General features: G+C 45.2%; 2 protein-coding genes across 13 annotated transcripts; one reads left to right on the forward strand and one right to left on the reverse strand.

The window, feature by feature from the left end:
* Nucleotides 1–4,304: 4,304 nt before the first annotated feature.
* Nucleotides 4,305–11,383, reverse strand: MSTN (myostatin). The gene is made up of 3 exons (XM_037396897.1): nt 10,973–11,383; nt 8,414–8,787; nt 4,305–6,061 (listed from the first exon to the last, which is right to left on the reverse strand). Exons 1-3 carry the CDS (start codon nt 11,343–11,345, stop codon nt 5,681–5,683), a joined length of 1,128 nt encoding a protein of 375 aa, XP_037252794.1. The 5' UTR covers nt 11,346–11,383; the 3' UTR covers nt 4,305–5,680.
* A 7,811-nt stretch (nt 11,384–19,194) lies between these two features.
* Nucleotides 19,195–50,514, forward strand: C8H2orf88 (chromosome 8 C2orf88 homolog). 12 transcript variants are annotated; one of them, XR_005105680.1, is made up of 7 exons: nt 19,195–20,860; nt 21,978–22,058; nt 22,305–22,500; nt 30,037–30,309; nt 31,976–32,050; nt 42,660–42,733; nt 47,019–47,184. XR_005105680.1 is itself a non-coding variant. In XM_037396895.1 (3 exons), the coding sequence occupies exon 3, from the start codon at nt 47,185–47,187 to the stop codon at nt 47,446–47,448; it is 264 nt and encodes an 87-aa protein (XP_037252792.1). In that variant the 5' UTR covers nt 29,861–29,989; nt 31,976–32,050; nt 47,019–47,184; the 3' UTR covers nt 47,449–50,514. The 12 variants fall into 12 exon arrangements, 4 of the variants coding, with proteins under 4 accessions (XP_037252792.1, XP_037252793.1, XP_037252790.1 ...); XR_005105677.1 differs by lacking the exons at nt 19,195–20,860; nt 21,978–22,058; nt 22,305–22,500; nt 30,037–30,309; nt 31,976–32,050 and adding exons at nt 37,486–37,856; nt 45,526–45,669; nt 45,792–45,963; XR_005105678.1 differs by lacking the exons at nt 19,195–20,860; nt 21,978–22,058; nt 22,305–22,500; nt 30,037–30,309; nt 31,976–32,050 and adding exons at nt 37,486–37,856; nt 45,526–45,683.
* The last annotated feature ends 872 nt before the right edge of the window (nt 50,515–51,386 follow it).

Below are 51,386 nucleotides of genomic sequence, written 5' to 3' on the forward strand. Positions count from 1 at the left end.
AAACAACATCTTTCTTGCTGTCTTGGTTACATCCCATCAACTTATTTAACTCCTTTAAATTTCAATTTTTATATTTATATTACATTTGGTTCCTTGAAATACATAAGGGCAGGCCATCCTTCGCACACAACTGCTTTACAACGAACATTACACCGTACCTGATTTCAGTATATTGTTCTGTTTGTGTCTCCCAAACTGCCTGTTTTAAGTTTTGTGGAACCTGTCTACCAAGTAATGCCTCCAGGGTGCTTTCCCAGATACCCTTTCCGCACCATTAGAATCTTTAAGGGCTCTTATTGATTTTACTGGTGAAACATGGAACGTCAGGTGCGTTTCCTGCCAAAACTGAGCATTATTATGCTTTCCTAACCAGAAATCCTGACCAGATCTCACCCAAAGGTCACACAGTGTTTGTCAGGAGTAGCAGAAAAGGCAGTTCTGAGCCAGGGCTTGTCCCTCTGCCTTCCCACAGGCAGGGCTCCTACGTGCTGAATGCCTGCCCCTCCTGAAGAGGGGTTGGCTTTACTTTTGGGCACTCAGGGTAGTATGATAAATACAGTGGAAAAGCAACAGGTTTGGCATTGAACATGGTTGTTGACTTGTAAGTGAAAGATATTTCTATAGGGAGAAAAGGTGATAGCTTTCAGGGTCACTGGTTACTTTGGATGCGTAAGGAGATTTAGAGCACAAATAGTCTAGGTTGAGGTTGACTCCTGGACACTAAGCTATTTCATTTTCTCTGGAAGCTACTATTTTGAAAGCCTGTATAGAGTGAATTATGTCCACTTCTGAAGAAAAGGAACAGTCCTTCCTGTAGCCTCATAAAGCTGTGGTGGTCAAGGTTGGGGAAAGTCAGCCAGATTTACACACAAGATGCTGCAGAGCTCACTGCTGATCCCGACATCTCCTCTACAGAGGCCTTCAAGGCTTGCTGTCATCGATACTTCTGGAATGCTGAGAAACCGACTGGAGAATGCCTGCTGTAACATTCTGCGTACCTCAAGTTCACCCTGCCCAGCCACCAAACAGATGATTCTGCTTAGTTTTTCAGTACCCCTGGTGATTAATGGCAGTAGTTGACTGCTGAATGAACCGTATGTTTGCACATCTCCATTGCTTTTTTCCCCACAGGATTGCTCCAGCAGATGCACTATCAGTTATTTTGTGATTATTTGGAAAGAGCCAAGAGCGAACAGAGCTGTGCTTCTAGCCTATTCAAATTCGGACGTTGGCCTGTAGCCCTAACTTATTCCTTTGAATCTCGTCAGGGCTTTTATATACTAAACGGGAGAGACAACCGGCGCTTTAGTGTTTCCAGAGCTTGTTCACATCTTATTTCTATGGATTCAAACATGCCACGGGTGCATTTGGAGGGAGAGTTACAGTCTTACTGCTTACAGGGGAAGATTGCACAGAGAAGCAGATGCAGTTGCATTAGTAATTTACTGAGTGGTTCTTTGCCATGTGTCTTATTATTAAATCAATGTATAGATACCTACTCGCTGCAGATAACGTTGCTGGGATGAAGCTAAAGCGCGAGCACGCAGCTAACTTGGGTCAGTTACAACAGGTAACCAAGGTTCTTCATGACATCTTGGCTGAATCACGTAGGTACGGTGGTGTTTCGAAGTAAACTTGTCATGTAAAGCTTCTAGTTAGTGCTTTCCGTAACTAACTTTTTAAAATTATTGTTCAGTAAATTTGTAAGTGGAGGTGGGATCATTTGTTTGTCCATCCAGTGCTTCCCATTATAACACCCTGCTTTGCCTTGCTGTAACTTTAACAAAATGTAGCTGCCTGGAGTGAACTGTCCAAGCCTAGTCTCAGGCTGATTTCTTTTTTAAAACATTTAGCCAAAAGAGCTCATTCACATCCAAGAATGAGTCAATTCAATAATTTCCCTGATTAAAAAAGAAACCACCCAAAAAAATGTACAAAACCCCTGAAAACACCGATGAACAATCTCAAAGACCAAACCTAGGCTCTACAGAGCTGAGGAAAAGCCACCTGAAGCTATGAATGGATTTGGCCTTTAGGTGTTCCTTTGAAATCTGCTCGTATTTAGCAAAACAGTATATCTGCGAAAAACTGCAGCTTGCATATGCTTAGTGGTGATGACTTCTGTGTCAGCTGTTAAATTCCCCCAAGGCTGCATTTCAGCATGTTGGAAGGTTTCCCCCCCAACTGCGCAGAGCAGAAGTGGGACGGATGGGATCTGGTTAGCGGGCAGGAGGGGGTTGCTGCCGGGGGGCTGCTCCCCCTGCGAACGGGGTCGTGGGGCAGAGCGTGGAGGCGGCTGGGGGCAGGCTGGGAGGTGCCATGGAAAATGGGAAGAGAAGTGCTGCCTAATTCACCGTGTAGCTGGAACCAGGAAAGTGGTAGGGGTAGGATGGCACTGGGAAGGGCTGGCTCCTGCTGGAACTGGGCAAGCGGTAGGTGTAGGATGGCACTGGGAAGGGCAGGGAGGGGAGGAGCTGGGCAGTAGAGCCAAGGGGAAGAGCTGAAGTGGAATCGAGCGGAGGAACCGCTCCATTGCAGGTGTGCACACACATCTTGGGGCACCTGAACGCTGCCTTGGGAGGCTGGATTCTACCTGTGTGGTTCCTATGAGGTTCTTAACATGCCAGGCAAGGAAACGAGGCTGTTTATTGCTCAGAAATTATTCCTCGTTGCCTATTTTCATCTTACACAGCTTAACAGTGAGATCTGAGTGACACATTAAGCAGTCACAGATGCTGCTGAAGTCTTTAGGACCTGAGCCTTGGAAATATAAGGATGTACCAATAAGAACTGAATGAATTGTTGACATCTCATATTGATTGTCAACAAACACATCAATTATGAATCACTCAGCAGCTAAAATCAACGAGATGAAAGGCCAGTGTGTGTTCCTTGGGTAGCTGCTTCTTTGTGAGATCAACATTAAAAACATGAGAGCCAGGACTGCTCTATGAGAGTTTCAAGTTTGCCAAAATATGAAGGACACATACTGCATAAAATTTCCATGGACTAAAATTTTTCTGAATGTCAAGATGGGAATGTTGGTTGGAGTAGATGCTTTTGGGAATTCATATTCTTTCTTTTCTCGTTTTTGGTTTATTTTTGTTTTTACAGATACCAGCAAAAAAAGATCCCATCCCTTCTGCACCACATTTGTGCCAGGTACGGTTATTACCAGGCAGCCAACGATGTCACTTATGGGGGGTAAGTGAATTTACGTTGGCTCCAGTTTAGCTATTGTCAGTAAAAATAATCACGCAGGTGTCGTAACGGGACTTCGGTGCAGACTGGGAACATATTTTGTTTGCTATCGATTCTGAAATCCGTGCTGCCGCACCTCTGCGGCTGTTGCCATATGAACTGACCCAATGAAAGCTCGTGAAGGTCTCACCACGCAGTACCACGGGGGTTAATATGAAGTCTCTGCATGGTTTAAGAGGCTTTTGGTACACCACATGCAGAGAAAGACTGTTGGTGGTTCATATGGGCAGGATGGGACCGTTTGATGCCTGGATATCACGAGTTAAAAGTCAAAGGGCAAAACGCTGGTCCCCCTTAAAGGCAGTGGGACTTTGCTGCTGCAAAGCTGGGATTTCTCCCTTAACTCTTGGTTTGGCAGAGGAAGGAATTGTGTTGTACTTTTACTTCTTGTGGCTTCACCAAGGCTCTGTATTCTGAGAGTTTTTAAATTCTGTTTTACTTGCTCTGATTGTGTTTTGTGGGAAACTAAATTGCAAGTGTATTTAAGGGCCCCAGAGACCTGTCTGATGAGCTACATCAGGAGAAGCCGAACATCTGCTCGATGCTCGGACACAGCTTTAGCAGAACTCCTAATCGGTCGAAAGAAACTGCAGAAAATCTGTTTGCTTTTAAGTTCCAAACCTCATCGCTCAAACTTTAAATTTTAATGTGTTTACAATACAAATTTAAAAATAAAAGTAGAAAATGCGATACAAAATATTTACCACCTAGGCAGAAAATATATGAAAGAGAAAGGGAAAGAAAACCAAGTGTTTCTTGTAGTTTTAGGGTGGTTTAACACAAAGGGAAATTCAAAACTGAATTCTGGAATATAACAAAAATGTGTATCATACTAGCATGAAAAGGTTTTAACAGCAATTGTGTTGTTAAACACCTGTTTCATCAGCTGTATTTCACATGTGAAATGAAATGGACTTTATAGTAAATAGATATTTTTAATTTCAATTAACAATTTTTTACCATAAGAAAAAAAACGTACAGAATTTGTGTGGAAATCTGTGTCCTGCGTTTACTCAAATAAAGATAATACTTTGCTGCAAACTTTTAAATATAATAAAATGCATTTAATAGCAATCTTTCATGGTATCATCGTTATTTATGGACATAACATTCAAAGTATGGAAATTCAGTTGTGGATCAAAATGACCGTAAAAACAGTAACCCAAAGAACCTTACAAACATGTCAACACCCATCATTTATCACAGATGGCTCATACCAATGTAAAAAACATATAAAATGTAGTATAATTCTCAACATATGGTTTACTTTTGCTGCATTGTTCCTACATATTATTTGTGTTAAAATCCAGGAAATTATATTATGAAGAGAATATTGGTTTTTGTTTATTAAACTAAAGTACAGGTTAAAGTCATTCTTTTCTTGTGATGAACATATACCAACAGTGATTAAAAAATAAACATTTATTTACAAAATACTGATGCATACATATTACACAAGTCAGTTATATCAAAGTGGTTGGTTTTTTAAACAATATCTGTAGCAACCAACTATTTGCATTGGTTTATCATAGTGCAAATGGTAATGTTGCAAAGGCAAGTTGTAATGTGGGGTTAGGATTTGACTGTCAGACTTCTTGGCTGCCTTTTGTTTTACTACGTCTAGAAAATCAATTCCCTTTCATTTAAAAAATAGCTATTTCTTGCGAATGTTGAATAGTGTACCTGAGGATAGGGCAAATTCGTTATTAGTCTAAATTCTTTCACTTAGATAACTACCTTTCTATTTACTCAGCCTGCTTACGTAGCACCATTGCCATTGATAACTAACATACTAATGAGAAAAAGGAATGGAAACACGCTAAATACACTATGCCATCCCTAATTTCAGGATTTGTCCATTTATGTGGAATTTCATCTGATACGTTTCACAATTCTGCACTATATATTCAAGTGTTTAAGGATGATTCTGGTGGTGTGGTGTAGTGGTGTATAGGTTACCAGTATATATTTTTCCTGTAAATACAATACTAGGTGAAGCTGTGAAGAAATGGCCTTAAAAGCCCACTCCTTCGGTCCACAGGTGAGAAGGAGCTTGCTTTTGATTGCCAACACGTACTGAAACCTGCGTGTAAATTTGCGTCAGAATGAGTGAAATATTGGTTCCCTCACAAGGTAAGAACTCGGTGTGATAAATCCGGTGATTTTGATCGTAGCTTTTCTGTTCCGCCAGCTCGGAGGCAGCCAGCGGGTGACTGTAGCGTCCTTTAGTTCACGTTCCTGTAGCTGCTGCTGCGCTAAATCTGTCCGATAGCCTATCATACAGCGTGTAGGATGTCGGCAATGCCTAGCGTACGTAACTTCACAGTTTCAAAGACTGGTGAGGGGGTATAGTGTTAATTTTTTATTTTTTTTTTCGGTAGCTTCCACAATGTATGAAGCGGTGGATCAACCGACGATCTCATGAGCACCCGCAGCGATCTACAACCATGGCCGGTATCTTGCCGTATATGATTTGTTCTTTGCCGTTGAAGTACAGCATGTTTATGGGGGACATCTTGGTGGGCGTGCAGCAAGGGCCTGCCGAACCCCTGGGGTTCGCTTGGTGTACCAGGTGCGTGTGCGGGTACTTTTGTAAAAACACAAATTCGCATTCTCCGGAGCAGTAATTGGCTTTGTATCTTTTAGGTGCGATAATCCAGTCCCATCCAAAAGCTTCAAAATCCACGGTCAGCGGGTAGCGACAGCATCGGGATTCTGTCGAGTGCTCGTCGCAGTCGAGGCCGAAATCTCTGCGGGACCGTTTCGGTGTGTCTGTAACTCTGACCTCTAAAAATGGGTTCTGCGAGGAGAGGAGAAGGAATCTGAAGCATTACTGAGGTAAGCCTAGGTTCAGTAAAAACGTGCAAATAAATAATAGTTCAGACAGAGATGCATCATGTTAACATTCTCAAATCATGCTCACAAACAAAACTTGTCTTCCTGCAAATCTCTGCTACAGTTGATCTCTGCTTGAGGATTATTCCTATTTTTCATGCTGAGGACAAACATTTCCCTGCTGTTTCCTCTATAAAGAGCTTTAATTCCTGAGCATCTGTTCCTGAAATCACCATTATCTCAGTGTTAGCATCATTTCTGGTAACAGCTAAAAGAACGTTTCAGAAATTTGGAGGATGCTGGGTTTTGACTTTCGATGTGGGTTTGGTTTTAAACTCAACAAGAGCTTTTTTTTTCCTCTCCCCACACCCCCTACCCCCCTTCTCTGCAGAAGAACTCCCAAAGGGAAACAAATAACTCCAAAAACTTGCAAAGGGCAGGACCAATTGGTGTTGGTCTCCCTATTGTGAGTCCTTCTGAAATTGCCTCCTTCAAAATCATACTGAGTCGAGGCTTTCTGGGTATCAAGGAAGGCTTCTAGTCCAGACCAAGGAGGACAAAATTTGCTCCATCACTGCTGCTGTGCTTAAATGACTGCAGTAGAAAGGAGCATTTCACTTGCTCGTACGGGTTGCTGATACTTCACAGCTTTCCCCCCTGCCGGAGGGCTGAATTTGCTGCCCTGGATTTGGAGGGGCAGCTAATATTTTGACTCCCGAAAGAGCCCTGTGGCCAGGAATGTACTTTTGGCAGATCTCCGAGCCACGTGCCTCCTACTGAAGGTGTGTTTCCACCGTCACCAACTGAGAATAGAACGAAATTGCAACCTCCGCAATCATGAGTTTGAAAAAGCTCCCAGTTTTCTTCCCTTCCGGACACAGATTTCAGCCCCGTGTGTCGGTTTGTTACTGCCCCGTGAAGGAAGACTGTTCCTGAGGAGTAAATAACAGCCTGGCTAATTTTGTTACTTGGGTTTGCGCCTTCCAAGATACCCGCCTTCACAGCTGCAAGTGGTCCAGCTGCTGGAGATGCTCCTCCCAAAGGTAAATGACGTGGGGAGGGGCTTGGTGAGAGGAGCGTCCCTGTACTGGCAGCTGCTGGGGACCAGCCAGAGGGAAGGGAAGAGAAAGTTCCTTTCCCGTTATCAGTTATCAGCCGTGCATTTAACCCTGCCCTGCTGCTGGATCGGCTTATTTTCATAGATGATGGCAACTGTGGGTTATGCACGTGTGTTATCATTTGGATGGATGGAGGCAGTGAGGGCATTCCTTGTCATGATATCCAGCTGGCCTGTTTCAAGTGTGGGAGATCCACGTCTGTACTGGATCTACAACTATGTTATCACAGCGTTTTTCCTTTAAGTTCTCTTTAACTGCATTATACTGCAATGAAGTTGCACGTTACATAGCTACACAAACACGATTGGACTCGATGATCTTAAAGGCCTTTTCGAACCTAAATGATTCTGTGATTCTATGATAAATAGATTGACCTAGTGCACAGAAGTAAAAGTCAAATAATATTCCTTATACTTCATTCGAAGGGAGGGATGTCCTGGTTGTGATAGGTTCAGGAATTTTTATAGGCTGTAGGCGATTAGTGAGTTGCAGAAACAAACAAGGAAAATGCTGTCATTTAACAGGTATACCTCAGGTTTAATTTGCTCATCTATACTTGCAAAAAGAAAACCCAGGTAGTTATTTTATGCTCTTCCTCATCATTATGACTCATTTATTGAATCAAGCAGAATTCCTCCATTCAAGCATTTCTAATAGGTGGAATGATGCACTCCATCACACACTGACAGGTGCAGAACTTAACACTCACGTGAAGACCTGTTCTTATCTTCATAAACACAGATAATTCTTGCTGTTAACAGGAAAAATATGCATACAGAGTAGGGAGAAACTCCCTCGCTTTCTCAGCAGTATCAGAGGCATCTTTCCTATCACTGAAAGAATCGACTGTTCTTTTGGCTTTATGCAAATTAATTGCTCATTAAGCAGTATTTGCTCTCAAATTTGAAAACAACATCACTTTGATAGTGCCATCCGTCAGTAATTACCAGAACATTTTCTAGTTAATGCCTCTCAACACCCCCCCCGAAGTGCTGCTGCGATTTGTCGCAGGGAATCGAAGGCAGAGGAATGCTGTTGATTTTGACATGATCAGAGAGCCAAGAACAAAAGGATTAGATACACAGAAACGTTATCTTCCATTCCCTAAACAAGTCTACCATTTTATCCTTAAAACACAACTTAAATGCTTTCCAATAAAACGCAAGATATGTAAATGGGATTTTTCTAAATAAACTTACCAATCCATCTTCACCTGGTCCTGGGAAAGTTACAGCAAGATCTCGTCCATTCTCATCAAAAGCTTTTATTTCGATGCCTAAATTGGATTCAGGCTGTTTGAGCCAATTTTGCAACACTGTCTTCACATCAATACTCTGCCAAATACCAGTGCCTGGGTTCATGTCAAGTTTCAAAGATCGAATTCCAGTATATCTTGTACCGTCTTTCATGGGTTTAATAAGTCTCAGGATCTGCACAAACACTGTTGTAGGTTTTTGGACTTGCCTCAAGTATATCCACAATTGTGCCTTTACTACTTTGTTATATTGTATTTTAGAGCTAAACTTAAAGAAGCAACATTTTGGTTTTCCCTCCATTTGTACAAGAAAATCAGCTATAAATGAATGGAAAGAACAGATTACTAAACAGGGAACAAAAAAAGAAATATGCATATATAAACCCCGATTTATTTATTTATTTTCCAGACCATGCATAAAATCTTACAATATGTTATAAACTGTACTGGTAACAAAGGGGATTTAACTTAAATCATTTTCTGTGGTTTATGCTCCGCAGCAGCTTTAATGGATGACAACAAAATCATTACGCTATCACCTGAAAGTAGCATAATGTGGCAAGGAAACGATGCTCGGTTTGTGAACAGGCTGCAATAACGTTTGGCTCATCATTTTCTAACCAGGTGTGGCTGGTGCCGCCTGCTCGGTGGGCTCAGCAGGGCAGAGGAGCGCTCAGGCTGCAGCTGGGAAATGATAGGCAAGCAGGGCAAGGTGCGTGCCGGGGAGGAGCTGTGCAGTCCTCCGGGTGCTCAGGGCTCTGATCCCTGGTACTGGGGCTGGGGGCTGACCTGTACCACTGCAAAAAAGCCTCTTTCCCACGGGAGAACTCGGGGGGGGGGAGAGGGCACAGCCTATTCTGCTTGGCAGTGACTACTACCGGCTCGCTTCTGCTAGTCATCTCCTGAGGACCTTCATAAAGCACGCAGGACAGCAACCTCACGTGAGCTGACTCGACTTGCCTGCACGATCTGCCTATTTCTTATCTAATAAATAGCCTGAGTGTGCTCCACATTGTACAGACAGAGGCCGCCGTGGGCAAGCCAGGCAAACACTTTAATTTCCCCCCTGGAGGCGGGGGGGAAATAATCGAGAGGCTATTAATCTAAGGCTCGTTTTGTTTTCATTTGAACAATATTATAGGAAAGTCACGTGCAGCGCTGCGCTCCTCCTTCCCTTCCCGTAGCCTCCGGGGCAGCTGTCATACCTAGCCATGGCAATATCTTTCCATGCCAGGATAAAACGGGTGGTACCGACCTGAAACGGTGCGGGGCTTTGGCATTCATAAATCTCGCCACTTAAGGTACCTGTCTCTGGTGCATTTAACAGAGTTCAAGGGCTTTTTATAAAAAGCAGGAAACGAACTCGGTTCAATGAAGTAGAATGACTTTCCTTCAGTCACTGCAATTATGTAACCACTCAATTAAAAATAGTTATAAACCCTTGGATGTAATAGGCTGGGGTAAAACTGCTGGCAGACCTCAGCCTTGCAATAAGGCTGCAGTAATACCTTGCTATGAAGGACACATCTTACTAATTAATTAAAGTTCGACAATTTTACAGCCGAAGTTACTTTTTCATCAATGCGTATGTTTTTAGCTGGCCAGAGCAGCTGATATTATTCTACCATGCTTATTGTAAGGATATCTGTGGCTGCTGACATGCCTTATACGTCCTGTCATCTTTTTCCTTTTTGACATCATATTCGTGTTATTTAAATAAACCAGCTGCCATAGCCAAATACTTCAGCTGATGAAGAACATAAGATACTATAGTATTAGCCGTGCAAAAGATACTTGATAGGAGCCGTAGCAGATGTTTAGCACTCAGAAGACAACTCAGAATCTGCTCATTCAGTAAATGCCTTCATTCTTCCTTGGCACATCTACTGGAGCTGACTGCTATAGCATGGACTTTTTAACATTTAAATCTGTTACACACATATTTGCTTTAAATCTATAGTTTTAACTCAGGGGTGGGTGGTGCTAGTTTATGGGATCGGCAAAGAAGCAAGAATTTAACTCTGTACTTACACTTGCCATAACGTGTTGCAGTTAGGTGGGTCTGGTGCTCTGAGCTGTATTTCTGCCAGTTTCTACCGCTTCTAAAAATACTGGGCAGCGAAACCTCCCTCAGAAAAATACACTTCTCTTGTTATCTGCGCTCGTACTTTGCATCTGCGCTCGGAAATGCCCTGAGTCCTGCAGATAACAAAGTCCCCTAAACTGCAGACCTCCCTTTGCTTTCTAAGGCAATGGGCAAATCCTAAGTGCTACAGGGCACACGCGTTATTAGGAGCCGAAAACCAAACAGTAAAACAAAGGATCGCAACACGGTCGTCTGAACCTGGCTCGAATTCTTTAGAAATAACGCTCTCCTCCCTCCCTCTAGCAGACTCCAGCCAGCAGCCTGTTGGGAGAGCCCCAGGAGGAGTTGCGTGGCTCCACAGCGGGGAGACAACTCTCTCGGAGGAGCAGCGGAGGCGAAAGCAGCAGGGTTACTTACACTCCGTAGGCATTGTGATAATCGTTTCGGTGGTGGCATGATAGTCATCGTCTTCCAAAGAGCCATCGCTACTGTCGTCCCTCTGGACGTCATACTGATCAATCAGTTCCTGTAGTGGAGGAGCTTTGGGTAAAAGTTGTTTAATAACATCCCTGCTAATGTTAGGAGCTTGCTCCAGGCGCAGTTTGCTGAGGATTTGAATTTTTATGGCTTCTATTCTGGAAGATTTTGTATTCTGTCTCCACGTACAAGCGTTGCACAGTCCATCTTTTTCAGCGTTCTCTGCGGGCTGACTACCGTCATCGAGAGCCACCGGATCAACTGAAATCAGCATGAACAGGTAAATACAAACACAGATCGCTAGCTTTTGCATGATCTCACATTCAGTGCAGCGCTTTTCCCTTTTTTTTTCCTTTTTCTTTTTTTTTTTTTCCCCCTTGTTCCCCTCCCCCTTTCCCTTTCAGTACTGAACAGATCCGTGAAAGCAAATGCAATCTGAGAGACAGCTTGCCACACTGGTGTACCTTATATATTCCAAGGGGGCTTTTTATACTCCAACTTTGATTAGGCTCATGTCGTCAAACCCGAGGATTGGTTGCTGTCCCAACAATGAATCTGGCTGTCAGAGGGTAAAGCCCTGTCGATCACAAGTCACTAGACAGCGTTTAGTTACAGCCAAGGGTGAGCTGATTTATCTGGGCGCTTCGCAGAGGATATGCCTTCGCATGCTGAAAGGATATATTTCCAAGTATTGCGGGCAGCAGTACTGAAAGACAGCACTGTCATTCTTAAATATATACCGACCGTGTGCTTGTACTATGAATCAAGGCAGACCTCCCCTTAAACCTGCTTTCGGCTTCCACCAGCCTTTTGGACTTGAAAGTTTGTGCTATTTAAGAGAAAATCCCGAGGGATTACTGTTAGCAGGCAGGAAAAAAATACTTTAGGGATGCATTGCAAACAGCGCTAATTTACGCTGTTCAACAACTAAAGCATATTCAGCACTTCCAGTTCAGAAAACCTGAGTGGCTTTTCCTGCTAGGTACCAGCCAAAGCAGTAAGGAGGATTTTCTGCAAACGTGACTCGAGGTGAATGCAGATCTCATGTGTTTGCCCCTTTAGCATGTATCAAAATCCAAGGAGGAGCAAATCCTTTACTGAACTCATAGTCAGTTATGAAAAATGAGTCTGTCCCTTCATTATGCTGTCACCGGGTCAGCAGAATCCTGGGCAGTAAATTAAATATCGAGAGGTCTTTAGTAGCAAAAGTATTTTAAAGCAATATCTTTAGCTAATCGCTCTGATATTACACAGGAACAGCCCAGCTTGCTTCTTCCATTATTAGCAAAAGCATTAAAATACTTAAAACATTTAAGTCTACTGTCAGGATAGCCGCTTTTTCCATGTAATCTTTTATTTCTGTTCAAAACATCTCTGTGGGATGCCAATTTAAGCGATACCTTTCTGCACTTTCTTTTGCTTTCTACTCAAATACTTGTAAGTTCTTTGTATCCTTATGTTTTCAGAATTAGAGTTTTGATACGCTTTCTGCATAAGAGAGGTACATCTAGATGTGATTTTATACTTAGGGGTTACGGCTTATAAAATCTTACAGCAATGTAGCTTGCATTTGGTGTGCTGTTAGCGTGAATTGTGGAATTCACACTTAGCTGGGGGGGGCTGGGGGTTACTGGTCAGCATAGGCTGTCTATTACAGCAAACACAAACCCTGGGATTCATATATATTGTATATATCTGTATATTTGCAATCTGTATTACAGCAAAGGGAAATCCTGGAATTTCATGCAATATGCCAAAGTTTGCCTGCTTGAGTCTGGACTGAATTGTCTGTTTCTCACTGGGCTTCTCTTCTTTTCCCGTTCTGAGTACACCTAAAAGGGTGGCAAACGGGGGTTTTTTTGCATATGTTCAGGTAGGAAAAATGTTGGTATATGGAAAGATGTGGGACAGAACTTCCAAAGAGTTTTTTCTGCTTGGTCATTCATATTTTTTGTATTGCCTCTCCAGGGCATGCAAATTCATCACGTAGCACAGAACCGAGCCTAACACTCGGCTCAGGACCTGTGACGTAAATCATGAGTATTCAATTGAAATTGATTGTCCTACCCTGGTGCAAAGTCAATGCAAGCGATAGATGTATCATGCTTGCACGTTCCAGGCCTATGGCTTTAGGGTCAGATCCTCCGATTTCAGCCAAAATCCATGTTTAAAGCAAGGGGTTCGGCTTCTTACCTCCCGAGTGTTTGCTTTTTACACAGGAGACCGGTGCAGCTACTCACCGTGTGGTGACACAAACGGGCTCGTGAAGTCAGGACAGATCTGGGTTTGCAGCGGAGGCTGCCTGCCATGCCTATAATGTGTTTTAAACAGACTCTTAGTGCGATTCAAGTGCTGGAAATGTGTTTTTATGGACAATGAATAGGATGATTCAGAGTAAGAATCTTTTTGAAAAGCACTGACCCTGTCGGTGAATTGTTTGGGAGTGTAGGTTGGGGTTTTTTTTTGTTTGTTTAATATTATGACATGAATGCCATAATAAAACTCTTTGATTCGATTTTATTTTAAACCAGAATGACTTAACGAGCTGTCTATAAAAGGGAATCTACTCCCAGGAGGAAACTTTGACAGGTACCAGGTTTCACACCAGGAGAGAACAATGACCCATCAATAAACAGGTGGAAATAACGTGGTAGTCTTAATATCAGAGTAATTAAATGCCCTGGCAGGCTGTGGCTGTAAGGCATTCATGTTGGAGAGGGGACAAGAGAAGCGCTCAGCAAAGCAATGTCTGCTGCACGGGGACCCCTCTCTGGATGCGCCCCGCAGCAGCTTGCCCGGCATGCAGCGGCCACACTGCTCCTTCCCTGCCAGGGTCTTCTCACTCCGACTCTGGCTCACCATGAGCATGCAGAACTTCATGTTTTGTTTTGGTTTTTTTCTTCCCCAGTCTTCTGCAATGATTCCGTTAATCTACAAAAAAAAGGGCCCCTTTGCTCCCCTCTGTGAGGCTTTTGCTTACGGCTGCAGGACCAAAGTCCTCTCCTGTAAGCCTGAAAGCCTGGGCTCTTGCTCTCAGCTACGACGGATCTGACCGAGCACCATGCCTCTGCTCGTTGTTTAGAAATAGGAGGCAGTGAGCGCAGCTGGAGTGGTGACATGGGGACTACCCACCAAGGGTGACCAGAGCACCCCAGAACTCACCAACAGCCGCGTAACAAAGAGCAACTTTTTCCCATCTCCCTCATAAAATGCGCTTGCTATCCCCACGCTCCGAAGCGCTCTAGGATGTCAGTAGCACACCTTTCTCTTCATCTTTTGTTGTTGCCAGCTTTTCCGTTTCTATGAAACTCCCAGGATTTGGAAGAGGGCGCAAAAAGTCACACTTGATCAGGAGCTATCAAAGGCTCTGATTTCTTTGATAACAGTAATACAATATGCAATTTGTTTTTCTGTCTGTCTTTCACTTTTTTCCAAAAGTGGTAACTGCAGAAGTAGGTGACAGAGGTGAGAAAAGTGAGTGATAAAGTGACCAGGTACAAGTTGTTTCAAAAGTTTATTTGGCAAAAAAACAATCAAACAAAAAACCACAGACCAACACATTACCACCAGCAAAACTAAAGAAGAGTTAAAAATGAAATGCACATCTTACTGAACTTTATGGCATTTTAATATCAACTTTGGGATTTGTGTCATTCTACCCGCCGTGCCTGCCAATAGTGAATAGTATTCCCAATCCTAATTATCCAAAGATCATGGCTCAGGCCCCCAAAATCAAGCAGCGTAAGAATGTTCCTATCTAAAGGGAAAAGGCACGTGTCTGTCTACCTGTCAGCTTCTCCTCTTCTTCCTCCCCCTCTTCTTTCTCCCCTCCACCAGGAGGCCTGGTACACATTGGAAAACCATGGGGGGGAGGGGGGGGTGGGGAAAGAAGGAAAAGAACCCCAAACCCACCCCCAACAAATCTGACTGATATAGAGGTTTCAAAGACATTGCGTTATTGTGAGTTTTATGGAAAAACAGTGACTGTGTAGAGGAAAAGGAGATTAGTAATGCCCTCCCTGAGGAGAAGGCAAGCGGAGCCCAACCATTACCCATCCTTTTTGGCAGGCTTTAATTAAATTAGCCAATTTGCTTGTGCTTCTTCATCATTATTCAGCACGCTGATAGCTCTGGACCATCTACATTGTGTCATCCCTTGCTGGGCCAGCAACCCAGAAAAAATAGATAGGGAGCAGGGTGGGATTTGAGCTTGTTTTGGGGGTGGACCAAGTGGACATGGAAAGGAACCAGGACGTTTCTGAGAAAAGGGAGAGTTACAGGGGTATGAAGGAGAGGGACACGAGTTATAACCCTGCCAGAAACCGGATGGCTTCATCCTGCTATAGCCTAGATTTCCAAACAATTCCTTACAGGCTGCAGGACCAGAAATCCACTCTTCTATTTTTCTGTTAACAGATGTGCAACAGTTCTCATCAGTGATTTACCTCAGAAGGTAGAACTTGAAGAAAAAACAGGTGTTGTGAAAAACACTGTAAATCTGATTGCTGCTTACATTGAAGTCGAGTCCTATCTCTGAAGCAACTGGCTTCTCTCCTGGTTTGTCTTATAAGGAAGATGTAACATTCCTCCCGAGCTGCTGAGGAAGATACTCTGAGTCACCTTTTCCTCTCACTTTTGTCAGCACAAAGCCTAATTTCTAGAATTGAATCATAGAACCATCTCCTGGCTGGGTTGGAAGGGACATCCCAGACCATCCAGTCCCAACCCCTGCCCTGGGCAGGGCCACCTGCCACCAGAGCAGGCTGCTCCCAGCCCCATCCCACCCTGACCCTCCAGGGCCGAGGCTGCTCGGGGCTGCCTGGGGCAGCCTGCCCCAGTGCCTCACAACTTCACAGTAAAGTATTTCTTCCTAACACCTGATCTAAATCTACCTTTTTTTCAGTTTAAACAACAGCACATTGAAAGAGACAGAAAATTCCATTTAAAATTTTTTTGGACTGGATTCATCTCTCACTTAGCAGCCATAAGCTGGGAATCATGTCTATGAAGTAATTTTGCTTGGAATAGTCAAATTTGAATAGAAAAATTCAGAGATGTAACTACATGCAATGGAATCAGGCTGTTTTGCTTAACCAGGAACCCAGCTGTCTTAGCTCCCCCGGTGCTTGCTGTTAGCCACCTGAATCCAAGGTGAATGCATTACTTGGAACCTCAAAGCAGATATAATATCATGTCTATAAAACACCTAGAAAGAAATCCTGACGTAACAAAAAAACCCATGAAAACCTCATCCCAATAACATTACGTAAACTAAAGCTGCAGCTACTGTAAGGCAAAAGTAACCACTTTTAAAATTGAACTTATTGCCATGAACTAAAATGTGAAAGCTGTAACTGGTATGAATTCCTGCTGTGTAACAAATGCCCTGGAGCAGTTTGTCCTCCGCTATTCCTATTTTTTCCTACAAAAGTAATCATATGTAAGCTTCTAAACATTGTGCTCTATCAGCTACTGGAAGTCAAATTTATTTCTTTATTTTGGTGGTATGGACATTTAATTCCTTCAAGTTGCCAAAAAAAAAAAAAAAAAAAAAAAAAAAAAAAATTAGCTCATCTTGTTTTCACCAGTTTTGAGTTCCAGGTATCAGAGAGCATATTCCATGTGGGAAAAGGGCATGCACGGTGCAGGGTAGGGATGCCCTGGTGTACTGGCATCTGGGTAGGATATGCCACAATTCCTTCTCAACTCTTGCTGTCAGGTTGTTTTCCCAGGAAAAACATGATGTTCAGGGATTTGGGATTTTGAGCGGTCTCCCCCAGGACATACTTGGATCTGCATCTGCAGTTTGAGTACCAGGACAAAACGTCACTCTGTCTGGCGAATGATTTCCTCATCTTGGGAGCTATGGAGACAGTCAGGAGCCCGACCTGCCAAGGGGTTTCTCCCAGGCTGCGGTGTGTAAGCATGCGATGGATAAAATGGGGGAAATGGGTAAAACTGGTGGCAAACTGGTGCTGTGGCCATTGTGGCCTGTGATGCATCTCTCAGCTTGCCCAAGAGATGCTGCTGAGTGTTGGCTTCAGGGAAGTCGGGGTCCCCTTTGGCTTCTGGCTCACTCCTGCCCTCCTGGCTGCCCCCTTCCTGCCCGCAGCTTGTGCATGGCGTGCGTAACCTCCCCGGTGGAATGGGCCAAAAATGCCCCGGCGCATTTTCCTCTCCTACAGATTCCAGTACGTGTTGCTCAAGAACTAACCAGATACGCTAATGGAAATAAACTTTAGAAGCAGAGAGGGAAATGTGTTCCCGTTAGGCTCATTAAAAACGCTTAAGGAAGGATGCAATTCTAGTGAAAGCTGCCAGTTTTTCTGAGTTCTTTTGTATTCAGGATTTTATTCTGCAGCCTTCGCTACAGTGCCTATGTATCCTAGAATAAATCATATACAAGAGCCCTGTTCATACCCGTTTAATTCTAAGGGCTCTACTTCTGTTACAGGATGCTCTCTTTTCTTTAAAATTGCAGCTTTTATGCTTCTATCTGGAATCCCTGACATGCCTCTTCAAGGTCTTTTAAAATCGGTGCATCGCTGATGGACACCTTGCGTTCCCCGAAGGAGCCGTTACCGTGCCTGGAGAGGTTTCACCGCTGCATTTGCACAACCAGGGTGATTGAAATGCCCAGATTACTTCGCCTTGGTATCACTAGCTACCAGAACGCGTGTCTTTGCTCTAAGGCACGATGCTTTCAAGGGGTTTTTAGGCCCCGGGGGTCGGTGATTTGGTATGAGTGGCCTGTCCTCTGCTGGGTTGTTCGGGAACGGCATCCGCTGGGAAATGAGGGCCACAGCTCAGAGGAGCCTTTCTTTTTCCTCCTTTTTTTTTTTCCCTTCCCCCCCTCCCCTTTTTATTTTCTTTTTATTTTTTTTCCTTTTTTATCTCCCTTTTCCCCCTTTTTCCCCCCCTTTTATTTTGTTTTTGTTTTTTTACAAGATGGCTTAAAAGCTAACAGGTATTCTATACAAAATCAGACAATTCCCATTCCTCACAATTTAAAGACAGACGCCTTAAAAATTTACAAGTTTGCTTTTGTTTTGTTTTTCTCTTGGGACTCACAAGCTTTTCTCCCCCATCAGCCTGCTAATTGGCAGCATCAGCCAACTGGTTGATGAGAGACAAGGATAAACCACAAGGGAAATGGCTGTTTGGGTTTTTTTACCTTCACCAACAGACTTTCAAACTCCCTCTGCCACTCTGCAGTTATATAAAACCACTTGGGAATTAAATCTTCATAGTCTCGTAGCAGAGTCTGACTATCACCATATCGATGGATATAAGTCCTATTCTTGCAGAAATGATGTAAAGATTCTATATTCTTTATTGACTATGCAAATAATTGAAAGGGTGCTTGCAAGATGTAACTCATATGATAGAGTAATGCTGGCTGGAATGGGCGGACTCCTGATAATAAAGGCTAGAGAATGGCTTTTCATGAGTAGATCTGGAAGACTTAAAGGAAAAAAAATATTCCTATGATACCCAGATTAATAGATACAGAGTTGTTCGTATGCTACTGACAGTGTAAAACTACACAAAGCTTTTTTATGTCAAGTGAACAGGATATTTTGGGTACACAGGTCAGAGGAACTTCAAGCAGTAGTTCACGGCTGTCTCAGAAGTTTTAGCAGATAAGGAACAAAGTGTCTTGCTGCATACCAAAGCCAAGCTTAAGATCAATTAAAAAGACGGTATTTTGACCAAACCTTTAAGGCTTTCTAGTGCATATTGATTAAAAGAGATGGATGATACAATTAGGAATGCAATGCAAAATAGAAATAAAATTGACGATATCAAATTACTTCGTTATACATTCTACAAATTATCAAAGTGTCTCAACATTAAGAAATTGAAGCGTTTTGTCATTTTGTTTAAAGCCTGTAGACCAAAGGAAAATTAATTAATAACTATTGAATTGTGCGGTTGGCTGCCTTGCTAATTCTAAAGTTTGACTGATGTATCTAATGATTTATATCAATAACTTTGAGAAAGCAGTGTGGTAAATTTTAATAACTTGGTAGAGAGAAAATGTTTCACTAGGTTTAAACTGTGTTAAAAATATTATGTTTATATATATGTAGCTATCAGGGTATGTGTGCATGTGTGTGTACATATATATATAGCTTTTAATTAGACATTCAACCAAAAGAGCAGGTTCTCTGCTCAAAAGCTTGCTCATTGTTAATTACTACACTGATTGGCTTAATAAGAGATTGCCTTTCTTCTCTCACGTCAATGAATCAGGCATTAGCTAGGAGGACCAGAATGTCACTAAATACTTTCCAGAATTGTGCTACGTGATGAATGGTATACATTTATTATCAAAAATAAGGTCTATCAAAATAATAAGAAGCAATTACTTATTTCAGCATGTATTTGGAATTGTATGAAATATGTACTTGTTCTTATAGGAAGAGTGCTGTGCTTAGAAATGCTAATTATTTAGTGACAGGCATATCTTGCACTTTGGGCTAAGATTCGGTGTCAGCTGATATCGATATAAATTAACAATCTAATCTATTAATCATAAATAAAATTAGCAGCTCATTGGCCGCACATTGCTATATAGGGTTAAATTTAGTTTGCTCTTTCAGTCATTCAGCACTACTAAAGTGTAATGAAAAAGGGAAAGCTGATAGCCAATGTTGTAGCCCCTACTGTGAGTAGCACCGAACACGCAGGCAGGCGTGTCGCAAGGGGCAGGCTGTTATTGTTGCATTATTTTTACATTATTTTTGTGTTACGGTGTGCTGTGTTTCAGGAAGCCCTTTGAATGGCCTCAAGCTGCGTTAGCCCAGAGCGAGAGAGGACAGCGCAGTAAGTACGAACTCATGGGAACTCTTGACAGTACCAGCAACTACCACTGCACAGCACAGAATTTAATCTTTATTTTGTAGAGAGAATCTAATCAAGAAGCATTTTTCAGTGTAATGCTGTCATCCATGCTTGGTAGATTGCAAGAAAAGCACGGCCGCCAGTAGTCCCTCCATACAGCTGGGTACCACATGTGCTCTCTTCAGTTAGATTGGGTAAGAGTCCCCAAATCTCCTAAAATTCAGAGTGAATGTGTGCAGCATCTACAGAGAGGATATTGGTCCTGAAAAATCGCCGTCTTCCTAAGCCAATGCGTTAGAGCCAGTTGTTGGGGTAGAGTTGGGTCTTGGAGAACCGGCGTTAACGTGCAGTTCATGCAAGATGGCCATCATGGTTTCTGAACCTCTTTCTTCTGGAAGCAGCGTGTTTGCCATGCACGGTGCGTGAATCACAGCAAACCTTTCGCTCAGCCTTTCTCTGCTAGGAAGGCAGCTTCAAGGCATTGGTCACTGGGACCGAAGCGTGCCGGGAGGGATGCTCGTGCTGGGAGGAAGGGCAACAGCACGCTTACTAGAAACGCGGTTGAAGGATCTCCCGACACCAGAAGGGATACCTGCTGTAGGGTTGCAGCAGCCTGGCCAAACTTCTCCTCTTTCCATACAGAAAAAGAAAAATCAGCTGATGGTACAGAGGTGCCTTTCACTTCAGCTTCCTCGCAGCGTGGTGCCTGGGGAGTTCTCCGTTCAGTGTAGAAGGAGACAGCACAAGAACACACGCCAGAAGCGCTCCTAAGCCCAGGAGGGCCTTGCAGAGGGGGAGCCTGCAGCTCCCTGGTTCCTGCAATCAGAGGTACCGAGCACGGGAACAGCAGCTCCTCTTCTCCCAGCCCCAGGTTGTGGCCACGGTAAAAACCCATTGCTCAGTCACCCAGAACGGACAGAGCCTGCAGTGTGTTATTTAAGCTTTAATGTGAGGGAAGGTCAGACTTCTTCTCGGGACAAGGTATGTATCCGAGCTTTTCTTGGGGAGCAACTTTCCTCACTTTTTTTCTTCCCCAGAATTCAGACCCAAGAATTCAGATTATTTTCATTCCAGTTCGGACGAGCCTGGTAAGCTTCCTCCGCTTTCGTAAAGACATGATTATTTATTTTATTTAATTAATTAGGTTTCTTGAACTGAATTGTATTTTAATTAGTTTTAAAATGTAAATAAATGTCATTAAATAAACATTTCAATGTAATAATTTAAAAGTCTCATTGTTGGCTCTCAGGGTTATATTATTGGATCTAATTCAGCCATTCTAAGCATCAACAGCCAGTGAATTCATATTTCTGTGCTTACTAATAGCTAGTTCCTTAATATTTATGGGCACCTTGTTGTCACGTTCACGTGGCTACACCCAGAGGTGTAAAGGGGAACATGGCTAAGGGGATGCAAGCTGTGCTTCTGGGATCCCCTGCTCCCCCCTTCCCATTCCCTCCTCTGGTTTTCACCGATTTCTTTTGCTTTCCAGTGAAACTGCCATTAAGCCACATGTTCTATGAAATACCAGCTTTTCTTTTCTTCTGCCGTTTAATTAATAATCCACCAATTTTGATTGAGGCTGTGACATCAGAGATAACATGCATGTATTTAGCCATACAACCAGGTCCCTCAAGGCTGCTGTAAAATTCATTTTCTTTGCCAAAATCATAGGCACTAGGAAATGGTGTAATCCTCAAGAAATCTCAGGAAGCCTGCAGAATAATCTGTCACCTGGAGCTCTGCTAAGGACTGGCTTCAGCGTCAAAGCAGGGCATCAAAAATCCTTTCCAAACGTTAAGGTGCGCATTTACAGTCAGTCTAGGTGTTCTGAATCCTTTATAATGGCAGCATCTCCTGTGGGCTGATCATGTCTTAGGTAAAGAGATTTCTCTTTTTATCACGATAGAATTTCCTTTCTTTCTGTTCCATTATATAGTCTATTGTACTTTTTCTATGAGAAATAGAAAGTGGCAATTTCTTATCTGCCTCCTCTGTTAAAGGTAATTTACTATGTTCGTTCTTTTCTATAGCAAATAGCTCTGCTTTTTAAATATTAGTGTTTCAGCCCTGTATCATTTTTGTTTCCCTTCTCTAGGGTTACTCCGTGAGGAGTTTGTTTCTATTAAGATGGAGTAATCGACAATATTCTGCAAACGCCTACAATATTTCAGACCAGGTAACATTGATTATACAGCTGTAGATAAACTAAAGGTGTCCTACATTTACCCATTCTGCACACCAGTATTTGGAAGTTACAAAAATCACCTGCAAGTTGAACAGAAGTTTTTAATTGAGCTCTTCACAGTGGCTTTCTCTTTAAAGAATTTTTTATTATTTTTTTAAGTATAATAAACATAAACCCCTGTAAGTTTTGTAATTAACGCAGTACTTCCTTCTGGCTGACTGTGTTCATTCCTCGCAGCTGAGCAGTTTGCCCTGTACATCCCACTGGAAAGCAGAATGGAAGCCCGATTCCCAAAGCGCTTCCAGCTCAGCGATGCCCAACCCTTGAAAGAACCGCGGTTCTTCAAAGCAACGCGAAATCATCCTGCTGTGGGTGGTGCTGGCTGTTTCCACTAAATGCAAGTTTCTTTCATCTAGAAAGAAGTTTGCAAAGGGTAGGTTTGCCTACACAATGTATTACTAAGTTTTTAAAAATCACGCAATGGTTTCCAATACCACACTTGAGTTTACCAGGGTGATAACTACGATACTAAATGTCGTTATCAGTGACATCCCTCCAAGGTAATTTAACAGCAAATAAGAACCCAAAATTTCTCAAAAGTGAGGCTGTATCAACAGACGGATTTTCTGTACAAGATCTTAGATCTACCTTTCCTCACAAGGTAAAAGAAAAAGCTAACGTTATTTTTGCTGCTACCCAGGGGCGTAGTATCCACCCAGTGTATACGCCGCCACCTATGATACTGCCAGCCGCATAGCTCGGCGTTCAGGAGCTAAGCTCGAATAAATGCGTTTTCCATCTGCTACATGCATGTCTGTAGGAACAGCAGGAGTATATTTGAGGAATTAAAAAAAAATGTTTCAGAGCTCAAATAAACAGACTTTGTTCACTTGACTAACACACGGTGACACCTTTGAGAAATCTTCCAAAATGTCTTTTCACGACTGCTGCAGCGCTGGGTGTTTGGGGTCTTGATTTTGGGGGTGAAGGGTGTGTGTGGATGTTATTGCAGCACAGAGTTCATCAACACGCCTACGTAAACATTTCTAACACCATGAAATCCGCTCGAGTAGGGGCAGAGAAGGAGCACAAAATCTTGCTTCTAGTTTTCTGCTAGGGGGAAGAAAGGGGCTGTATCAATATCCAAAGAGATGCCAGCGTTTTTTGACAAAATTCTTTATTCATGCCTATAATACTGACAGAGTCAAATGCAGAGGTTTTATAGCATGAAATGGCTTTTTTGCTTTCAAAGGATGAAATAACAGTACTAAATTTGAAGCATAATAAAGACTCAAAGAAGTCACAGTGCTGGTGAAAGACACCAAATCTTGTGTGCAATTCCATTCTCTAACAAGCCCATACGCAAAACCATGAGTAAATACTAATAAAACCTGGCAAAATGTCACTAAAGACAAAATATTCCAAAGACAGTGTTAGTGAAATCCTTTGAATTAAAAGATCATATGGGCTTCCACAGGCTGTGTAGATTCAAGCCCCAAGAGAAGGCAATTCTTGGCTTTAAATTCCAGTGGCCTTTGCCCTTTTGCGTCAAGCAGGAGCTTCTTCCAAAAATAATTCCCTGAGCACAAATGACCTGCTATAGCACTTATTACTTGGGGTGTAGTGTTTGAAGCAGGTGAAGCTTAAATTAATTTAAGAACACACATAAAACTTGTAACTTCTAATAATACTGAAGGAATTCTTCTGTGTATTGTTGGAAGTTTCAATCTGAGATGATTAATGTGGCTCACAGGCTACTCTTATAAGATGACAGGAGAGATATTTTGCTGCCTTTCCTGAAAGAGCTAGTGTTTCAAAATTATTTCCAAACAAGCACCTTCCAAGCAAGAAATGTTTCTCATTTTTCCCTCACTTCATATAAAAGGTGATGACCATTCTCTTCTTAACTGTGTTGTTATATGAACATCACACACATCATGATGGCAGGATATCATAACAGTGTGTGTGATATACATGAAATAATATGTTAGATTCACTAACACAAGTCATTAATTTATTGTCATTGTCATTTTGTTTGAAATAGAGCACTTCTATTGTAAGCGTGCAGGGAATCTCAGAAGTAAATTCAAAGACCCATCTTCAGTCAAAGTTATTTGTATTTACAGTAGGTTTCTATCTATATTTTAAATCAGTTCTGTCAAAAGGCTTTAGAAAAAAAAATAACTTACAAACTCCTTTATCAATTAAAATCATGCCAATAGTAAACTGGGTAGCAAGTTGTTTACAGCCATAAGCAACGTGCAGTGGCCTGGGATCTTTCTTTTGGAGTAGAAAAACATGACTGGCAAAGCTCAGAGGGTCGGTTTGGGCAAGGAAGAAAGGTTACTTGGTTTTGAAATCTTAAAACTTGGGTCTTGGCTCTACTGAAATCATAGATAATACTGTCACTTATGCCAATATGAATTTATCACTCCATTATATGAAATCTTGCTCTAAGGAGTGACTACAAAAAACCGAAGGGTCAGTTTTCTTTTTCTGTTCTGAGTCGTTTGGGTGACCCGGGGCAAATAATTTTAGTATTATCCCACCCAGCACCAACAGCAGTAGAAGGACTAATTTTTAAACAGAGACCTTACTCTTCCTCTCGATGCAAGCAGCTCTTTGCCTGCCATTGCTGGGCATCCCTGCACCCTGCGAAACAACGCTACGTTCAGACACCGGAGCGGGCTGCAGGTGAGCTGTCACATCCCCGCTGTCGCTGCAGCATCCCCACTGTCACTGCAGCATCCCCGCTGTCGCTGCAGCATCCCTGCTGTCGCTGCAGCACAGAGCCGTGCAGCACCACGCAGCTACGCGTGCCCAGCACCAGCTTGGAGCTCTCCGCGCAGCCCGTCACTGCACACACTGATAAGTCTACGCATCTTCCAAACCTCCCCGCCCGTTCCCCCTCATTGTCCCTTGTTTCTCCACTGTTAAAAAGTAAATATAATTTTCCGCTGGGAGGACAGCGGTGAGAACAGTGTGTACGATGTTCCAAGACGGTGCCCTGACGAGAGCTCCGTAAGCAGCCAGGCAGCCAGGTCGTAGACATAAAGCAGTTATTTAATTACCGATAGTATGTGATGCTGTTTGTACGTGAGATAGATGAAAATACTCAATATTCTTGTTTGGCTGGAACTATTCATCCTGATTCATCCTCTCTGATCCAGAAGAACTGAGGCTTGAAATGCGTGTCTGTCTGTCTGTGTGCTGTTGACGCTTGCTGAAAAGAATTTGTCTGGCCGTGTGTGTTTGTGAGCTCTTGGCCCAGCCACTGAACAGCTCCTTTAGCTCACTAAATGCAGGCTTGTTTTGGAGCTGAGTGACACAAGTTTTGCTGTGGAAATGGCATGAGTTGTTGGCCTCTCATCACAGAGCCCGCATTTGACTAAATTTTTCCGGCTAGTAAGATGTCATGCCCCATACAAGTAGGACCTTGAACTTCGAGCTGTGTGAGATGAACAATGTTTAATTCAAACATCAAAAAGCAGACTTTGATGTGGGGGCGAGAGGAAGAAAGGAGAGCCAGAAGGAGAGTGACAAGTTATTCCAGTTAGTAGGAGTGAAGTTCTGACATTAAGCTGTAGGGTTGCTGGCAGATCACCGGGGATAGGATGGCCTTCCCGGATCTTTTGTGATCCATTTGTCTCTCAGGGATAATACCGCCTTTCCTATGTGAACTGCTTTATCAAAAAGTAACTGTATGACATTATGCCAAAAGTCAGTTCAAGACCTGAGCTATTGGATCATAGTAGGTTATTAGCATACAAAAATACCCCAACCAAATATATATATATATATATATATATATATTTATGTATATCTGTGCCGTTGTTCCCTTGTTGAAACCTGGGACTACATCCCAAACTGATATGATATGGGATGCCTGATGTTTGTTGACAGATGTGCTCTACAACAGCCAAGGGCTGATCCAGACAGGTTTAATTATGATATACCACCTTACAACATTTTTCTCATGCACATTTCTGCTCAGAGAAAAAAGGCAGCATCGGTTCATACCAGCCAAGTTGTGCTTTTTTGTAAGCCAAAGCTTATTGGAAAATGGATGGAGATTGGAGCTACCACCACTAAACTTCCAGCTATAAATTTTGTAGCTTCGGGGTTGGTTTTTTTGGCAGGCCCCTATAAACTCGCTTTTGCCTTAGAGCCTGTTTATCCTCCGGTCTAAGCCCTATTTGCAGGCCAGTGCTTCGGCATCGCCTCTCCGTGCGCTTTGGCAGTGTACTTCTGGATGTGCATTTTTGCTCTAGCATCCAGCCGTTCCCTGGCTTAGCACAGCAGGCCCTGCCAGTCCCAAACCTACACGTGTCAAAGGTGAGCACTAGATCTCAATTGACACTGACTACTAAAACCTAGCTCCTAATCCTAGTTTTATCCTGTCCCAAAGCTTCCACAAACACTTCACTAGTTCACATCATATACTAGTGGCACACCAGCTCAATTTTTTTTCAGCTGATCATAAGCTTCAAGGGGTTATTTAGAATCATGCATATTATCAGATCAAATACTTTGAGTCTTTTCAGTCATAAAACCTATTCTATATGCAAGCAAAATTAGCTTTTCTTCAAAGCCCTGCTTTAATGAAATAAGTGTGTAGCAAGCTTATGCTAACTCGGTCTTCCAACTAAAATATTCTTCACACTGCTGTAATTAAGGCAGAAATGGAGATCATAAATTTAACTAGAAATTGGAAAAACTGAGATTTGAAAGCAGAACGTTAGGCTCTATCCTAAAAGAGCCTCTGAAATGTGCCCTCATGCTCCGTTGAATCTCTCAGCGCAGAGTTAACAGTTACACAGACCATCCATAACTGACATTTATTTCACCGGAATTGTTTTGCGATGCTCAAGATGTTTTTTCCCCCCGGGATAAATTACTTGTACGATGTTAAAAGCGAATGTTTCCTCCTGAAATCAAATTGCAAAGTCAAAGGTATTGGGGTCTGTGTATACCATGAATGACATCCATCTTCTTATTTTCTTCTTTGCCGTTATGTAGTTACATATGCACTATTTCTCTCTACGACCTCCAAAAAACGTTTATTGCACCTTGCTGTTTGGTCTATGCACTGTCATAAATTTCACTGTGTACAAGAGTCCTGATTTTAAGATTATGCGGCTGAAAACCTCTTCATACAGTGGAAAAGATATCTAATATTGGATAGTAGCTCAGATAAGATAATTAGATCATTTAGGTATTGGATAATGTCTGTAGGTATCAAAATATTTATTATGTGCTGCAATCACGATGACAGTTCTTTGTCAGCAGATTAGACTCTTCTGAAAAATAATTTCAAATTTATCTTCTCATTTCGGTGACAGCTGAAGTAATTTTGTGCCTTTATAAAGGAATTTATTCAACATTTGTGCTGCAAAAGGTGATGTCGGTGTATGAGAGAAAGCACCTAGGGTTTGATCGCAGCCAGCCAGGCAGTTTCGGGAAAGTCTTCAGCAGCAACAGCTCCGATCCAGTCACCCGTAAATCTCCCCGAGGGATGCGTATCCCCCGCATCCCACTCTTTCAGTCCCCTGTCCTTGCCCTAATGTAGCCTCTGAGGGAGTTTCTACCCCAGCTTCTTTTTAAGGCATCTTCTGGCTCATTTCCCATTTGGAAACCCATTTGCCCTGGGCTCAGAGGGAGCCGGTCTCTCTGCCCACCGCATCAGTGCACTGAGCGGCTCAGCCTGCACCGTGGGGTGGGGGTGCGGTGGTCCCCCCGCCCCGCTGAGCAACAAACGACACAAAAGGCATCCTCTAAAGGGAGGGGGATGCATGCCTGCCCTCGAGGAGAACCGAGAGAAATGGGCCAGGCTCTTAAAATAGCCAGAGACATTGCAGCTGCTCCCGTGGCAGCAAGAGCCGGCCCTTTCACAGGTCTGCGTGCCTGAATTTCTCAAGGTTGAGAAGCTGATGTAGGCGAAGGTGCTTTGGGGAGTTACTACAAGTACCAGGAAAAACTTTCCATTTCATACCTACTAAATGCCTGTAGGCTTGTCCATGAAAACACATGACGAGCATGTTTCAGGGAACACAGTAGTTCTTAGGGGCAGGGTGATGTACTCTGTACACAGCTGGGATGAAATCATATGGTGGGTTGGCCCCAGCCAACAGCCAGGCACCCACCTGGCTGCTCACACCCTGCCACCTCCTGATGGAGCCGGAGGAGGCAGAGGGAAGGTGAGAAGCCCAGTGGGTGCAGATGGAGATGGCTCACCAGGTGAAGCCAAAGCCAGGTGTGCAAGCAGGGCAGAGGAGCCATTTCTTCACGGCTCCCTGTCGGCAGGCAGGTGTTTGGCTGCTCCCTGGGAAGGCAGCCTTCAGCACGCACAACCAACCACTGTCTGGGAAGACAAAACACCACAAACACGGAGGTCCCCCCCTTCCTCCTCCTTTCCCTGAGCTTGTCTTGCTGAGCACATCGTAGGGCACAGGACACCTCTTTGGGCAGCTCGGGGCAGCTCTCCGGCTCCTGTCCCTCCAGTGGAAGGAGGTTTTCAGCTGCATAATCTTATTATCAGGACTCTTGTACACAGTGAAATTTATGACAGTGCATAGACCAAACAGCAAAGTGCAATAAACGTTTTTTGGAGGTCGTAAGTAGAAATGCTATATATAACCACGTAACAGCAAAGAAGAAAATAAGAAGATGGATGTCATTCATGGTATACACAGACCCCAATACCCTTGACTTTGTAATTTGATTTCAGGAGGAAACATTAACTTTTAATCCTGGGGGAAAACAGGACATCTTGAGCATCGCAGAACAGTTCCATTGAATGCCTTCTCCACGGGGGCACAGTGGGAAGGACAGAAAGTCTTGGCACTGTGCGAGCACCACTTGGCGACAGCCAGGATACTGGTGAGTCATCAGCACCATCCCAGCCCCAAATCCCAACCGCAGCACTCCACGGGCTGCCGTGGAGGAGTTAACTCCATCCCCACCCAACCCAGGGCAAATACAAAGCCTGTTACTCCTGTTTCATATTTTTTAGCCTTCTTCAGTTGTTGCTGGTAATGATGTTGATGTCGATGTGAAAACATGAAGGTACAGCTGTGGGTACAACATGCCCCTGGAACACGTTACCTCTCCACGTTCCATACATTAATGTCCCCAGACGTTGCAAGGCTGGGGAGAGGAAGGTCTCACCATGTCCCTGCTCTGCTGATCCCCAGCTTCATGTGCAGTGATGTGCATCTTCATCTCTGCTGCAAAGCAATTTCCTACTTAATGTTTTATTTTCGTACCTTTTTGGAATGGGAATCCTGAGAGGGATTTTTATTTTGGAGAAGGAAATGTTACAGGAAGATTAGGTCCTTAAATTCCCCTTATTTCTCTGCATTATTTCCCTTTGCGTGGTGATTTTTGTAAAGCTACTCCTTTGTTGCTGTCCTCAGGGTTCTTAGTTTTTGGTGTGCCAGTGACCATGTTCAAGGTGATTTTTGCTTTTTTGCAGATAATATTTGACTATTAGGAAGGTATAATTTTAATGTAGAAAGAAGATGGCATTGCTTGCAGCCTCGTGTCACAGGGAAGCCTGATGTGTCCTACTGCAGTGCACATCCCAAAGTTTGAGTTTATTCTAGGAGAGATCTAAATGTAAAGGATTTACCCACTTTCTGTCTGGCTGGCTTCTCAGCTGACTCTAATTCTAGTGGGTGGCTTTTCAGTTGAAAATCTCTTTTGATCCTCTTTGCAATATTCTAATGCCCCATGTTTGCTTAATCCCCTCGCTGTGCTGCTGCCTGGTGTTTTCAGGACTGCGCTTTGCATGTCCTCCCGTGCTTCATGTTTTAGTGCCGTCAGATATTGATTTAAAAAAAAAAAAAAGAAGAAAGAAAAGAAGACTTGCATATATATTAGGGATATTTATCTGGCTGGTGTACTGTCTTATTAGCAAAAATGTAAGTAATATTTAGTATCTTCTGTTTTCCCTGTTTATGTTTTCTAGTGCTGCACATGGAGTAAGGATGGTGTCCGCTCACAGGGAGGTGCCTGGCTGCACAGAGGCTGACAGCGTCTGTTCAGATTCACTGCTGACCCTCTGCCAAACACGGTCTCCGGTTCCATATACAGCCTGAAGCGAAAGGTCCAGCTGCCTCTTGCCCCAGAGCTCCTGGGAAGGATGTCTTGCTGCTTCTCCTTCGTGCTGAACGTGCAGTGCTGCTTTGGTGATTCGGCTCAGCTCCTGCAGGCGCCACGGAAGGAGCCACCTTTTAGAAAGGTTACTTTAAAAAAGCCCTTGTCATCGCCATGGCACCAAGATGAGCCGTAGTCTTGGCTGAGGGCAGTGCTCGGAACACAGCTTAGTCCTCTCCTAGCACAGAGCCTGGGTCAGGGCACGCCGCCAGCGAGCCCCCGCTAGCAGCAACGATCCACCTCTTCCCACTGGGAGAAATTCCACTGTTCTGGAAAACTGTCATCTCAAATGAGAATTCATACTCAGAACTGGGTTTAAAGATTTCTCGGCTGCTTCTGGATTCCTCAGGTGTCTTTGCTCACTGTTTACTCAAAGAGAGTGACTGCACAGCCCTTGGGGAGCGGGGGCAGCCCAGCGAGCCACAGCGAGCCTACTGCTCGCTGTTGTAGGGACACAACCTGAGAAGCCCCAACAGCATTAAGACAGCATTAGGGCTTTTGTAATAATCTTCAGGCTTTGGAGCAACCTGGGAGAATCTCGCACGGTGCAACTAATTCCTACCAGTCACCAGATGCTTACAAAAGTCTGGAATTTTTAGTATTTTGGGTTTTTAGCTTAAAAAACATTTTTCTCCAAGTTACACCTCTTGAGCTACTGGCACATATAAAATGAGGCTTTACGTTGCAAAAGCATCTCGGTTTTTTGAAGGAAGGAAGAATACCTTACATCTGGTGTGACTAATAATCCAAACGTTGATTAATCCCATTCTTCCTCTTACAGCTATAACGTTCTGTATGGTGTCCTCCTCTGGTCCCAAAGTTTTTTCCCTCGATGTCCTTATGCCAGACCCTGATCCTGGTTTTACCTTGCTATATGTAGGCTATGGTGAAAGTGTCTTCTTGTATCGTAGCAGCGCTACAAAAGCTGTAACCTATGTTAGATAGCTATGTTTTTAAGTATTTAATATTCACCCTGTTTCATTAATGTTTCTTGATAAATCTGCTAAACAAATGTATAAGACGGGAGAGGTACAAAAATGATGAAGGATGGAATAAAGGTGCTTTATCACAAACAGGTGCCAGGTTTGTGCTAAAAAGCAGAAACAGGGAAAGCATTTCAGGCCTTTTCTTGCAGATGACAAAGGACAAAAGTTTCCATGGGCTTTCTCTGACCAAATGCTTCCTTGTAAACTTTGTTTTGTCTGTTCTACAAAATACCCAGCGTATTTTCTTAATGGGTCCTTTTTAACACTATTTCAATGAGATGCAGTATGAGGTAATTTCTCGAAAATATCACAGGTTTTATCAAACAACCAGGATCCACTTTGTGAATTAACTTTTGTTTCAAAGATTCCTAAAACTGCCCAAATAGACTCCTGCTATAAACTTGCTATTAATTTCTTGGTTAATGGCTAACACACATTGAAACAAAGGCATCCAACTATTGCATTCAGTTGGCTAAACATTTGTGCTGTATAGAAAGGTGTAATTTATTTTATAACCCCTCTTCTGGTTTCTTCTTTTTTATTACAGATAAGTAGAGTTGTTCTGTGGGAGAAAAGAATTCATACCCACACATTGCATCTCATTTTATCTGGGCAGTGTGTCTTTACAGCGTCATGTATTGTCGCAATTCTCTTTTTAGACATCACTTGTAAGCATCTAGACAAGTTCTAAGCAAATAATGTTATTTCTTCACAGAAAATTTTGCAAATGTGGTGGCTTAAGTAGTTCCAAATGTCTTTGTGCAGGTGTCGGTGACTGGGTGAAACAAACTACTGCAGCTCAGCCCCTACCCACCGAAATGCTGCAGCACGCACTGAAGGGTAAGTACAGGAGTAAAACTGAGCACGTGCTTCAAGTTCTACTGCTAAACAGGGCATTTCCCCCATTTTTTGGAAAAAACCAGGTCTTTCCCCAAATATCTCACTGTGATCGTGATCAAGACTGATGATAACCGTCAGCTATTCTCACCTAGTGCAGGGGGTTCATTGATGTGTACGAAATTCAGGGAATATACTGACAGTTCGTGTTGTTTTTCTCCTTTGAGCTATAGCAGTTTATGCACACTAAAAAAACAAAAAAAAGAAAAGAAAACCCATATCAATAACAACGGGTTAAACATTATATTTTAAAAGTTCAGAATACCTTCATGCAAGAAAGTGGAATTAGGATTTTATATTTCAAATTTTTATTCTTTTCTATTCTAAACTTAAAAAATATCAAACCCTCTTTTGAGAGCAGGAGGATCAAAAATAATCATGATCTGGAAATCGATGTTGTGCCCCAAGGTTCAGAGCAAACATGCAATCACCACTGTCATGTACTTTTGGTAGCAACGGAGCTGAAAACTAGGGCAGCACTGAGTGATTTCCGTGGCGTGTGCTTGGGCATACCCTAATTATACTTGCATTACTTTTAATCAACGTGGTTGCAAACATCGAGGAAACATTTTCAGAAAATATGAGCTCTGAGAAAAGGCTTTGGTAAATCTGAGCTGTGTGCAGAATGCAAGAGCAGTGTATAACGAAACAAGAGTTAGGTACAGAAGAATCTATAGCTGAGGAGAGGAACATCTTTCCCATCAACAAAACACTTTATTTACAAAGTGTTTACTTAGCCTATAGAGCTGTTTGTTGTAGTGAAGTAGACTTCCTTTGCATCATGGGTTTGATATTAAAATTCTACCAAAGTACCTTGTTGCAAGGCAGTCAGAGCACACCACGTAAAAATTTCAGGCGTTTGGATTATTAGGAGATTTTAGTCAATGAAAAAACTTTGGGGGTTTTTAGCTCTTCAGGCTGTATACTGATATCCTAATACAGGTACAACTGATGAGTAGGGACTGAGTTGGCGGCTGGGTTTGGACAGGTCCAGTACGCCTCCGTGGTGCTTGAGAGCCCTTTTGGAACGCCACATCCCATGTCAATGGGTTCTTAAATTAACTTCAGCCTTGCTTGCGAAAAATAATTCTTTTTTCTTGCTTTCTGAAAGAAAGTCAGGGAGAATCTGACCTGGCATTTGTCAGCGTGCAGGACCACCTGGGCAGCACCTAGTCCAAACCAGAGCTGCTCACTGCCCACCCAGCCAAGCACCCAGCACCGCTCAGAACGTGAGGAAGAAGCTCTGGGGTTATTGTACATTGGGCGCAGGTGAAAAGGGAGAGAGCTGAGGTATTGCCCAGCAGAAGGGGATGCAAGTAGTACAGAAATGAGCATAGGATAGCGCGGGTTTACGGGGCACAGAGGAGGAGCTGAAGACTTGGAGGGGGAGAGGTTTGTGGATGTGGAGGAGCCGTGGAGGGTGGCAGGTGGAAGGATGAGGACAGGAACTGTCCAATCGTATCAGAGGGAGGGAGAAACCAGATTTCATTTTTCCAGTTACCCCGGGACAAACTCATTAAAAGTTTGCCTTCTGGTACAGAGGCTGGTATGTGACAAATTTTACACCAAAAGTAGTAGCTGAGCAATTTCTTACTGAAATTCCTCTGAAACACCAGCACTGCTATCACCCAGCCCGGCAGCTGGGTACCGTTCCAGCAGTGCCAATACTGGCCTTATCCGGTAATTTCCATGGCTCAGTTTGCACCATTTTCCTCCTGTTGTAAATGTATTTATGCTGCATGCACCTTGTTATCGGGAAGTGCTTGTACCGCTCAGGGGACATCCCAGCAATTTTCCCCCACTGAGGTGAACACGTGCAACCCGAGCAGGGCATGCCAAGCGTTTACAGGGCTTGGACTTTATTATAAGAAGATCTAACAAACTCTAATAAGTAAATAACTAGTAAAAATAGCTAATGAAATACATACCAGATCTTTTGGAACAAAAACATCAAACGTGGTTCAAAACAATGTCTTCCATGTGGAGAGTTCCTTCCTTACCCGTACAGGAAAGTGTTTTCAGCTGCTCCAACTGGGGAGAGGGGTGAAAGAGGCAGCATGAGCTGGGAAACTGAGTCCCAGGAAAGGCTTTGGTGCCTGTGTCCTCCCAAAGCAGTCCACGCACGGCACGGGCTCCTGTGCCCTGGCAGGGCGTAGGGTACCCTGGGGACCCCGCAGCCCCTTCTCTAGGCAACTGCTGCACCTCGGAGGCCTCCGTGCTGGGGCTGGGCTACCTCAGATTTGGGCACCATGGTTTTCAGCAGCACAGCACCTGTGTCTGGCCCCAGCCTTTTACCCTGAAACGCTTTATGAGCTAAATATTTCATCGACTGCCTGGTCTGTGCCTGGTGGTAATCATTTCAAATGGATGTTCCGCATTTAAAAAGACTGACTGCTCTGCTTCAGCCAAACAGCATAAGCTGTCTTGCATACTCCACAGCTAATAAAATATTAAATACATTTTGGCACCCAGAAATAAATACCAGCTCGAAATTCTCATCACATGTATCTCCTTCTTCTTAACTCCCCGTCATCCCCCCTTGCTTTACATTGAAGTGCTGCTGCTCAGACTAAACGGTTTGTTGTCGGATGTGAGACGGGGAGGCGAGTGCTGCACACGTGCCCTGCGGTTATTATCCGCTGGGACATAACAGAGCGATCAAATCGGGTGCTGGTGATGTGCCGTGCAGAGGAGGGCAGCCTGTGAAATGTCTGCCCCGCGTCTCAAAGCTGCTTGGTGGGAACTACACTCGCTTCAAAGCTGAAGTTGGAAGTGGAGCCTTGTGTTAGAAACCAGGTTAGACTAAAAAAGAGCATGGTAGCCATAAACCGCTATAAAGATATTAATAACTTAGGAAGTTCATATTAAAAACTGTTTCAATACAGTTTAAAAATCACAGTTGTAATAATACCACTGTGTTAATGCAAGGTAATGGTGCCTTTCCAGTACGCCGTCTTGTTTTCACTCTCAGGGCTATGATTTCATTTGATTTGCTCCCCCAGCCACCCAGAGGCAGACTAAAGCAATAAGAAAAACATCTGATCAAAATCTACCCAGGTCAGCGGGCCCTCGGTCAAAGCTTCTTGAAATCAAAGGGTAATAGTGCCGCTGGCCTGAAACAGGCTTTGGGTCAGCTCCGAAAGCAGGCTCCTGGGAACACTTGCATGCACATGCTCAGCTCCCGAGGGGTTTACTCCTGGCTGGGGCACACACCCCTGAAAAATAGCCCGTGTGAGGACCCAGAGCTGATGCTGGTACCTGAGGTTGCCCTGGGAACTGCAGCTGGCAGGAGGCCGGCGGTGAGGGTCGAGCTTTGCACCCTCCTTGCACCCCAGCCCCAGAAACTCTCCCTTCAGTCCCTAAGGGCAGCGCGGTTCCCGTCAGAGCTGGATGAAGCGACACAGCAAAGGCAAACTCCATGCACAGCACTTGTCAGCTGAATGCTTTCTCCGGGCCCCAAAGGAAATAATTAGTAAAATAAGTTGGGGGGTTTTTTTATTTATTCACGGATGGACTGTTTGCAGGTGATGAGTGTCATATTGCACGGTGCTGTCAAGCGGTCGCGATAGCCGTAAGCAGCGAGCCTTCCCTGTAACTCCCGCTGGTGGCATGTGAGGGTGTAGGGCGCCTGCCCTCCCTGCCCTGGGCTGGTGGGCTAGGGAGGGGGGCTGGGGGTGCCGGTCATGGGGCCGGCAGCAGGGACCGGGGGGCTGTGGGGTGCTTTCCCATGCCTCTGCTCTCCCAGTCCCCCACGGCCCCGCCTGGGCTTGGTCACAGCCATGCAACGGGCTAAATGTGACCCAGCAGCTACATTTATAATAACGTTTTTCTTGACTTATATTACCAACGTAGTGTTTTCTTTGGCTTTGATAACACAATAAATTCCTTGGCTGGCAGATGCCTAGCTGGAAATAGGTTAGAAACCTACTCAACGATAGAACCGTTGCCTCAGCGCGTAGGAAGGTTTGTCCATGGGCCAGCACAGGTGTCTGAAGAGCGTGCTGCCGCCGCCGAAGGGCAGGGTTTTGAAATCACAGACCCACAGCCTGGCTGGGTCAGAAGGGACCTTACAGACCAGCCAGTCCCAACCCCCTGCCCTGGGCAGGGCCACCAAAACTAGGCAAATGGCTTATCTCAATTCTAAGTAATTCTAATTTAAGTAAGAACATGTCTGGATGATCATGGGCAAGAGCTAAATTTCCTGTTCCAGGTTAAACCCGCTCAAGCCCCACCGAGGGGGCTGGCACGGGCAGAGCTCACGGACCCCTGGCTGCAGGCGGCGCCGGCTCCTTCCCGAGCCGCACATGGAGCTACAGCTGGTGTCAAACAGCGCATCGAACCACAGGCTGGCTGCTGGGAAGGGACCTCCCAGACCATCCAGTCCCAACCCCTGCCCTGGGCAAGGCCACCTGCCACCAGAGCAGGCTGCTCCCAGCCCACCTTGAACACCTTGACCCCCTGGGCACGTGCTGTGCTACCTGTGGTGGCCGTGGGCCAGCGCTCCCCCAGAGCAAGGACACTTCACCCAGCATGGGATGTCTGCTCACGGCCTCGCTGGGGAAGTATTTTTCATTTTGTAGCATCGCCTTTTTTAAAAAAAAATTAAGAGTATAATTTTCATTTGCTCAGCTCCTTCATTCAGGAAGCTTTCTGTTCGGGTGGGAGTGTATGTTAAAAAGCTTTGGTGTAATTAGTATTTTTCTGTTACTGCACAGCTCATTCAGGCCTCGCCCCAGCTGTCCTGTACTTTAATATTCACCAGTAATTAACATTAATATTCACTGGTAATTAACACCCGCTGGCTGACGGGTGGCTCCGTGTCTCGGCGTGGGCTGGGCCCAACGCACCATCCCCACCCCCGGAGCTTTTGACAGGCTAATTCCCCCCTCCCGACCCCCTCCCCCTCCCCCCCCCCCCCCGCGAGACCCCAAGGGGATGCGTTAATCCCTCCCGTTTTTTCCCGTTTCTGTTTGCATTTTAAAGCGCTGCGGTCCGGCGGGGGCGGGGCGCTGCACGGGGGGGCGGGGCCAGGTGGGGGCGGGGCCAGGGCGCTGTCGGGGGCGGGGTCAGAGCCGCGCCCCGCCCCGCAGCCCCAGCGCTGCCGCCCCGGCGGTGCCGCGGGGAGCGCCCGGCGGAGCGGTGTGAGTGGGGGAGGAGATGATGGTGCTGATGTGGCTGGTGATGATGATGATGATGATGATGATGATGATGATGATGATGATGATGATGATGATGATGGGTGGGGGCCCCTCCCCGACCGCTACCTGTGCGAGCGCGGCGGGGCCGGTGCTGCCCGCTCCCCAGCGGGGCGGGGCGGGGTGGGGCGGGGGTGCCGGCGGGGGGGGCGCTCGGTGGCGGAGCCGCGGGGGCGGGGGGTGCCGGTGCCGGTGCCGCGGGCGGAGGCTGGGCGTTGGCCGGCGGGAGCGGCCGGCCCTGCCCGCGGGGGGGCGCGGGGGCCGCTGGCGGGCCGGTGTCCCGGTGTCCCGGCGTCCCGGTGTCCCCGTGTCCCGGGGCGCTGGCTCGTCGCGCCTCGCCACCCTTCTGGTTTACTGACAGGACTCTGGAGGACCGCCCGGCCCGGTCTCGGCGCCGGTGGGACGAGGGCCCGATCCTGGAGGCACCTCTGGAGGAAGGGGCAGCCCTCCGCGCCCTGCCCGCCGGCGGAAGCCGCTGCTCGGTGGCCGGGGGCGCGCCGGTGGCGCCGCATCTGCAACATGCGCTTCCCGCTTCAGCCTCCCCCGCCGCGCCGGTAAGGTCCCTGCCGGCATCCCACCTTCCGTAGGGCCTCCGGGGGGCGGGCAGCCTGGTGCTGGTGTCGTGGGAGGGGTGGGCCGTGTCCCACGGGTGAGCCGTGGGGCCAGCGGCGGCCGCGGGCGGGACCGACCCCCAGCACGGCAGGAGGGGTGGGCTGTCGGGCCGGCTGTCGGGCCGGCTGTCGGGCGGGCTGTCGGGCGGGCTGTCGGGCGGGCTGTCGGGCCGGCTGTCGGGCGGGCTGTCGGGCGGGCTGTCGGGCGGGCTGTCGGGCCGGCTGTCGGGCCGGCTGTCGGGCGGGCTGTCGGGCCGGCTGTCGGGCGGGCTGTCGGGCGGGCTGTCGGGCGGGCTGTCGGGCGGGCTGTCGGGCCGGCTGTCGGGTCGGCTGTCGGGCGGGCTGTCGGGCCGGCTGTCGGGCGGGCTGTCGGGCGGGCTGCTTGGCCTTCGGGTGGGGTCCTCCAGCACCCGCGGTGGTGCCTCGCGCCTTCCGCCAGCTCGCAGCGGTGTTGCTGGGACCCAAGTCCTCCAAACTGGGCACAAGGGAGGTGCCGCTCCAGCTGGGCATTGCCCGGGAATTGGCGGTACCGTGCCAAGCCAGGCGAGTGATGCAGGGCACAAAGGGAAGCGGCGCGGGGGCTTCTGTCGGCTGCCATCCCACTGCGGGGAGGCCGTGGCACAGCTGGGTTCGCTGGCCGAGGTGGGCTGGGGGGTCTCGGCTGCCCCGCTGTGCCCCGATGCCTCTTGCAAGCCTCAGCACCAGCCCAAATGGGGCAGGGTACCTTGACCTGGCACACCATTAAGTGCAGGTTCAGTAGGGCAAGATCAGCCACGGCAAAAATCATGAAACATTTAGAAACGTGCTTTCTCATAGGTCAAGAAGTAGGAGTCCGAATTAGGTTTCTAAATATAGCAATTTTTTACAAAAGAAGGAAGAATACAGGGATTTATACAAGTCTTAACAAAGTGGCATTTTTAACCTTCAGGTACACATAAATTAGTTTTCTTCTGAACATTACGTTCTACCGAGAAAATTATTTCTTTAACATCCCTTTGGTGCATACAAGTTGCAGGAGGGGTTGTGTGGAGCCTGGCACTGCTGGTGGCTCCAGGGGTGAGGTGGCTTCATGGCAGGGCGCTGGGGCAGAGCGGGCAGTGCCACCAGGCTGTGCAGGGCTCTACAGCCCAGCCTGCCTGCTGGCCACCACGCTTCGCGCGCATGAGGGCGGCAGCTCCCGTACAAGTCGAAGCTGGCATGTTGGGAGTGATCGGATTCAGGAAAACAAATACTGGGGGAGAGCTGTGAGACAGAACGGTGCTTAAAGCTGACGTAGTGCTTCGCTGCAGCTCTGGGCGGCTTCTGTACCACTGGAGCATCTGCTCGTTAACTCCTCACATCATTCCCTTACTCCTTGGCTGATTTCTGCCAATAGTTAGTAATGTAGTTGTGATTTTAAAATGTGGGGCCGTGTTTTCCTGCATGTCCCTGTGTGAGGCGTGGAAAAAATAGGTCTTCTGTTGCATTTCTAATTCTGCTTCCCAGTTTTACAATCAGCTTCTGGATAGGGAGATTAAAAAATAAAATGAGTTTGTGTGATGCTTTTCTTGTACCCTCCTCTGGTTGATCTTGGGCAGGTCCTGGCCATCTCCTTCCCGCTGACTTTCATGTGCGTTAATCCAGTGGGGGCCTTTGCCTTCATAAGGGCATCAGAGAGCGAACCAGCGTACCTCATTCATGCCGTATGATCTGTGGCTCCATGTGCTCGTAGCTCAATCTTGTGACAGATACTACAATAAAACACGACCCTGACAGACAGAGATATTGATCCGCTGTTTTACCTGCTGCTGCTCATCAGTTCTTGCTGGCAGCATCCCCAGGCTGAGCAGCAGCTGGGGATAACGGCAGGAGGGGCTTTCTCGCTTGCACAGATTTGTGCATCCCTGCTCGCTGTCTGCAGCGGTCTGTCTGTGGCTGGCGCTTGTAGAAGACGGGAATGTACCTTTGTAAACAAGGCTAGGTCCTAAGCTTTAGCATAGTATAAGTAGCTTGATGTTTTGAAGTGCTCCTGAAGGTGGGCTGTTAATAGCTGGGCTGTGACTCCACAGCTGACTTGCTGGGGTGGAAGCTTTGTGGTGTATGTGGGGAAAGAGCAGTTTCCGCTCTCGTTCGTTCAACACTGTCACAGCATTGTAATAAACCAGCAGGCTGCTTCCCCTGGTCCCAGTGCCCTGCCTTACAGCAGCCCGGCCTCAGGGTGGGACCTGGCAGTGTCTCTGACACCCTTTGGTGGTCTGCCTTGCGTTGTCCTCTGCTGTGGGGAAAATATTTGTGCGGATCATCAGGCTACAGATCTGCAGCTAATACACATGGAGGGCTGGGCTGATGATTGCTGGAACTGTGGGCTTTGCTGCAAGATGTGTTGAACCCCTGTCTTTCCATCTTACACAAGGCAAGGAAACAGCTGTGCATGTACTAAAAGCTTTGTATCTGTTTCTTAACATTTTGTTTCTGTTCACTCACCAATTTTGAGCATTATTTTGTATTTGGGTTCTTAGAGAGTTTCAGATCACCTCTATGACCGTTAGCTTTTCCTTCCGCTCAGCCAAGGCATTCCTCTGCGATTTCTGTAGTTGGGTTCCTTAAATCCCGGCTAAACCTCTTGCAGATGGAGTTTCTGAGAGGCTGGGTATCTTCTTCATGCCCTTTCTTCTACAGCCTTGCTTTAAGGCCTCGCTTGCTAAGGCAATCCATTGGCCCACTCTTACTTATCTAGAAAACAGGCTTTCATCGACAGTAGACATCCCGCTCTCGTCTGTGTGAGGGTACGTTAACATTCTCCCTTGTCCCCGGTGTGGCAAAACGTCTGTACTGATAAATGCCTGCTTACTTGTACTCCGAGGCATCGGGGGAAAAAACCACCAGGCATTGAAAATTCAAGCAGAATTAACATATTGTACGTATTTCTGTCCAAATTTGGAGAAAATAGAAGGATGTACAGTTGCTTAGACAAGCAGCAAAGTTAAAACAAGAGCAGAACCTGTAAGAAGGGTTCAGCATCCTCTTGCCTTCAGGCTGCCCTCCAAGCTGCGTGCAGCTCTGCTCAGCAAACCGCCGTACTGGGAGGAGGAGGGAGGGTTTCGGGACAGGCTGACTGGGTGCAGTTTTGCTTTCATGAAATTAGACAGCTACCAAGCACACCGTGTTCTTTACTTTTAACCAGACTTTTTTTCCTGAATGAAAACTAAGCTTAGAGCTGCTGAGGGCTGTGCCTGTGGGCACAGCTGTTTTCTGAACCATTGGTATTTTTACCTTGCTGTGCTTCACCTTTGCTTGCTACATCAACTGTCCTCGTACTTTTGAAAAGCCTTTCACAGTAAACTAGAGGTCATGCTCCATTCCGGGAAGTGTGTGGTTTTCCCATTCAGTTACAAACTGGGTTGGAAGCCTGCAAAAGTTTTATCCGTTCTGGCCATTGGGAGGGAGGGGGGAACACAAACCTTTGAAATTCCAGCTGTAGCCTGAAGGAGAGAACCGGGAGACTTTCACTCCCGTGCTAATCCTGCACGGCAGTGGTTTGCGGTTCCTGCATCCAGCCTTTTCCAATCTGCAGCTCTGATCTCTCCTTGGCAGTAAGCAACAGGAGAGGGAGAGGACGGCCCTGAGAGGAACAACAAGGGCTCCAGCTCTGCTCTTCGTGGCCCAAGTTGTTTTGGGGTGCTGAGGTGTTGCAGTGATTGCCTGAGGTAGCTGAGATCTTGGGAATCATGCTTGTCTTAAATAACTCTAGCTTTCTAAAACTTCCATTTCCTATGATTAGAAGTAGTCTTTTATTATCAGCGTTGCTACAGTTGGTCTACTCTGTAGGATTTGCAGAAAGACATGTTTAGGGAGAGGCAGAAATGAAAACTGGTGGCAGAAATGAAAACCGTGAGTGCCCCTGCCTGGGGCTGCTCTGCACAGGGAGCCTCGAGCCCGGCAGCGATGAGGTGCTGCGTGCTGAGCGAGCCGTTCATCCCCCCAGCATTCCTGTGCTGCTGCTCCATTCAGAAATGCAGGATATCCCAAGGCGCACTGTCTTGTAGCCTCCTGGATAACATCCCACCTTGTCAGGGGGAGAAACGGCGGACATAGGGTGTTCCGACTTTCTGTTTCTCTCCGTTAGTACATGGAGGATGTAAATATCTAATGCAGTGAGGTGCAGTTCAGAGGTCTGGATGCCTGAGCGCTGGTTGGTTTACATCTGCTGGTATGCCAGCTGCGTTACCTGCCTGCAGTTTGAGTATTTTTGTTACAAAGAGTAACGTTTATTGTCTCTGTGATAACAGCGCTGTGATTATCTGACTGTTCTCCCTGTGCACTGGGATGAGAAAGGTCCGGGTGGTGGCAGGAGCTCTGAGAGGGAGAAGGGAAAGCGGGAGAGACCTTTTTAGCTGAGGCAAAGGCTGGGGCGCTCCAGATGCCGGCCTATCACCCCTCCTACAGCCTTGCTGAAATCGTCCGTAGCTGGACTTGCTGTGGAAGGAGGTCGGCATCCTGCATATAGTCCCGGAGCCACTTGCCCAAGCAGTGGCCCTGCTGCACGCCCGGGATAAGGTGCTGTGTATCAATTGCTGCAGCCTGCCCTTCAGTCTCGCTCCTTAAGTGCTGTATCATCCTTTTACCTTTGTCAAAGTCAAATACTGTGGGTGACCAGGCAAACAGACTGCTGTGAGGCCAGCGCTACAGATTCATCTAACTTTGTGACAATACGGGACTCTGATGTCTTCGCAAGTGCCAAGTCGTATTTCTTGGTTCCCTTTGCAGAGTCCCAGTGGTGACGCTGTCTGTGCTGTACTGGGGACACGTGGGACAACTTGATAAAAGCAGGTGTGGTTTTGGTAAGCAGCATACTGAGCTTCTCTTGTGGATGCTGAGGGGAAAACTAAAAGCTTCCCTGGCCAGAGAAGGGTTACAAGGAGTCCTAGTTGAACCCAGAAGTTTGGATAGTGAGGAGCCTGGTGCTGCCACGGCAGAAATTACCCACTGTGTTCCTCTGGGCAAAGCTGCACCGAGCTGTTTTGAAAAGCATGACTTATTTTTAATCTGGTGGCTGCTATAAAAGAAAGTGTTATAGAAAGTGATTCCTTGCGGTATAGCATTGAACTTCAGGGAGGTTTTTTCCAAAGGTCTTATGGATGGCAGCCATTTAAACAGCAGCAGGAATTTATTCGCCTGTGATAGCTAGAGATGTTGTATAACAGTAGCGCTCTTGCTGTTACACCTGTCTCCGTTATATGAAAATGTATTCCAGAGAGGCAGGTGAAACTCTTATTTTTGGGTAGCTTGCATTTATCCCTTTGTAATTATTTCCTATTGATTATTTTAATACCTTAAAAAGTCTTACTTATCTAAATAAAACTGCAGTTATGCTATTAACGCATTTCTCCTGTATTTTCTATTGTACAATAGTGAATTGCAGGCATCCTTTTACCATTGTTGTTTCCTGCAGTAGTTAGGAATGAACTTACCTCGGCGGGAAACACGTAGCCAGGCTGGCAAAGGGGCTGCTTAGCCCTCTCACACAGGGGGTCACCTATGCGGTACGACTCCCTCAGTATTTTCTCTCTCCTTGTAGTACTGCAGGGCACCCGTGTAGTAAATGACCTAACAGGTGACACAACACCTGAACTTGTCCTCGGGAACTTCCAATTCCAGGGATATGGAAGGGAATCGATTGTTTTCAGGACTCTTCTTCAATACGATAAACACTGTGTATTATTTTAAGTGAAATGAGGTATTGAAAAGCATACTGACTGTATGTCCACTCAAACCGAGCACAACTAGGACCTGTAAAATCAGTCTTTGAAAGAGAAGTCGTGTTAAGGTTTGTGGTGGTGCTGCTGTAGCTCCTGGTGACAGAGCAGATGGCAGTGCCCTCGCCTCTGCTCCAGCTCGGCGCAGCAGCGTGTCACCTGGGGCTGCCTCTGCGGAGCCTTGAGCCATCCGTGCGGTGGTGTCCGAGACACCGCTGGCAGCACAGCACAGCTGGGACACGGAAAGAAACAGGCTCCTATCAGACACCTTTGCCTTGTGCAGCTACTGAATGAAACATCATGCTGGGAGTAAAATGAGCTTTTTTTTTTTTTGCTTTTTTTTAAAAATTATTATTTTTACTCCCCTCCCTCCTTCCCCGAGAGTGTGAGCATTGTGAGGAAGGCTAGAGATGTTAAAACCCCTGTCAGAACTTAACACTCCGACAGTGAGTTAGGTGGAGAGGATTTAAAGAGTGTTCGCCATGTATGTGCAAGCAATGGTTGTCAGAAAAACAAGAAAGCAGCTGGAAGAGTGAGGGTGGCTTTGTTTGCCATCATTTGTGTGCCAACAATTATTAACTCGAGTAGAGCGGGCAAACGATAAAACTTACTGCAGTGACTTGGAAAGTAGTGTGCTCTATAAACAATGAAATGAGCAACAGTCAAGGAATTTAAACCAGGGTCAATAATTTTGCTTTTAAGCTCAACTAGCAATCAATTTGGAACAATTTAGTCGTCGTGCATGCCTTGCTATCCTAGAAGTTTTCTAGCCCGCCCCTTGCTCTGTGCAGGACAGTCACACACACAGTTGGTTTAGCCCAAATGAAAAGGCAGAGGTAGGAAGGTTGGGAACAGATGTGAATTCTACAGAGGAAGATGCTGACCTCGGGAATTTCTCCCTACTTGCTGTAGGAGATGCTTGTCTTCCCTCTGCTCACATTCCCTCCTTCTGTCTGCTAGACCCTAACTCATCTGCTGGTGTCCCTCACAGAAGAGGAAATGAAATCTGCAGTTGTAGGATGGAAACATCTCAAAATGATGATAAAATACTAACTAAATCTGGCTACCATTTAACAGACTTCCTTTAAAAAGCGCAAGAAAAGGGTAACATATAAAAGAATATGGCTCCAAACTTAGATTAAAAAAAAATCCAGATCTGAACAGTTATTAAACAAAGGGTCAGGGATGAAGCTCTGATAAAATACATTGACTGTGGCATAGGGCATTTGTATGGTTGGGGTATCTGAGGTTTAAATCTACGATATTTACAGTTCTGGCTAAGCCTAAGGAGGACACAATATCTAGTTCTAGTTGGTACCAGTGCTGCCGTGAGAAGGATTGGACAGCGGACCTGTGTGCCTCCCGCAGGAGCTTGTCAAGTACCTTGGCTGGGTGCAGGCTGCAGCTTTCGGGTATCAGCGATCCTGGGTTATAGATGCCATTAGTGATTTTTTGCATATTAGATACTTCAAGCTACGTGTTTGTCCAGAAGAGCAAGTGGAAATTAGTCTTATTAATGTTTTATTAACGGTAAATATTGAAATTAGACATGCACAAGAGATTACCATTAGAAAGCTTTGAATTATTCAGGTTTCTGAATTGCTTTCAGACATCTCCTTGGCCTCTGGCCTGTACGCACGTCCTGTGAGCGTTTTAGGTTTCTTCAATGTGTGCAGTTGATGGACACAGGTATAAAGCTCATGGGGGGAGTTTTAATAAACCTCCATAGGGATAAATGTGGCTTCTTGTGCAGTGAAGAGAATCCTGCCTTTTACTCATTTAATAACAAGTTATTACAATAAAAATATCACTGAGAGCTTAGCTGTCCTCCGTGCTGGGTAAAGCTGCAAGTGCTAGCGGCAGGGTTTGTGTTACAGGCTTGTCAGCTGTGCCGCCCGCTCTGAAACACGCTGGCATGCGCTGAGCGTGGCGTCACACACAGAAGAAGCTCGCTGAATTGTACTGACATGATTTACAAGCCTTTCTCTGAAACGCTGAAATGTTCTGATACAAAGCTATAGGTATGAAAACATCGGTAGGTACTTCGCGGTTTCAGAAGCCCTTTAGGTCTGATTTTCTGCCAGGAACACCAGCCACTGCTGCCGAGCACGGCCACTTCAGCCCTACAAACTTTGCTGAACAGGAGTGATGCTGTGATCAGTGGCAGGAGGAGGAGAGAGGCTGCTCACCGCCAGCCTGGTCCTGGACCGGGCAGCACGACCTGTGAAGCCTCGGTCGCCTGCACACGGGATCCATTTCCTCTGCAAATATTTGCCTGCGATTAGGTTCCTGGATTGGAGCCCCTGTTTCCCCCGGTATATAAAGCAAATAAATAAAGCTTAACATCTTTGCCACGATTATGTTTTCGAAGGCTATTTATGAAAAAATCTTTAACTTTGGCTGACCTTAGCACAACGTCATCGGGCGAAGCTGTAGGGAACAGTTGGTTTCTGTGCAGCGCAGTCTTTATTTTGGCTGGCAGGCTGTTAGCTCTGATAAGCGGGTAAGCTCATGCCAAGCGAAGTCAGGCATATCATGAGACTCTGCTTTGCCTGCGCAGAGAAAGTAGCTTGAGGAACAGCTTTGTAGGATAATAACAACAACAACAATAACCCATATATAGAATTTGGGGCTGAGCATTTCTGATTCCTGAGGAGGTTGCCAAAAGGACCTGTCAGGTGTTCCGTTTGTCACTGTCCCTCCTGGAGATGTAGAATTGATCTGCTTTAGCAGAGTGGTGCCTTCGCTCTGTCAGAACTACCCTGGCCATAGCGGTCCGCTGCTGCTTTCCCTAACCTCTCAAGGGGAAAATCCGAAAAGCAGCTCTTGTTTCTCATGAATACCTTCTCGTGATGGCATGCCCAAGCCTCCCTGAGCACCAGCAGAATGATTCTGAGAATTGATCTCACCCCTGGCCAAAGGGTGTGCAACAGCCCTGACACAAGGCTTTTGTTAGCTGGCGCTTGTGCGGTGCTTCTGTGGGGTGGTTTGGGGTTTTATTTTCATTTTCTTTAGCAGCAGCAGTCACTGGAGTTAAACAGTATTTGTTTACAGATTCAGGAAAAGAGCACTGCATTGTCCGTTTGGAAGAAACAGATTATTTTATATTTTATCTCCAACCCCGCCAAGACCTTTGTGCTCCTAGATGGCTTCCATCACGTACTGGGAATGGCATTCAAAGGCAGCTTGAATTGGGGTCAAGCTTTGCCTACTTGTACTAGATGGATGTTATTGATAAAAACATTTTACGCATACCACACAGATTTATTAGAGTTGCTTCAACAAGCGCCTGTAGTGAATTTAGCTTTCCTTTGAGCTCACTGAAAATGGTAGACTTTTATTGCATTTATATGAAACTCTATTTTGACAGATTTCTTCAGAAGTAAAGAAGCACAAAAAGAGACGTTCTGTTCTTTGAAAATAACCGGAGCCACGGGCAAGAAGCAGCAACACCGTGCATCCAACACAGAAACCATTTCCAGGTTATCAAAACATGCTGTTGAACTGAATTTTGCAGCTGCATTTTCAAATGTACCATGGGATGCATCAAATCCAAGGATGCCTTTCAAGGTTCAAATGCTGTCCAGGATGAAAGGATCAGGGAAGGTCACGAAGGATGCACTGGGGAGAAATCATCACTGATAGCAGCGAAGGCAGATGAGAAGAGTCCATCAAGCACTATAGTGCTAGACTATGCGCACCGTCTCTCCCACGAGATTCTTGATCAGGCGGTGAAGCAGTGGGCAGTGACTGAAAGCAAATATAGCGACATCCCTTTTATTGAAAGCGATGTGCCCTGAGCCCCGGCTGGCAAGGACTGCCTGCGCAGTGAGTGTCCTCTCTGTTAAGCAGTTTGTATTTGGTACTAGTGCAAATAAAGTCAAATCAGCTGTGAATGGGAGCATAATGCCACTGTATGAATGTGTTTGCGAGGAGAGGTTGGAAAAAAATTGCCTTTTAACCTATATTGCTAAGAAACTAATTGGATTATGGTAGAATCTATTAATCAAGTGTCATTTGTTATCAGCCGTCTGTTCTGTCTTTGTACGTGTTGAATGTGATCAGAAATCAGTGTTAAAAAAAGATGGGAAGAGTGTGGCTGCCCTGCAACTGTACACAGAGTGTACACAGAGGCCCCAGAGATGCTTAACGACAAAGCGTGGATTATTCTTATGTACTGCACAAAAAATTAGTGGCCTGTTTGTAGGTGACAAGAGAACTCTCTATGCTTGGTAAATTTGTCTGCATTTTGCTGAAGTGAAATCAAGGTCTGCATGTAGCAAAGATAACCGCTGTCATAAATTTTACTTTGATCCTTTGACCCGACTGTAAACCACAAAATAATGAAGGTGATGAGAAGCATCTCATAAAACCAAGACGTATTCAGGGAACCATATGGATTATGATACTGTTCAACTTCCATTCTTGAGCGAACCAGTGAGAAACACTACAATATTGATCAACAGCACACTAATTAACAGATGCGCTGGCTCCCGTAAATGCACGGAGGCTGTTCTCTAAAATTCTGCAGTAAGACAATTTAATGACATCTGATCACTGTGTTCAGACCAAAGCTGTTTGGGGTTTTTGCCTGGGGTTTTGTTGGGGTTTTTTGTTGGTTTTATGTTCGGGTTTGTTTGGGGTTTTTTTTTTTGTTTTGGGTTTTTTTTTTTAAGCTAGGGTGCCAGTTTGGGGGTGTGTGGTGGTTTGGTTTTTTTACTGTAACCCACATAGGTGTGCAAAAACTACTGATGCTAACTAGTGAAATGAACCTTCAAAGGTGTATAATTTTAGGACTGTTTTTTTCATGGGAACTATGGCTGCATTACACCAGAATGTCACTCTTAGCACCCTTGGGGCAGTACGCTTTCCTTCAGCTTCTGTAGGCTCTTCGCCTGCTCGTTGGTGAGACTGTGTATGGCCACGCAAATATGAGCTCCGGAACCCTAAAGCCTGAGCAGCGCACCGAATTGCTGAATAAGCCTTAGGCCCAAAGCTAAAGGGCTGCGTTCTTTACCAGTTTTTATCTGGCTTGCATCCACACACGGCACCCTGCTTCTCCAGGACCTGCAGCCCGACCTACTGTACTCATAACTAGCACTTCAGACGTCAAGAAAGGGATGAATTACCCAGAGCCGTCTTAGAGCTACAACTTTGCTGATGTTTTATACACAGTGAATGCCTTGTAAAAGCTTGGGGGTTTAGCACCTGCTTTGTTCCTTTTTCTGTTATGGCCAGTTTAAAAGGTGTAGGGTTTTTTCCTCAATCAAAGTGCTTTCCATTTTATGTTTTCATTTTATAGAAAAATGTTTTCCATACTGGCAAAAACTGTTACTATTTTTAAAAGGTAGTAAACGATACTTGTAGTAAATGATACAAAGCATGATTTTTCAAGCAAGGGGAAGCAAGCAGAAGCAGAACTATGTAAATCATTACTTTTAGCTTATTCTCAGATATAAGACAGTCTGTGAATTGAGCTGTTTCGTAAACTTTGTGATGCAAACTTAGTTATTTGAAATTCACCTATATGGGGAAGTAGTTTTACCAAGAGTAAACTGTGAAAAATGCTTCTTTGTAACATAGCGCCAGACTGCTGTTAATTCACAGTGACCAGACTATGGTCTGGTAGACCTGCTATTAAGACTGTTCTCAGGCTTCTGCTGAAAAAGGGAACAAAATCTGCTCATGTTGTAATGTTTTCTTCTTTGAAATAACATAGTCTTCTTTGAAGCCATACGTAACCTGAGGTATTATGGCCCACTTAAATTCTACTGCTAATAGGGATGTTCCCTGAAGCTCTAAAGCATGTAAAACATCAGATCATACCCTACATTTGCTCTACCTAAAAAAACTCCACACCATATACTAAGGTGAATTTAAAACCAATATCAAAGCACTGATCAGATCAGTACATATTAATTGAATATTGTTTACCCCCAGTATTTTAAAAGATTCCTATTCTTACTACAGCTAAAATAAAGCTTTAGTATAAAAAAGGACAACCTTTCTAAGATTAGCCTCGACTCAAGAATGTTAACACTGCCAAAAATAGTAATTAAGGCAAAAAAAAAAAAAAAAAAAGCCTCAACTCCACAGACATTACTTGCCAGACAGGTGAATAGCAGACAGAAAACTGCACTCGCTTGAAGAGTGCATTTGGGTATACCTGACCCTTGTACAAATACCCTGGTGGCTGCCATGGGGAGATAGGTGTTGCAATGTCTCAAATCCTTCCTTTGGATGTAGCCTTAGCATCTGTGTCACCCTCCTGGAGTCAGAACCTAAATGCACTTTTGATAGCGGCTTCTCCATTGGCAGGCTGCCACTGCATGGTCCGACAGCAGGCAGAATTATAAAATAATATAAAATAGCCTCAAGTTACATCCGAGCATCCGTGTTGATAAATACTCAAGATTTCCCCAAAGCAAGCTAACAGCTAAACAAAGCAGCTAAATTTTAACAATTGAACGATTATACCTAGGTATAATTAAACACACATGCCGGTGAGCTTCCTTTTGGGGTACTCGCTGTGTGGGGCGGCTGCACCGTTTGCCCAGAGAGCCGCCCGTAACAGCATAGCGACAGCATCACCTGCTGCTTGCCATGTCCAACCAGTCACTCACCTGCGGCCACAAGGCTTGTCCTCCCTCATTAACGCTTGAAGACTACAGCAGCTTCAATATGCCTTGAAGTGCAGCTCCCGCTGGTTGACGATGCTTTCTGTGGCACTGGCACTTCAGGGAAGGCACGCAGCAAATGGAAAGCAAACAAGCTTACAGACAACAGGGAGACAGCTTCTCGCCAGGAAAATAATCTCTTCTACAAAACACTGTCCTTAATAAATAATGCACTGACCCTTCATAAAAGAAAAGAAATTACAGTATGTTCAATGCTACATTCTGGTGAGAGATCGAAGGAGCTCCTCGTTCCAGAGGTCTGCTGCATTTTTAATAGGCACAATACTAATATGTAACAATAATAAAAATAAAGACTCCTTCACCTAAATAAAATTACACCTGTTTACTTATCATTAGATTACTCCAAGCAGCGCTATAGTCTTACAAAGCCACTTGTAGTGGCTTTCCAGCTAAGTTGCCACTGATTCTTTGACTTGGTTTTGTGTAATAAAGGCACTCCAGTATGGGATGGGCATACTCTGCAGACACCATTTACTTCTATTCAGGAGTTAAAAAGAAATTTGCTTTATATTTTCTCCAGGAAACAATTATTGTCTGAACGGGTACAATGTGACCGACTTGATATTCTAATAATGGTTCAAAACACATTAACTACAGCGCAACTTTGTAAAATTGATATTTCTGGAGTAAGACACATCATTCCCAAATAAAACACACTACGATATATTTTTACAATATTTTTTGTGGAAAATATTTTCTTGTGGATCAAATAAAATTAAACTTACCATCTGCTTGTATGACTTTGATTTGCTAAAAATGCACAGATTGGACAGGATCTTGTCACCGTGAGTTTGGGATAATTCCTGTTCACAGAAATGTTGAAAGCAACTGAATGTGCAAGGCAAAGTTTATTGTTTCAGGAGTATACTGTTGCTAACATGTTGTAAGTCCTTTGCAGTCAGAGAAGGCGTGAGCCCTGCTCCTTGGGGATTACTGTTTCTCATTAAATACAGTTGCTGAAGATTGCTCCTTTAGTACAAAACAATGGAATGAACCCATTTTTAAAAAATAAAATAAAAATAGCCATTGTTTAAGATTAT

Source organism: Falco rusticolus, chromosome 8 (assembly GCF_015220075.1).
Source record: "Falco rusticolus isolate bFalRus1 chromosome 8, bFalRus1.pri, whole genome shotgun sequence".
Classification (NCBI taxonomy): Eukaryota; Metazoa; Chordata; class Aves; order Falconiformes; family Falconidae; genus Falco; species Falco rusticolus.

Bases quoted from the DNA above. Each gene is read 5' to 3' on its own strand.
- C8H2orf88 (XM_037396895.1), top strand. From the start codon at position 47,185: ATGGGATGCATCAAATCCAAGGATGCCTTTCAAGGTTCAAATGCTGTC.
- MSTN (XM_037396897.1), bottom strand. From the start codon at position 11,345: ATGCAAAAGCTAGCGATCTGTGTTTGTATTTACCTGTTCATGCTGATT. The intron at 8,788-10,972 runs GTAAGTAACCCT...ATTCATTTATAG, and splicing joins TATCACAATGCCTACGGAGT to CTGATTTTCTTGTACAAATG. The intron at 6,062-8,413 runs GTAAGTTTATTT...CTCTCCTCGCAG, and splicing joins GACCAGGTGAAGATGGATTG to AACCCATTTTTAGAGGTCAG.